The following is a 56,070-nucleotide window of genomic DNA, read 5'->3' as shown; positions in this document are numbered from 1 at the left end:
AGTACAATGACGGCATAAGAAATGTAATTGTACAGGCAATATAAAGCCTGTGACTATAGATGAAATTGTCTATGATTTCTTTTCACCGGGTAGCTAATATGCTTGTTTGAGTTCCCTAAAAAAAATATTTACTTGGTGGTAGGGCTTTGTGCAAGTTCATCTGGATAGATACCACCCACACATGTAAGTGATGGTGAATATTTTTTACATCGCCAATATCAATGAGTGATGGTAACAACTTACCATCAGGTGGCCCATTTGCTAGTCCACCTACCTATTATATAATAAAAAAAGACGAAAATTATAGTATTCTTATATGAAATAATATGTACGTATCATAAAAATGACTTATACTAATCTATTAGAAATATAAATTAAAAATAAATTGTTGAAGCGATTCGTAATTTGTATTATTGAAAAGAATAACATTTCACATATATTCCGTATCTCTTTACAGGAAAATGCGCCAAACAGATTATCAATAAACATTAATGCGAACATCTCATTTCAAATAAAATCTCCTGGGAATATCACTTGATTTTCATTCGGCTCACATTTTGCGAGGCATTCATTCAATATTTCGGTATAAAATGTATTCAATATTCGATATTAATGTATTCAGCAGCGCCGGGCCGCAATTTTCATTTTGTAATTTTTACCGAGTGCGCATTCGGTAGCTGTCAACATCTCAAAGAACCTTAGGTTCTTTATAATCAACTTATTGTTTGGCGCAATTTATAAATAAATAAAATATAAAAAATTAAACCTATTTGTCAGAATCTACTTAAATAAATATAACAACGCTGTAAGAGACCTTTTTTGGTTTAGGTATTTATTAAAAAATTGTTTCGGAAATATTATTATGTGCAGATGTCAAATCAAAATCAAAGATTTTTGTCTAAATATGTTTTGTCTTGTCTGTATTTTAGCAAAATATCAATAAAGGTTTATCATTAATAATAAATCAATTCATCGTTATGCTTCGTTCCTACTCTGTCCAGTTTCGTTTGGATGGACCGCCTATTATTCGCCTATTATATTATTATATAGATCGATATTACCGCCTAACATCAATACTTTGTATTATTATGTTCTAGTTTGAATTGAAACTAGTCGGAGTTATTACAAGACATCACAGATCACGTGTTTAAAGTCGCATTGACATTGAAGAAAAGTTTTATAATTCCTTAAGTGCCTATGTAAATTGACTGTCTTCCTAATTTTGCTTACAGTAACAGCCTGTTAATGTCCCACTGCTGGGCTAAGGCCTCCTCTCCCTTTTGAGGAGAAGGTTTGGAGCTTATTCCACCACGCTGCTCCAATGCGGGTTGGTAGAATACACATGTGGCAGAATTTCAATGAAAATAGACACATGCAGGTTTCCTCACGATGTTTTCCTTCACCGTTAAGCACGAGATGAATTATAAACACAAATTAAGCACATGAAAATTCAGTGGCGCTTGCCCGGGCCCGAACCCGCGATCATCGGTTAAGATTCACGCGTTCTTACCACTAGGCCATCTCGGCTTTGCTTACACCTGGAGTCAAATAAAAAATACTTTTTAATTAAAAAAAACTATAAAGTTAAACATGTAATGTTTACCGCACATAGATAAATCAACTGAAAAGTATCTCGATGTTAAATAAACTAAACAATCGAAAATTGTTATATAATTATATATAATATTAGATATTTAATTATATTATTATTAGTTAATATTTTTTTCAGCACCAATGTCTATGGGCGATGGTGACCACAAACCACCAGGTGGCCCGTGGCCTCACCACTAATTTTATATAAGTATATAAAAATATATTTGGATATAGATTTTTTTATAAGAGACTTTCAGAGAGGTGTTATGAATGAAGAGGTTTCTGCTGAAATAACTTTGTCTAGCTCACACTGACAAAGTAAAAAAAAAAAAATCATCTGTATCTATAGTATAGTATAATGTTTTGTTGTTTTTTTCTCAGTAAGGTGTTTTTTCGTAACCTATTGTCTTGCCACTACAGTGTGACACCGTTAATTAGTTGCTCCGTGCGTGTCGCGGGCTCCAGCGAAGTAATCAATCTTGCACCTGGTTTTTCAAGGAATTAGTGACAGTTGAAACGTTAATACAAGGTACAATGTATATCAAATGATAAATTGCACTGTTTTGTTTATACAATCTGAACTATTTTTTTTTTTTGAACTCAACGATTACCTACGTTACGTTTTTTTGTTTCTGGTTTTCAATTATAAAACTACGTCGTAGTCAGTTTAGATCATAATAAATAAAGATGCTGCGGTGTATTATAATATAAAAAAATATTTGTGCAATTTTGATTAGTTCATAGCAGGATTTTTCTCAATACAAGAACAATTTAGTATACTTATTTAATTGAACACTGAAAGACGAACTTTATATAAAGAAAATGAAGAGAGCTAGCGCCTTTTATACATGCTACACAAAATTGACAAGAATTAATTGAAGTTAAAAAAAGGAACATATCCAGTTGTTTCTATAACGAGTAACCATGCCTTACCTTGCGGCCTCACCTACGACAATCATCTCTGTAGTGCATTAGTTGATGACGTCACGGGCTGGCGCTCTCGTAGCGATTATATGAGCCACATTGTCACACGGTAATTCGCCTTAAAAGATTGGAGTACCATTTTATAGCTAAGGTGAGATGCGAGACACTTGTTTTTTTTTTATTATACTGTTACAGTGCCTGAAGAAAACAGCAATTTGCAACATTACTGTAATGTGATAAAACTTTAATTTCAATTTCTATTAAAAAAACCTATTCATACATACATTTAATTCAATTTCAATTATTTAGATACTCAGTTAATACTTCCTGTGACAGTAAACGCCTATAGACGTCATTACAATTATTTAGTTATTGTATCTAGTGTAGTTTCCCTGAAAGGAAAGTGTTAATATTTTGATCTTAAAGGTAAAAAAATATTTTTTTATTTCATATGGAAACATAAAGAAAGTATGATAAAAGGCTTAATAAAACCTTTGAGGTAAAGATACAAACAAACTCGTTGCAATTTTCTATGTTATTAAGCTTCGCTATTTGTGTTATACAGTAGAAATAATAGAATAGGCACAGATAGAGTAAAATGTTATCTTTTACTTAAACACTTTTCGTTTTCGTTACACAGTACATACTCATTTTATCATTTAAACTATTATTACATTCGTAACTAAGAAGTTAAAATCCATTCTCATTTGAAAAGGATGTATCGAAGATGAAGACATTTATTATTAATATATTATATGAATATTACTTTCATTTTTTTATATAATATGTTATATATATAGTGTACAATAGACGGACTTAATAATATAAACCAACTTTGCAATAAGCTGTAAATAACGTTTTTACTAGTAGGTGTTCGGAATAAAATTAATTTACAGTTATATACACTTGCTTAAATATATATAAGTACATATAGCATTTATACATATAACATTTATAAATATACTATGCCATAATAGATATATATAGATATGTTAGGGGAAATTAAAAACGGTCAAGTGAGTTCGTCGTTTAAAAGCGTCACGCAAAAGAGCTTTCCTTTTGACTGATGATAATTTATTCTAAAGTCTCGGCAAAAAAAAGTTTGTGAACTATTAATCATTTAATTTTAGAACCAACTAATATGAATCTAAATAAATATAATATTATACAATTAAATCATTCGTCAAAAAGTAATTCATTTTCATTTTCTAATTTTCATCTACGTTTTTAAAATTAAATACAAGTCCGTCTCGAGAATTCTGCAAACAACAAAAGATCAGGTAAGTACATTATGTTACAATACATTCAAAAGGACTAAGCAATCGCTAAGCGAAAACAAGAATAAAACATACAGAATAGCATTGTGGAAGAATGGAAATTTTATAATACCTAAAACGAATGACTGTGCAAGGCCATTGTTGTACCCACAGAATATCCCAATTACGTTGCGGTGGAGAGAATATAATCAAAAGTGATCCTCCGGTAAGGACAGAGGGAATGAAAATTTTTAATTTCGAATGCAGTTTGTTAAAGCGCAGAATACGCTCCGGGAATTTTTAACTGAAAGTGGATAATGTATAAAGAGACTTTTGTTCGTATCTGATCATTATTGTTGGTTTGTTTTCACTTCGAATGTACCAAAATCGTTTTGTTCGACTTTACATATCGAACTTGTATTGTGATTCTATTTAATATTTTATCTTTTTATTGTGAAAATAAAAATTCTGAGCCATAACATGATGCCATGAAACATATATATAAGAACACAGTTTTAAATCATAACTTAAATTCGTTATATATAACATAATATTTTTATAACAATGTAGGTACTTCTATATTCAGATTAGGTTTTCATAGTAGTGCATATTAATTTATTAATATAAAATCAAATTTTGGTCAAATTTTGCTGTTCTCCAAAATATATTCGAGCTTAAATCTATCTTTGAATGGGATTTCGGGTAAATTTTCCAGAAGCACCCCTGACCAAAGATATTTCAGTTTCAGTGAGGGCGGGCGGCGAAGGTAAAAAGTAAAAATTTCATTTCGTTTCACCACCTGAAGTACTAACCCGATCCGTTTGATCTCAGTTAATAAAATATATGTACGCTTCGCATACAAGATTCGTTTTACTGTTCTGCTCGCTTATGTTTACTGATCTAAGATTTTTATCATTTTTTTTATTGCAAGACAACAATTTTAATAAAAGAATTAGTGGTTACTTGTTTAATTTTTTTTTTCATTACTTAATAACAAAAATGTGTGATAAATATTGAATTGGATTTTCCTAATGATATTGGGAGGTTTAATTATAGGTATTGTATATTTTTTCAGTAGAAAAGCACAGACAGTATTACTTTGTATACAAGTTACCTGAATAGTTTCCGCATTCGATACGAATGAACGGTAACCGTATTCGACGGGCCGTGGCGGACGGAAAAACAGGTAATCCTTTAATTAAAGCAGTGCGGTCACGGCAAAGACAGAGTCCCGTAGGGTGGCTTGACATAACGAGAAATAGAGACCTGTAAAGATATTTATATGATTTCTCTTTGATAGTTTTTGTTCATTATATTCTCTTCCTTATAAGACATTCATATTCGAAATTTAAAATTATGAAAAATAATTATAATAAATTGCTTGACTTCATTGTATCATTCTTTATCTTTAACATTAATTACATTAAGCTTATACATAATAGGAATATGTAAAATATATAGTAAATGAAAGTAATGCAAAAAAAAATATATATATATATAAAAGATAAATATCATTCAGTCGTTCATTCATCATGTTTTGTAAACGAATTAATGTTTTTTTTTAATGTAAATTTTTACATCGCAAATGCTCAGTAGGTGTAATGGCTATAATGTAAATAATTTTTATAAAGGTGGAAATGGAATTCCAAATTTAAGTCTTTACTAATGTTTAATTTATATAATAGAATATTTTAATAAGAACATATTATTATAAAGTATCTGTTACACATAATTGGATAGGCTTGGATCCTCATTATGTCATTAATTAAAACATTTTTAAGAAAAAGAAGTCTTCTTAAATACAAATTATGGCAACCCTATTTAAACTAATTTCTATCAGCACGGTTCATTTCGAGTAATTACTTTTACGCTTTACTTTTGCGGAGTAATTTACAAACGTTTCTCTAGATTCAAAGTTATCTGTGATTCATTTATCTTAATTAAAATCACTTCATTGGCTATTTTAGGAGACTTTTACACTAAAACGTTTAGAAATTGCTCAATGAAGATTACATGAATTCTCTGATACCTTTTAATAAATGATGAATTTATGTGAATGTTAAATTCGTTCATAAAGTGTTAATAAATAGGCTTTGACTTGGTAACCAGTCTGGGTAAGTGCCGACCGCTCAATAATTATTCTAATTACAAACAGTTTTCCAGTGTTCCAGTTTTGTAATGAGTGAGCTGGTGTAATTACAGCTACAAGGATGTAATATATGTGTTCCCGTGGCTTTGCTTGTGAGCGAAGATGACTTATATTCATCATAATAATTTCAAATTGTTAATTATTTTTTTAAATGAATTATGTTGCATTTTCTTTTTAAACTTTATACAGGGCAGCTGTATGATTCTTATAATTTACATTTGTTTGCATATAAATAAAACATATTTAACAATTACGCAAAACCTTAATAATAATTTTGCCTTTACGTAAACTAGCACAGCTTATTACTGTTTTAATTAAATGACATAATTATATTAGTGGAATTGCTGTAGCGATGCTACGATTTCAAAATCGCATCAATTTCCATTAGATTCGATAACTTACGACAAGCTCCCTATAGTGTTTAACTACAAATGTTAAATGGTTACCTTTTATTATTGATTGTGATTTCTTATAATCAAAGTGCGCCCAATTAATGTCGTTCAGTTATTGATTTAATGATTTTTTAAATTGGTGTGATGCAAAACCGTAAAATGATCAATGAAATTAAAAAAACACTGATTTATTGCATGATCCGAAACAGTTGATAATAAGGATTAAAATCTTAAAAGTAATGATAGCGATTTTTTAAGCAACCTGATAAATGATTGCTCTACTCTTAATAAAGCTATCGCAGTATCATCTTTTAAGCCTTTTGGACTTTCATTTGAATACCAAGGCAAAGATTGAAAGTCCATCAATTGAATATTATTATTTTTAAATTAATATTGGATAAATAATGATAAGTAAAATGTTTAATCATTCGTTAAATTATTTACTTAATCATTTAAAACTCGGTAGCCTTAACACCTATTACTAGCTACCTTAACACAGTTACTATCGTATTTCTTCTAGCAAATAATATAAGTAATAGTAGTAATTTTTAAATTATTAATTTATAATTATTTATTTTCTAATGACCAATGATTTTGTCTTTTGGAAAATTTATTTAAAAAAAAAAAAATTATATTATCTGTCTTTTTTGTTAATCAATAAATTGGTCGTTTATTAATTATTCTAAGAGCGTAATTGAAAATAGAATACCGTATAAAATGAATAATTAATCCTGATTAATTATTAGATTAAAGACACTACCTGTAGTGTAGTAATTAATTCCGTAAGCCCTAATCAAACTGTAATTAATTAGTCCGACCGCACGCCGCAAATCCACTAATCCACCACCTCTATGGTATAAAATTAATTACTGCATAAACTGTCTGAAATGAAACTTAATAAGAAATTATTTTTAAACATAAATTTATTTATCATATACATATACTTATCAAATAAGGCCTACGTATATTGATTTTTAATTTCTCATTTAGTAAGTATTCAAGTGGTTTGATGTGTAGGAAAGTAAATGTAAATTAAATTAATAATTTATTATTAATAACATTATAAATATAATATTTATAGAATCGTCTAACGATTTCACTTTTTATGGTGATTTAGATATTTGTATTTTCTGAAAAACACGAATTTATTACAAAAAAAACAGACCATTTAGATTATTGGAGCCGTGCAGGCATCATTTTTATAAGCATCTTTGCAATAATTTATTAATAATAAAACTCAAATTTTAGTTGGATGTTTAAATCCAATTCAAGTTTTTGGGTATAGCGTTAAAGTTTAAACAGAAACGCCTACCCACTGGAACACCACGTACCTATATTAATGTTATTTTAAATATTCCGAGAATCATTTACCAAAAACAAAACATAAACATTTTGAGATAAAACAGTGCTTTTTACCAAAAACAAAACATAAACATTTTGAGATAAAACAGTGCTTTGTTTATGCTTATGGATGAGGTACTATAAAATCTCAAGAGTTGATTATAGTAAAACCACGCAAATTGACCACCCCGCACACTCGTATTGAGGCGCGATCATCTGTGAGGGGGCGGGTGGCAATTATTGAGCAAATGTAATAGCGGCATTGTGATAGAGCGCTCAGCGCTGAGCTCAGACGTAGCGCTGATTAGTGAGCATTGACATGAATGGAGTCGAACTTTATTGGTACCGTTTTTACAAGTAAGGTTGAGTGCGCATTGATATTCATGTTATAAGTCATATCTACTGCAGTTCAATACCTATTCCTATTTGTAGAGGCGACCATTCATTTTTTTTTTTGTTTTATAATTATTTACTAATTAAAAACAAACTTGTTTACTTTCTTGATTTATTTTATTTTATATGAAAAGGTGTGATTTGAAATGCAATTAAGAAAAGATCAAATTGAAGGATATCATTCAACGAATATGAAAAACCCAATAACTTTTTATTGGCCCGACCTGGGAATTAAACTCAGGACCTCCGGGTCTGCGGCCTTATATCAAGCCAAGACCAACGAGGCAGTCAAGTTTTTTTTTTAAGTCAAATTAACTATTTTATGAACGAAATGAAATGTTAATCATAAGATACAATATTATATATGTATTTCAGCTCCTGTGACAATAATTAGGTACGCTGGTTTTTCTCCGTACTCAAAGCGGAACCCCTGTATAATAAACACATACAAAGTAAAGTATTTATTTAGTATCGATCCCCGACTATAGACATCTACCATCGCTATGACAAGCTCCTCTTTTTTTATGAGATATTATTGCTATTTTTGTATAAAACTTTATCCCGACGGTTTGTATGTTTCAGCTTATATGTCAACCTCATTTCGTATTCATCGGGTATATTACATAATCATGACATAAATACTTACCAGTTATTAAGTTTAATTATAAAAAAAATGTCATCAAAATCGGTCGGTTTTTGAGATTCTCGAACTCACAGTTATGATAATTCACAGTTTAAATATTTTATTTATCTGTGTTCTATCAATTCTACGTATTTTAGATATATTTATAATAATTACAAAACAATGACAATACAGCACATCTCCAACGTAATTTCAGTTCTTGATTATATTTGCGACGAGCCACGGACACGCCCATTCCATCCCCTATTATATTAATCGAAGATAACAAAAACGACCAATGTACGTTAAATTAAATAATAACTTTAAACTCTATTCTAAAACGAATAAGAGTTGATTCTCTGTAAACAATTATACATTATGTAATCACATAGTCCTGTTCTGTTTTGATTTGTCCATAAAATAATACACTTTGAGCTTTGTCTGAGATTCATTGGAAAGTAAGTGATGTTTTAGCATTCAATGAATTTAATTAATTAAGGCATTAATTATTATTTTATTTTCTATATTTAAGTAATTATAATATAGTTTAATTTATACATATATACGATTTGCATTTACAATTATGATTTTTTAACATTATAATAAGTATAACCTTAGGTAGTTTCAAAGAGAAGAATACATAAATAGAATTCAGTAGAGGCATGTTATTGTGTAAGAACAAACTCGAGACTCACCGCAAAAGTCGGTCCTTTATTTGACGGTCGTCGAAGACCGTAATAATCACAGCATTTCAGTTGTCAAAATTTCACGCGTGAGTAATGGTGGCAGAGCTTTGTGCAAGATCGTCTGGGTAGGTACCACGCACTCATCAGATACTCAACCGCAAAACAGCAGTACTTGGTATTGTTGTGTTCCGGTTTGAAGGGTGAGTGAGCCAGTGTAATTACAAGCACAAAGGACATAACATCTTAGTTTCCAAGGTTGGTGGCGCATTGGTGATGTATGTGTTGGTTAATATTTCTTACACTGCCAATGTCTATGGGCGTTGGTGACCACTTACCATCAGGTGGCCCATATGCTCGTCCACCTTCCTATTCTATAAAAAAAATGAAGTGAGTTCTTATAGAATAGCACTGCTGATAACGAAATGTAATACATACTTCTATTATTACAATTGTTTGTATTTCTTACAAACCCTATTATTATTTCTCATTTCCATACTTATTTTTTCCATACCTATAAGTGGTCAAATAGGTCAAATAAAAATGTTTTAAAAAAATCTAAGTGAGTAAGTTTTTAATAAGTAGACTATATTTTTTTCATTTATCTAATGTTACTACAAAACATTTGCTTTTAAATACAATTAAGTAGAGTTTGCCTTTAAAATTAATATTAAGGTAAGTAGTACTTATACACTTATAAAATTAAAGACATTTTTCATATTAAATCGAATATATTAAAATGTACTTTTTATTCCAATATAGTTCTGACAAGTAAGTTTAATCAAACGCTCACTTTTGCTAAAACTAAACATTTTAATACGAACAATACGTTCATCATTACCTGTATTTCTCGGTTTCGCTTTTGAAAAGAGTTCCAAACAATTTCTCGCAAAATTTTTATTCTTTGAATGTGCAATGCGAAACGTTTGTATATAAATGTACAATGGCGAAGCGCGTTACTTGCATTGCTAAGAGGTTCTATTGTTTAATGCCACAATTAGTTGCGAATTCTGCTCCGAATGAAAGAAACTGCCCAAGTCGCCGACTGGACATCATAGCGCGGCACAAACGTTTTTGATATTAGCATACTGTATCTATTTGTATTATTGACGAACCTGTGTCTTGCATCGAGTCAACTTTCGATGTGATCTGTCATGGTTTTGACAATTCAAACAGATTCAATTACATGAAGTAAATAATTCAATTATGCCACTTTTGTTTAAAATTATAAATTCCTTCACAAAAGGTACAACGCTAGCGAGAGATTAGAATAGGTTAAGTCTAATAGGTTACTTTGGCGTTTTTATACATTTTATTTGTCATATTTTCAGTCAAATATAAAACAGGTATTTGAGATATAACAGCATAAAATACCAAAGAGTAAAATACTCTTTGGTTTAAAATATAATTAAAGCTTAGTTGAAATAACACCGGACGCTACAATCTTACTCATTTTGTCTCAAAAATAACAGTAAAGTATCAAAATGTATTCGTCAACGTGTACCATATTTGGGCGGACGGACAGCGCTCAAGGTGGCCGTTTTCCGAATACCTGTCTAACAATGGGATATTATGGAGTGGACTGACGTGACGTATCATGGATATGTCTTACATATAAGCTTTTTTTATATTACAAAATACAACTATGGCATACATAAGAATAAACATATTTGATAAATAATACTAAGATAAAATATATACACTTACACCAAACCTAAATTTAGTTTTTATAAGAGGATTCTATTATTTTTAATGATGATAATTATTATGTTTCGTTTTTTACAAAGCCAAATACTACCATTATCAAAATGCTATTTTGAAAGTAGAATGATGACGTAGAGGTTTGGAAAAAATGACCATATTAATTATTTAACAGATAAATACAAAATCGCAGGCAATTGTTAGTATTATAAAGTCGAGTCCATTCTATGACATGCGTGCCGTTCGCTCATATCTGTAATGCAACTGCCAAAACAATGATCAATTTAGCAATCACGCTCTGGCGTTCGCTTCTTTACTCACGGCTACCACTGAACCTAGGGCTGGTCAACCCTGTATTTCGGGAAAAAAATATGGTCCGTACCCGTACTTATTTTTTTAAATTCATATATTTGATTACATATTCCTTTTAACAAAGTACTTCTCTTTGCAGAAAAAAAGTATCTAAATAATATAAAATAGGTTATACCAATTGCTTGTATCGTTCCATCTCTAATTATTATTAGTATAGCTTGTAACTCATCAATCATAAACGTTGCCCTTCTAATTCGTGTTAATATATATGCAAAAATTGTATAAATTATTAAAAAGAAAAATAATTAATTTATACAAGCCAATAGCCATACTATTACGTAAATAAAATTAAAAAAAACCTTAATTCTTAATAAGTAATTGAGGTACCACTTCTTCTTTTATTTTATGAACTGTGTGCTATCGTATACCTGTGTGTACTTTGTTGGTGATTTAATAAATAAAATAAATAAGTCAATCTCTTTATAAATTTCTGGATAATTTACATTAAAATTAAGAAGAAAGGTAATTCTTTTATAATTTTAAAAATAAATTTATTTTATATTAAGTCATTTGTGTGTTTAGTAATTGAATTACGTTTGTTAATCATACAACCGGAAGTTGCCTACACCGAATTGATGGAGCTGGATTTTCAACTTGAGATTACGACGTTTAATTATGAGAGACATCCCTACATCCAAAATATGTCTATTTCACATTCACCTAGCCTCTATTGTTATTAAGCCAAAAAAGTTTCCATATTTCCATTGTTATGCTCTTTTGTTTTATGGAATGCATAGGCTTTATATACTCGGTTTTTATATAAATTGGGAGAGAGTTATACGGCACATGAATTTTGGACATCAGGTATATTTGTACTTGTTAATACAAACTTACACACACTCTGTGTGTGTAACATATCCAAATGTGTATATATAATATATATCTGGTTTATTGGCAATATTGAAATTGCCAATAAAATTACTAATATGTTTTTCTTTTGTTCTGAATGATCTGAGTTTTATCTTAAAAAAATAAACGATTGAGGTCTGTCTATTTATAATTACTAGCCGCCCGTTCCGACTTCGTAAACGTAATATTCATACAAAATTAACCCTTTAATTTTTAATTTACACTTATGTTCAAAATTTCAGTTGATTAAAATTTTATTTTGGATATAATTTGGAAAAAATCCGTTCGTAGTGAGCGTCTACGTCACGAAAGGAATAACTATACTAAATGTCAAGTCAATAAGACCTTTAGTTTCGGAGATTTCGTGATAAGACAGTCAGTCAGTAGTATTTCGTTTAATATTTCAATTATTTGTTTAAATGAATTTCAATTGATAAACAGCCTATGTATGTATATAATTATGTACAAATAAGTATATAATTTCATTAATTATACAAATCACCGAAGTGAAATCTGTCGTATTCTTACTCATAGTTTCTAAAAAAAACGGGGCGCAGGATTACTATGTTTGTATATTATTGTTATGTAGATAACTAAAATAAGTATACTGGGACATATATACTTACTCATAGTATATATATCATAGGTTTATTTAGTCTAGTCTAATAAAAAGTAAAAAAGTTAGTGGCAAGTAATCTAAATATTGTAGGTATGCATTCCAACTATTTAAGTCACGAGCAAGGCCACTTTTTAAAAATGCAGCGTAACTATACAGTAACAGTTAAGTAGCAAACCTTTAAAAACCCACTATGGGGCAAAGGTCTCCTCTCCTTTTATGAGAGTGTGGAAGTTATTCCACGGTAGTCCAATGCGAGGAGGATTAAAATGTAATAGAATTCTATTCGAAACATGCAGGTTTCCTCGCGATGTTTCCTTATACCCCGGAGTACAAAATGAATTAAAACTAACAAATTAACATGAAACTCAGTGGTGCTTGGCTTGATTGGAACCTGATATCTTCTGTTTAGATCCACCTATTTGCTTCACCTATTCACGTTATCCACTATCCAGTCCACGGCTCTAAAATAATATTGTGTGCAAAAACATAATATACGTTCTACGTGCATATGGATATTAATATGCTGTTTGATTGAAAATCAAGCCGACATCGATTAAATTATCATAAAGCAAAGTTGTTTATAATCTACAATTATTTTCTTGCCAACATCAAGGTAAATTTATTATAGTAACTATGTATGAATAGTTTTAGTTTAAGCAGTATATGTATTCGAGTTTAAGCACTCGAACAAATTATAATTACACGACAAAGGTTTCTATAGAATTAAGTATAGCCCTTTTGTATATATATATACAAATAAATATATATATTTTATATATATATATATATATATATATATATATATATATAATAAAATTTATTAACGATAATTTTTATTGATCTTCATGTAACAGAATTACTATAAATAAAATAGTATATGATAATATGAAATATATAAGAACCAAGGGTTGTGTTAGAACTCGTTGTTTAATCCATTTAATTTGTGATTCGTATTCGAATAGTGGCAGCATAATAAATCATTAATAATAATATGAATTCTTACTTAGTGCTGTTAAATATTAAAAATAATTTCGAAAGGTGACAATAACAAAAACGTTCTTTGTAAGAATACTTCACGGTACACGATCACGTATAGCGACACACAGTTATCGGAGCAAACCACACATATACGACCTTAAATAATGAGGAAGCGCATCTCATCTTCGCGACGGTAATTATTTCTCATTCTCAGCATCCATCTACCTGCCGTGATGAGGTTGCACTATGCATTAGGTGATGACGTCACTAGTTGATGAGAAACTGGTGCTATTACTATAGCCTATTCCAATAGCAGTATTAGTATAGACAAATAAACAGGTTTGACTTTGAATTGACATGATATAAAATAATCTATAAAAATAAGTAATTAAATATGTACATAAATTTAGTAACTGATGTACTATTATACTTTTTAATTTAACTATATAGTTTTTGTTTAGTTACATTTTTTTAACCCAATTCTGTTAACAATTTACTTTACAGTTTAACAGAATTAACAGATTAATTAAATTATTGTTTTGTGTAACAAGATATATAGTAAAAAAATAAAAACAAAATATTAAACAATGATATGGTTATGAAAAAAGTTATTTATTTTCATAATAACACTACTCTTTTTCTATTGTTTTGATTATTGGTGGAATTCAGATGTTGAATGTGAAGCTCAACAAGCTGCCTCACCAAGTTTGTGGTGTCGACATTGGTATGAACAATTAGTTCAAATACCTTTAACTGTTCCAATGCTTTCCAATCATCCTTATGTTTAACGGCAACATTAAAAAGTTCGCTTAAAACCTCTTTAGTTTTCTTTATCATGCTTAAAATGAAACCAGCTCTGTAAGGCTCTTCGTCTCTATGTTCTTCTTTTAATTTTTTAATGGATGTTATTTTTCTTTCAGTGTCGTGTACTGTCTGGTCGACTAGTGTAGCAATTTTACTTTTAAGCGTTTCATCCTTTTCATTTTCATTTGCATCTTTATCTTTAGATCTGAATTTAAAATCAGATTTTACAAGCCAAGATCTTCTGCCGGCTTTGGGTTTAGTAGACTTGTTTTTGAATGAGTTATCCAAAGGCTTTTCTATTTCAATAGATTGTACGTCAATATATTTTAGTCCGCCTGAACTTTGTATTATATGTAAAATACCTACAAATCAAAACATGTTTCATATAATAAATGTAGGCTATATTCGAAACTTTTACTTTTTAAGACACCCTCAAGGCGCAGAACGTTTGCTGTGATAGGTCAGCCCTCGTACATCACGAAGCATTTGTAAGCGGACATCATTATGATAGAGAGCTGATTTATCATGGGTCGCCTGGTACTCAGCCAGGAGCTCGAAATACAAGGATAACAAAGTGTATCCTAAATTACATAATCGGCAAAACAATTTTATTTCATGATTACATTTTAAAGTTACTGGTTAAAGTTTAGCTTACCGAAATAGACACTGAATTTTAACAACATGCTAAATTAAACTATCATTTTAAAACTAATCAGTTTCATTTACTATAAGCAACAATTTCATAAAGAATGATACTATTACTTGAGCAACGATAAAAGTACATATTTGCGCATTTCCTCGTAGTGCGAAAGTTTTACAATTAGATTTTAGATGCTCGTAATATTTGTTATCGCTAATACTTATTACTAGTTACTTTATTATGGTATTTATTAAGGATTTAATAGAAGATTTCAATTAGTAAATTATGCGAATATTTTCTACCAACATTTTTGTTTATTTATGGGTAAAGAAACCTAATTGACCCAGGGTTCTAAACGTGAACAATTTATAGAGTAAGATTCTAGAGAACACATTGTATCATTTGAATAATGCTATGAATTTTTCAATAAATTTGTTATATATATTGCTGACTAGTCTAAATGAAGGCCTCTTTTAAAAGTAACAGATTATACAGCCCTATTAGAGCAACCAAATCGCGTTCTCTATATCGCGTTATAGGTACATCTTCTCTAGCTTATGTTTATAAAATAGTTTTAGATGTGTCCAATAAAGTAGTCGATTCTATTTATTTAAAAAGATGGAATCTATGGTTCTGTATATGTTTTAAATTTTAATAAATATAATTTTTCGAAAACATGAGTGTGGTGACTTTTGCTTTCGAAAAAACGATTTAGAGCTCGTGTTATTTTTCTCTCGTTTAGGTCATTATTTCTTTAATTTTCATAACCAAAAAGAATATAATCACTACATATTGGTAACTGTCACAGCCAAAGAGTATACAATCATTATATTTTACATTTAGTCACAAACTTACGTCGTTGGAATAAAAAATATATAAATTACTTTTGAAAAACATATAAGATAAATCCTACAATGTTATCATTGATTATAAGAAATCTCACAGCATTAGAATTACAGTTTAATTTAATACGAAAATGTCACAGTATATTTGGAATTAAAGATTTAGTTCGCCAAGAAAAGGTAAGTAATTAATATAGTGTACCTGTTGGACCGGGAGGGGCCGCGGATGCGATATCCACGATCCCGGAACCTCTCCGAGCCGTACCGAAGACGGCAGTTGCAATGGTTTTAGTAGGTAAGAATCCCACATAACATGGTTTCCGCCCCTTCCCTCTAAGGGCCCGAGTACCTGAAGGTTGCGAAAAAAGTGCATCTACTGGTCATAGCTAGTACTATATTCTTAGTAGTCATTTTTATTAATGTACATATATATTTTTGGCTATTGCTAGAGATATGTTCGCTTATCTATCAAATGACTATTATTTAATCGGCCCAGACTTAAGAAAATCATTATTAGACCGCAAATAAATGGGAAAAAACAAGCCAATGTTGACATTAAATTTAAAACATTTTCTCTGTCTTTCTTTTAACTACAACTTTTGCAGAATAAATAGCATAAACAATAGTAACAGTAAGAGCCTGTAAATGTCCCACTGCTGGGCTACGGCCTCCTCTCCCTTTTTGAGGAGAAGGTTTGGAGCTTATTCCACCACGCTGCTCCAATGCGGGTTGGTGGAATACACATGTGGCAGAATTTCGATGAAATTAGACACATGCAGGTTTCCTCACGATGTTTTCCTTCACCGAAAAGCACGAGATGAATTATAACAGAAATTAAGTACATGAAAATTCAGAGGTGCTTGCCCGGGTTTGAACCCACGTTCATCGGTTAAGATTCACGCGTTCTTACCACTGGGCCATCTCGTAAATAAACAATAAACAACTGTCAAACTTGCAGAGTAATGTGAATAGAAATTCATCCAATAAAATAAAATAAATTATAATCTAAGCACAGACTTACACTTTAGTCAAGAGTATAATAATTCATAGGATGTCTTTTAAAATCTCATATAAAACAATTTTTTCTTCTTATTTATTGCTACGAATAATTTTTAGCTTTGTATTTTTTTATTATTTATAAGAAGACGAAAAAGATGCTATCTGGTAGTGATCACCTCTTGCCATAAACAATAGTCAATAGTCATGGGTATTTATACTATAAGAAATATTAATCATTCTTTCCGCTGATCCAGTCTTCAAAGTCGATAATAATTATACTAAGTGTAGCTATTTGTGTTAATAATTATACTAAGTATAGCTAATTGTTTTGAGTGATTTATTTACTCCACAGCCGGAAACTTTCACCATTTCACCCGTTCAAAGCAGTAATCATGGATTTGCAGTCGATATGATAAAGCAGTATTACCTTAGCGAACATGTTCTTGTGCGCGCGCGCAACATGGATCTTAACGATGATCGAGCTATTGATGAGTACCTCATCGGCATACTCAAACAAGGTATATCTTATGTTGTTGTAACACAGCACAAAAACTCAAAAATAATATAAATAATAATTTTAAAACAAAAAACAAGCACGGTTGCTAATGTCTTTCAAGATGGAAATTATAATTCAATTTTATTGATATGTATTATTAATAAATAAATAAATAAAAATTTCTAAATATGCGTATTCACATTTCTAGACTCTAAAACTACTTGCTTTTGTTACTAAAAATTATTATATCTGCTCGGCCATTGCTGATCATTTTCTGACCGATCTACTTAAATCGCGCGTGATAATGTAATGTAATGTGCGTAATGTTAAAAGTCTAAGAAAGATAATCGATGGTGAAATATACCTATCCTAATATTTTTGCAGGTAATTCTCTATTCGCTAAAGCCGAAGATGGTACCACAGCAGGAATCTGTGTGAACTACGTTGCAAGTCCATTGGATACAAAAAATCTGCGCAGCTACGCATTTTATAGACAAGTATTTATGATGCGATATGATAAATAGTAAAATGCTCGTATACAATTATTAAGAACATTTGCCCTGGTAGAAATCAGTACTCATATTTTTGTCATATGTAAAGTTTAAGGCAGTAATACGCCTCAACAACCTGTATATGATTCGATTATAAGTTTTTTTTTAATATCATCGTAAATTAATTCGTGTTTTATCAACTGACTCATTATTTTGTTGGCAGGATCCTAACACCAAAGATTTCCTTTACTTTACTGCGAAATTACAAGAAACTCCTAATCTTTGGGATATATTTAAAAAGCGTGAAGTTTTTGAGGTTTGTCAAAAACGATTTGCTATACATACGGTATTTTATGTAATATATTGTGTTCTTATCTTACTATGCTCAATATATTTTAATGAAATCCTCTGCCGGTAGCGATAAGTAGATTTTTTTTTCGTTAATACAGTATTTTTTGTACGGTCTTTAGATGAAAATGTTCGCTGTATTACCCGAGTTTCGTAGACAGGGGGTGGCGACCATGCTAGCTGAGAAATCTAAAATTCAAGCTCAAGAACAGGGATACCAAGTTATTCGTATGGACTGCATTAATCCATATGAGTAAGTGTGATTTATTTAAGTATTTAACTATCAGCTTGAGGATATTGAGGAGGTATGAGGAATTGTTATTCATAGGTGGTCAAAATTTGTCTAAACCCCCCTAGGTAGGTATTCTACAGCCTAATAGCAATACAAAGTGTATTGCTTTGCACTTCGAATGGTCATTGATGTATGTATTATAGACACATCAGTATAACATTTAGGGCCCATAATAGTAACTGGAGGGGGGGATAAGGGTTAATATGTTAAAACTAATGTTTACAGGCAGAGTTGATCACTTAACATGAAATATCCAATTTGGTAGTCTGCCTTGCAATAAAAAAATATGAAACGAAATTAATTCTTGAAATTCTTTATATTTTGTTAAAAATTACTGTGTTTTTTTTTTTAAATATTGCAGCTATAAAATAGCCGAACGTTGCATGTTATCATGCTTATTGAGGTTCCCTCTGCACAAGTTGCGTGGCGCTCATGCTCCGTTTATCAAGCGCAGTTCTGAACACAACAAGTACGTGCGGGTGTATGTCGCGCATGCGCAGCAAGATTCGCCTGAGATAATCGTAAAGCGCCATGAAATTGATGAGAACATGATTGAATGAAACTATTTTATAGAATATATTCCGTCCCTTTAAAAAATTATTGATTATATAGTCAGTGCATTGAGTACAATTCTGAAATAACTTTGGGTGTATGTAATTTACATTAATTTTCATTTGAACCGTAGAGAATGTACTGTAAGTTTGAATTAAATTATTTGTCAACGTTTTGCTTTGGATATGTCTTGTCGTATTTGAAATGTAATTTAAATTATAAATAAAGGTGAAGTTTTTAGTAAAACAGTTTATTAATACCGCACAATATAATACCCTATTTCAATCGATGAAGTATTTAAGGTAAACAATCCTTATTTAATTGTATAATAATTTGTTACAAAGTTAATTAATTATATTTATATATTTTATGTGATTTGGTAATAGTTCCCATAATATGCGAACAGTTCTTAATTAGAATCATTACTTATATCATTCTATCTACTATTTATATTCACTTTAATTTTACTTCCAAAGTTTCGATCATTTTCGCTATTCATCTCGAATCAGTACTCGACTATGTCTGACTGCCTCGTTGGTCTATTGGCTAGATATAAGGCCGTTCATCCCGAGGTCCTGGATTCAAATCCCAGGACGGGCCGATAAAAAGTTGTTTGGTTTTTCTTAAAATTCTCAGTAGCAGCCCAGAGTTAGGAAATGAGAAGTGTGTTCACTCCCGTGCCTCGGAAAACGAGTAGCCGTTGATCCTGCGCCTGAACTTTTTCTGGTCGTGTCGGTTTACCGTCCTATGGGTTTATGAGAGATAGAGAACAGAGAGTGCACCTGTGCTTGCGCACACAGTTAAGCACAATAATATGTCCTGCGCAGTTAGCTAGTGTCTTAAGATTAATGTAGTGTCTTAAGATTGACCGCCGTGGCCGAAATCGCTTAGAAGACCATAATTTTTACATTACATTGAAACAAAGCCACAATTATCATATAAGTATTTATTTATTTCATAACTATTATATAATTAAAACAAACATTTTAAGCAAACATAATCTATTACTTAAAACAAATTACCTCAACGTCCTTAACAACAAAACAAAGTTGATAGCATATTTTTCATTATTATCTAAAACCAATAACTGTTTTATAATTGCACTTCATACATATGCACTTTAATAAGATCATTAATGAGATTTTCTAATGTGCTGATCAGTCTTATCGGGATTATCAGAGTAAGTATGGTGTAACGATGCTATCTATGAACCAGTCTTCAGAGAAACGCAGGTGGTCCCCAGGTTGGGAGAGGAAAACTAGCTTTCCCGCTTTATCCATTTTCTTTAAGCCCAATCGATCCTGGAATTATACAAGGATTGAAAATAATTTATAAAACAATAAATTACAATAATAATAAATGTTTCTATTATTTTTTATTTATGCTGAGTTCCTATGTTCGTTCTAACGAATCGTTATTGTACATTGAAAACCGATGTGGACTGCTGAATTTTGAACTCCTTATTTGTGTTCATAATGCAGCTCGTGCTCGGCGGTGAAGGAATACATCGTGGGGAAATCTGATTGTGTCGTATGAAAATATGGGACATGTATTCTACGTATTGGATCACCTTCCACCACCTTGGAAACCTTCTCCTTAAAAGGAGAGCAGGCCCTAGCCTAACAGGACATCTACAGGCTGCTCTTTACGTAACTTTTTACTTTATTGTACATTAGTTACCGATTAATTTCGAGTTACGAGTCGTTAGCCTTCGCTTGAATTACGCCTCCGAGACAATTCTACCATCCGTAAACAAAACTAATCTAAGTTTTGACAAGTTTTTATTATTTACATTATGGGGGACGCAGACGTATTGAAGATATTATTTAGGGTAATTGCCATATTTATAGGTAACCACGACATGCTAAAATGACACTAAGCATCTTAAATAATAATGAAAGAAAAGATAAATAAAGTAAAAATAAATTTCACACAAATAAATAAATAAATGTAGACTCTGTTTACAAACCGCACAGTTTGAGTATAGTTTATTAGTATAAGTTATACAGCGTACCCCTCCTACAATACAAGCAAAAACACCGAAATTACGACATAAACGGACGTACGTGTGTCCTGTAGTAATATTTCGCACGGGCGAGGTTTGAACTCAATATCTTTACCGTATTAACTACAAGTATGAATGAATGAATGCAATAATAATAAAAAAAAAGTAAATGAAAATAAAATCTGTTTATCCACCAATCTAGTGCTGTAGCATGTTATAATACACTCATAAAACATCTCCTTAAAGTGGAACATCTATAAACGGCCTTTGCTTCGTAGTAAAACATTTACGAGCCTCATATAATAAATTTTCGTTTGAGATTAATAAACAGACACTGTTTGACTTCATGAAAATTGACATATAAATATATTTTTTCGCTGCAGCAGATCAGCATCTATATTGTTCAACTGATTGAAAATTACATACATATCATGTGTGTATACATATCATGTGTGTAGACGGGACAATAATTGCCAGGATTTGCTAGTATTATATAAATGCATAAAATATACAAACCTTTTTGTAAATAGCCGATTGTTGTAATGTTATAAGTTTTTTCGCTTGTCCGGGAGCGTAAAATCCAAACCACTCAGTTTCTCTGGGCTGCACGATGCTGTCGTTATCGAATTTTACCATCACGAAGTGTTCCAGTTTTACCAAATTATCAACGTAAGTTTGATTGATCTTCAACTCATTGTTGATGTCTGCCAGGAATTCGCTGCTCTTCGCGTATGTTTTCTCGTCTAGAGGATCGTGCCAGTATGTAGCTTGAACGAGAGATTTTTGGACCCAGCTGTAAAAACAAATTTGTCAAATCGTCAATAATATTTTCGAGTTTATTTTATATCAAGCTCGAAACTCACAACAGCAGAAAACGGTCGTAAAGTGTCAGAAAGTGATATGAGACATTGACCATATAAATTAAGATTATTAATAATATTTCAAGAATACACGCATCAAAATAGCGTATCACTTAAGTCAGTTTTCAATATTCCACTAGTGAGATACGAAGTTACTTCTTACAGAATGATACTGCAAGAGTAAATATATTTTCTTATATATTATATTTATCATTTAATTTGAGAAAAAAAGAGGTTTTGAAAAAACGCAGTAAAATCATGTTTATAGTAGCTTGCATACTCTTGCATTCAATTGAGTTGATTTCAAATGACATATTTTTTATATAGAGGATTTTCCTTTTTTTATTATAAAAAATCATCCAGTAAAGAGGCAGTTCAGTAAAATAAACGCTGCATTTTGTGTTAATTTATTTTTGAAAATGTTTAAATTAATTGTGACGTCACGATATATGCAGTTCGAATATCTACAGAATTTAAAAGAGAACAGCTTAGACTCTTATAATTTATCGTTGCTATTAATCGGATACATAAAACACTAATTGTCAAAACGCCTTGAACTCGATATAAATATAAACATGAACGAAAAATTACTTTATATACACGTGAGGTGACTATTTAAGCAGGTACTGCTACTGCTACTGGTCCCAAATTTGTAACATTGTATGTAAAGTATTTTTGAGGTTTTATATATTTAAACCTACTTGTACAAGATATTGTGTAAATATAACAATAATATACTCCTGACTTCACACAGTTACCTACGACGTACATTGGTAATTACCTCATTAAATCGCTGCAAATTACTTGTGTATGTATGTACTCGTATATTAAATGTATGTTAAGTTATTCATCTATTATTTATTACATATTAATCGTTTGACGTGGTTGCGGATTTTTAATTGGAACGAATTCTCTACATATCTGCTTAGCTGATATACTTGTACGTAACAAGTTTATCAGCTTAGCAGACTTAAATACGGAATAGTTATATCATAACTTCTATGACCGTATCAGTGTTTAGCGAAACACACATTCTCTCGACTTTTATATTCACCATTTACTATTGAACATTACAAGAAACAAAAAAGCCGAGATGGCCTAGTGGTTAGAACGCGTGAATCTTAACCGATGATCGTGGGTTCAGACCCGAGCAAGCACCACTGAATTATCATGTGCTTAATTTGTGTTTATAATTCATCTCGTACATGACGGTGAAGGAAAACAGCATGAGGAAACCTGCATGTGTCTAATTTCATTGAAATTAAGCCACATGTGTTTTCTACCAACCCGCATTGGAGCGGCGTGGTAGAATAAGCTCCAAACCTTCTCCTTAAAAGAGAGAGGAGCTCTTATTAGGCCCAGCAATGGGACAATAACGGGTTGTTACTGATTGAACATTAAAGCACCTTAACATAGACTTGCCATCAAAAGCATTCCCAAGAAGACTTGGTGACATGCAGGCGGATAGCCGTAAGACTGTTAAACGTCTGTCTTGCAATGTTTTATAATACACGCAAACGTAAAAGTATCAAATCGTGCTTTTTCTTTGCTGGGTACATACTTTTTAGGTAAAAACATTGGGTATATTCCAATAAAGAGAGACGGTAGTGATGAGGAAAAATCTTTCTTAATTTTATTAAAACGCTTACTTTAATCAGGCAATAACCAATGAAGATGTCACAAATAAAAAAACAATCTAAAAAGTAAAAATATTTATAGCCAGTGCCATTTGAGATTATGTAAAGATTCTAACGATACCCCATACATCCGAATCTTAAGGTAAAGTGATGGTGAAATAAATAAACTCACACACATATATATAAGACATACATAGATACATACGTACATGAACTGCCCTTTTAAAAATTGGGTAGTCGTATAACAAGAAAGTCCACCCTTGTTTAACGTTACATAAAAATACAATTATTAGAAAACACGTCATAGTATCCAATTTTTATGAGATGTTGAATTTTAATAAATATAATAGAGAACAAATCACAAGGTTATATTAACTTATTTGTATTGTGTTAGAGGAAGCCGATAGCTGATATGTATTTACAGCATCATTGTATCATTTTAATCTTAAAACGCTGTCAATGAGTAATCGTATTCAAAATTATTAAAATTGTTATGCGTTAGCTGATTAAAACAAAACTAACATTTAACGTTAATGATCTCACAAGCTAAATAATAAGTGCACGATATCTGCCAGTGCTAATATTAGTCAAGTCTGAGTTAAGTTAGGTATATAGAATATTGTCAATTAGGTTAATGTTCCTCCAATAGAAGACAAAAATATTGACTCACAATATGACAGTAGGCTTATCTTTGTTATTAAATATATGATTATTGTATCTTTAAATAAATTAAGGTAATCTTATAACCATGGCTATTAATAATTAATTTAGTAAATAATTTATAATAATCTTTTACAGTTAATTCACATATTTAATAAAACTATATACATATAATTATATAATTATATATAATTTCTGTTATAATTCATCTCGTGCTTTTCGGTGAAGGAAAACATCGTGAGGAAACCTGCATGTGTCTAATTTCATCGAAATTCTGCCACATGTGTATTCCACCAACCCGCATTGGAGCAGCGTGGTGGAATAAGCTCCAAACCTTCTCCTCAAAAAGGGAGAGGAGGCCTTAGCCCAGCAGTGGGACATTTACATGCTGTTACCGTTACTGTATATACATAGAGTACAGTGGGTAGAACATTTGAATCTTAACCGAAGGTTGTGGTTTCAAACCGGGCACCACTGTATTTTATTTGCTTAATTTGTGTTTCTGATTCATCTCTCTCTCTCTGTGAGTGCGTGTGCGTGTGCGTGCGTGTGTGTGCGCGCGTGCGCGTGTTTGTGTGTGTGACTGTGTGTGTGTGTGTGTGTGTGTGTGATTGGTGAAAACATGGTGAGTGTATTCAACATGAAACCAGGCCGAATTGGAGTAGCGAGGTGAAATAAGCTCCTCACCTCTACAAACGGAGACCTTAGCCCATCAGTGGGACATCTATAGGCTGTTATTTTAATTACATCATACATTCTATTTATATCCATATCTAAGCTTCTACATTAGAAACTACTTTCTGAGACCTAAATTAAAAAAAAAAAAAGAAATCAATGTTGGTAGAAATTAAAAAGTTATTTACAAAAATATTATTCAACAACCAGAGCGCTTTGTAATGTAAACACTGATATAAGATAACCTCTGTCTGGATAAATAGCTCTTGTGACCTACGCCTGAGATATTGTTCAAACACATATAAACACACCTAACACTCGCAATGTTGAAATTAAGCAAGGATGCGGTCAATAAGACATTTTCCTTAAGTGACTGACGAAATATTTTACAGATTACTTATTTTGTTGCAAATGGTACCCACAATAAAACTATAAATGGTAACACACCGTAAGCATTCACTATAGCTTTTAACACGCGAAAAACTAGGTTTTACTTGGTGCAAGTGCCCACTTCTCTTACTTACAATTAATTAACAATACTTACTTTTGTTCCGGTTTAAAGGGTGAATTACCAAGTGTAACTACGAGCACAAGGGACATAAGGGCGCATTGACGATGTAATGGATGGTTTATATTTCCTACGATGCTTATGGGCGGTGGTGACCACTCACCATCAAGTGACACATATGCTCTTCCGTCTTCCTTCAAATAGACACTGTGCACGTTAAAATGGCATATTTTAAAGGATTTTCATTCGGCCAAACCGAACTCTACTTTGGCAAAGCTTGGCTTTGCTAGTATGTAAATATAATTATGTACTAAACATATTTAGATGTCAATTAATAGACAATATCGTTTCTTTATAACAAAGACAAATATTTTTTTTTTCTTAAACCGAATATATTAGTAACTTGGGCAAGTTTTTAAATACATTTTCCTGAACAAAAACGGTCATAAAATTTGCAAAGCATAGTCATAAAGCCGCATTTACAACGTCAACACAACATTGCGGATACGACACTTCGTTTCCACAATTTATACTTCTGTTGCATCATCATACAAACGATACACATCTACTTAACTACATAACACTTTGTATATGTACTTAAGAGTTTCCTATTATTATACAACATGGTCATAATTTATCTCTTCGGTAATCGTAATTGCCAGTTGTAGGTACAATATGTTGCATGAATAATACTGAAATATAGTAAAGACTTGGTACGAAACCAGGTAGTGTAAGATTTTTATTGATCACAGTTAATTATTCAATAGACTGCTAACTGTTTCGTTTGTGTCTTTTTTGTGTTATTTTTATATTTTCTTGTACCTTTGAAATGTTTGATTGCATTGCCCATTCAGTATCCGGAATTTTTTTACGCGATTTTGGTTTATAAATAATTTGGCCGCCGCACCGTGTGCCGTGGTCCGAAATACCTATTATTTAATTATTTATTAGTAATGATCTTACACTATTGATGTGCACTAAATATTGAAGTAAATAACGTAATAAATACGAAAGTCGACTATACTCTTAGTTATATTAATTATAAATACTAATACTGATAGGTTTGGATTAAAAAAAATTTAGTCCACTCGTTATATATTCTCGTGAAGACCTTAAAATCCACATAAAGACAGCCGGTGTCATCAACTGGAACTGGGTTAGAGTTTTAATAGAATCAATTAATTGAAAAATTATATAAAATGATAAAGAACCCAACTACCTATCTGGATACCAAATTTGAACTTTCTATGTGATCTGGAACTGGGTTAGAGTTTTAATCTATAGGTCAGTCAGTGATAAAAATGACGATTTTTGGACGTTAATATCTAAATAACCGTTTGCGGTGTGTTTATGAAATTTAGAGCACATATGTATCTCGCAAGTTAGTTATTAGTTACACACGTTGCTGCTAGGCAGTTTTGTTAGTTTGAACATGGCTTGACACGCTACCGCGTGTCTAGATTTTCAAAATCCTGAAATTGGAATAGTTACAATTTAACACTTACAATTACAATCTAAACTATTAAATGAAGAGACGTTTATTTTCGTCGTGCTTAACTGAAAATACTACTAAGCGAATACATATATAACTTATACCAGCAGATGCAGCGCGTTTCAGAAAAGGTTTTGAGTATATAATATTATTTATATACATATTATATACATTATATTAATTTTATAAAGTAGTTGAGCTTCGTAGTTTCACCCGCGTTACATTTACCACTATTGACGTGAAAACCGTGAGTAAAAAAATCAAGTACAGTGAAGTGTTATAATTAAAAATAAAAAGTGTTATAAGTCAAATGACCGCATTGGGCAATTAAATATGTACATGTGTCGCCTAAAATGCTTTTGTTTGAAATACTAAAGAAACAAATACCTGTAATATGCTGCATAATTGAGTAATTTCCGAACGTAGTCACAGGTTTCGTGCTGCAAAGCAAAGCAGTGAGGAAGACCGTACACGCCCTGATGTTGGCCACCAAGTGTGATTAAATTCTTTATTGGTCCCAATTTGTGGCCACAACGCTGCACCACCGCTCGCCTGACAACAAACAATAATTTGCTTTATACCTATTTTAGTTTTCATTACTGACATTTTTATAATTTTATTGAATAAATTTTAATGGCGTTAATATATGAGACAGGAACTGAGATGGTCTAGCGATAAAAATATATGAATTTATCGCTTTCATGCGCTTAATTTTTGTTTATAATTCGTTGAGTGGGTTCAAATCCGCACTTTATTTTGAAATTTTAATCTTGAAATCTGCCGTCAAATGAAATTATACACTTCATTAAGTACATCTCTAGAGAAACGAAGGTTTTGCCCAGCAGTGGGAGACAGTAACCATATTTTTTTGTGTCCTTTTTTTAATTTTTTTTAGTTGCTATTGATTGCTGTGATATACACGAAACTGCAAACCTTGACATCTCAAAATGTCAACATTAGTAACATCAGTTAACATTACACAATCAAATTCAACAAGATATTACAGTAATACAGACTTCAATACAAACATAATGTCCAAATATTTATATATAATACACATTTCACATACATAGTACTTGACACAAGCTTTGCATTGATGTTTAAATTTTGAATGCACTTAAATCAAAAATGTAAAATATTGTTATTATTAACTTTATGTTTGTACCAAAGACAATTTTTTTTATCAAAACACCGCTATCAAAACACCGAATAATATTTTTCTTCTATGATAAAAATTGAAACTTACTAAGTAAATACAGTCCTTGGTATTAAAATTTAAAAAACTTTTCATGGCCAAGGTAGGGCATTGACTTACCTTTGTATGCAGTGAAGTCATTCATTATAGAACCAATACAGATGTGATTTAAATTAAATAAATAAAAGATTCAAGGCATACTATGCTTTTATGATAGGACCAGTGTAATAATGCCATATTTTTTTTATAATGAATAATACGAAAAGTCCATAAATATTAAAGACAAATGGATACTTTATAGATATTATATTATTTTACCAATAGCTCTAATAACACATTATATTGGAATGTGCTAGAAAACACAGTGCATAGATAATACAGCAATACAATATAAATAACACTTTATAAATCAGGATTTACATTAGCATTCACAAGGTACATTGTAACAATGTATTTTTTTAATTTACATACAATAAAATATTTGTTTTATATGTACAATTGATTTTGGTTTAGTGAACTTTAATACAACACAAAAAACAAATAAAAATTGTATCATTAAAAAATTAAGGATGATTTTGATAATACTAGGTATTTGCATTAATAATTCAATTATTTGTATATGTAGGTAATGAAATAGTGGTAATATGGTAAATTAAATTAAAAGTGTTCATTGATATTGTATAATTTTAGAAAATGATTTTTTATCTACATTATATATATATATTATTACTAATTATGTTGAGTCAAAGATATCTATTTAAAATAATTTGAATAACATATACATGAGGATTATGTATTTTTTTTAATATAATTATTTTATAACTAATTATATACTTACAGGAATTGACTGCCTTGTGAGAATCCGATGCCATTAAAACCATTTTGAAGTTTTGGGTCTCGTGCCAGCTTTGCACAAGCATATTCCACTTGTTCATTTGGATACATAAAATATCCATTTTCTAAATCTTCCACAGTAGAATTCCCAATTTTTAGAGAAACTACATAGACTCCAGGGATTTGTTTTTCTAGAAATGACTTGAATAGACCTAAGCTGTATGATAAACAGCATGTGTCACCTATAAAAAAATCCTTTGTTATCCATTAAAATATTATAATATTTTAATAAATTAATAAAATATTAAAATATTATTTAAAATTTAAGAGCATTAGGTATAACTGCTTCAAAGTTCGACTTACCCATTCCATGCCATAAAACTATAGGAGTAGGCTCCGCAGAAATATATTTCAGCAATAATAAAAGCCCGACCCACCACTTCATTATGATAATTAATTTAGCTTTTAATTCATGAAACCTTAAAACAAAAATATTATTTTAAGCCACAAATTTATTCTTTAAGTTAATAACCGCTGTACGTAAAGAAATATAAGTTAAATTGATTTTTAAAGTATATTTTTTAATTAGATTAAAGATGCGGTACTATCAGAAGCGACGCATATAATTTGTAATTAGATATTATTAAAATTGAACTTAAAATATTTCCTTTAAGTAATTTCAATTTTTCTTTTATTCCACTAATCGAAAATACGACAACTTACACAAGTTTCAAGTAAACATTCAATGAATACAAGTAGACACTAGTCTTTGCATTTAAATAAGTATTAAGTACATATATGTCAAAAGTTTTCTTTGTCAGATGTCAATGTCATTTTTTAATTTGAGCAGAGCCACCTACCAGATACACGTAGCACTAGTCAAAGTAACAGTTTGTTAAGATAGTTTGCTTTTAGTTTATGATGTAAGATATAGGTGGCGCTGCAAAACACTTTTTCGAAAACGATTCAATTCGAAAACAAAAGGAAAAAATATGTATGCAATTGTCTCATATGATGCAATAGTCTCATACTTTACGTACGCAACGAATAATATAGCCTACGTATATAGTTCCAAATTCATAAAAATGATCCGGTGTTTTAAAGAGAAGCAAAAATGTTTACTTTTTAGTTGTTAGGGCTATATAATATTACAAATTGATTTATTGTAAGAATTTATTTTATTATTTAAAAACATTATTTCGTTGACACTATTGTCTTGGTTTTTTTTGTTACTTGACCAAGGTTTTTTTAAAGCAAGAAGAGATTAACAGAACTCTTATTACAAGTTACACTTTATCAGTTAGAAATAAAACTTACTTAATCTTTGGGTTTTGAACATCATTTATTATTTGTAAAATATTAATTTGACAATCATAATATATACAGTAACGTTAAAGTTTGATTGATGGCTTTAGTTTTTATTATATTTTGTATTATAAAAATAATACAGTCTCAAAAGAAAATTACGACCAGTTTTAATTTTTAATTTTAAAATGCGGAACATATATATTCTAAATCAAATATATTTATTATTAATTCAAATTCACATGTTGTCTTTATATTTTTGGTTATAAAATTTAAAGAACATTGATTATTATTAATATTTTATACAACGTCATCATTAAAATCATAAAAAGGTGGCACAAAAATGCTTAATAGTAAATAATAATAAAATTAACACTTACGATTTTATAAAAATATTATATCATAGGTCTATAAATATAATGGTCAATTAACCTACATTTACTAGATGCACAGCTTAGAATATTATCTTAAAATCTAGATCACTTTTTTAATTTAGGCTTTAGTTTATAAATAGCAATTAACATTCTATCTGAATCACAGTCTCATATAAATCACTAAATCTACCGATCGGGATGGGATCGTGTTTACTAGAATTGCACAGTCCATTAGTACGTATTACATGTTGTAATACGGTCAAAGACAAAAACTAGCATTGAACTAGATTATTCAGCCTCCTTCATTCATTCAGATCTTAGTAAAATCAGAGAATCCTCATTGAGTCCGAGTGTTTCATGATGTTGTGTTCTATGCTTAATTGCTTCGGGGCTTCAAAATAATCACTCGAGTCCGAGGAATCTTGAAGCCGGCGTCGATTGTAGGATGCTATTTTTCTCGCACGCGTGTCTGAGTCATAGGTAAGGGTGGGATGAACGCCCTTTTTTGATCTGAATGTGAGGCGGTACGGTGTACTGCTTTGCACATCTGACATCGATCTGATGTGTCTTCTGTATTTTGATTCCTTTGATAGCGGTGGGAACATAAATGAAGCTTTTGTATCTTTGTCTTCGACAGACCTGGAAACAATACAATTATTTCATTAGAAACATAGAATATATATTTGATGTAATTGCATATAAGGTCATGTTATGCATGTATGCATAAACAGGTTCTCCTATTAACACTAGGTTAGTAAGTCACAGGGTTAGTAAATCTTTTGTGGGACAGTTTATTTGCTTTTACAACAACAACCCAGGAAACGTTCAAAAACTAAGTATAGTAACAGCCTGTTAATGTCCCAACTGCTGGGCTAAGGCCTCCAAGGCCCTTTTGAGGAGAAGGTTACTAAAGGATGTTACAATACCAATTACTTTTTAGAATATTGCATCTTGGGAATGAGACGACCTATGAAGAGCGGCGCGGTGGAATAGTCTCCAAACGTTTTCCTCAAGAGAATAGACGTTTAATGTTTCATGTATGAATTTATGTAAAAACTCTATATTATTAGCTTATAGATTAAAGTGGGTACTTTTTATTGCAAACGTAGCCTAGGTTGGTAGCAGTAAAGTATCTTTTTCGAGAAAAAACATCAAACATCCTGTAATATAATTACCTGTAATTTTTTGATTAACATTAAATACGTTAACATAAAGAACCTAATAAAAGAAAAAATGTTTTGACGAAGTTACTTTACATTCTAGCGTATCGGTAATATAAGCTTATGATCTATGATAGGTACATTAAAATAATCTCAATTATACTTTATCTATGGCTGTAAATAAATATAATTCGATGTTTAAATTATTTAAAATAAAAATGTAAAGTCGGTTAATAAAAATGAACAACATCGTTTAGAAACAGGTAAGTAACATTTAAACTTTTATAACGTTTCTCGCAGCAATCTTGAAACGAATGGATTCTTATCACAATATATGTAATGATAATTAAGTTAATAAATATTTATATAATTAATTATATAATTAGCTAGTCAAACACAGACATTTCAACAAATATAAATCACAAGTCGTTATATGTAAATGTTTTACAAAACAAACTAATATGATTGTTTGCAGATTAGGTTAGGCGTTGCTTGTATTTTTCCTTTGTATTAGGTACTAAATTGCGTAATATTTTTTCATACGTAAATATGACTTCAGTTTTAGGTTCAATTTGATGTAACAAAATTAAAATATAATAAATGTCGTTATTATTACTTTATTTATAGCAATTAATAATATCTGGTCAAGGTACCGAGGTAGTCGAGGTTGTTTTTAGACGTACCAATATAGTTAAATATTTTATAAAATGCTATTAAGCTAGGTACATACTGTTATTCTCTTGCAAAAATGGTACGAAGCTTAGTTTAGAGTTGACATGACAAATAGACATTTTTATTTTATCATTGATATATCCGTTATTAGAATTGTTTTTGATTTTAAATCAATTTACGGACGAATATATTCCACTTAGATTTTAAAATTCTAATAAAGTTTCCAATAATTAAAGTAATTAAAGGTCCTTGCGTGTAATTTTCAATATAATTAAGACACGACAGCTGCATTCATTATGATAAAAAGTGATATTAACGGCGTTTCGTTAATGATGTTAATAATAATTAATAAGTTAATAAGTCTTATGATAACAGCTCTTAACTGTCTGTTTTAAAACTATTTGTACTTAGTTCGTTATTATAAGTCAAATGTGAATTAAAAAAAAATTGAAAATTTGCATGTTGAAAGATATCTTTATATAATGAAACACTTTGGGAATAAAACGACTGCCGACTGGCGTTTCAGTACACATATATAAATATGTTAAAAAAAAAAAAGAAAAAACTATCTAAACAGATATCGAATATCAACAAACAGATATCTTTCCGAATCGGCAGTAGATTTTTGACCGTCAATAAGTGCCATTCTTCGAAGCCTTTATCAATATAAATATTGAATATGTTTTACTTCATATGCGGTTGATTAATCTACCTAGATTTATAAAGTCTAATGGAAAATCCTTTTTTTATTATTATTTTTCATTAGGTAGTAGTCAATATTAACTATTAGTAAATTCATATAATCCTTTAAAACTGTCAAGTTCAATTACCAGTCCTGTAATTACCGCTTAATAATAAAACGTATTTTATACAATTCAAGCAGCCAAAAACCTACTCTACACTAACTTCAAGCCTTATCTACTTATATTTATTAAAATTCCTAAAACAGTAATATATAAAGTATTCAAAAAAATGTGAGTATGTAGACAATTATGTTTTGATTTCAAAAGAAGATATCAGTTGTTTTCTCTATGCCGTTGATAATTAGTCCCATTATCTTTCAGCCATTAGCGACACACGATTTTACTTTTATTTCTATTTGTATGTACTGTTTTACGAAACATCAAATACGTATAATAAATATCATGTCTAAAAAAATCCGTGTTATAACACAGATCGAGGATAATTATAGAACCAATTAAAAATCAATTGGTTTATGATTTTGGGTCCAAACCAGGTTTAAATATCTGTAAACCAATAATTTGTCGACTAAAGAATGTTTACCGGGTCCTCTGAGTAAAATAAAAAGAACTTATTATTAGATACCTAAAATTCCGTCAGACGTCGTTGTCCATTTACATGATACCGAAAGAGCGACCATCCGCCCGGGACTTCCCGGATTTGTCTCAGTTCGAAATGACGTCCGGAGTGCGTCCGGACTGTTTCTGTAGAGTATTTTAGGAGTACCTTACAAAAATATGAATTTATTTCATTAACTTAAACCCTTATATCAGACAACCCTTTATCACCCTTATATATCAATGGCATAATCAATTTATTAACCAGCCTACTAGCTGTTGGTGTTATTTGACGGAATAACTTTAATATTTTTTTTTTTGTAAATAGACTCAAATGCATTTCTTAGGTGCACTACCTAAATAAAGATTTTTTTGTGTAAATTTCGTTCGACAAGTCGAATTGTGAATACAGTGCAACTTGGCTGTAGTGGTCGCTGGTTCGAACGCCTCATTACATGTATTTCTACAATGCATAGGATTTTTTTAAATGTGTGCGATTTTTCAGGATAATTTTTCGACAATGGCTAGTAGTAAATACCAATTTATTTTATAATAGTTTTTTTTTATAGAATAGGTAGACGGACGAGCATATAGACAACCTGATGGTCAATGGTCACCAACGCCCATAGACATTGACGCTGTAAGAAATGTTAGTCATCGCTTACATCGCCAATGCGCCACTAACTTTGGGAACTAAGATTTTATGTCCCTTGTGCCTGGAATTCATCACTCTTCAAACCGGAACACAACAATACCAAGTACTGATGTTTTGCGGTAGACTATCTGATGAGTGGGTGGCACCTACCCAGACGAGCTTGCAAAAAGCCCTAACACCAGTTCTGTATAGACTTATCACGTGACTCGACAATTAATACATTTAGTTATTAAATGAAATCTATTTAACAGGTATGTTAAGTAAAATAATAGTTATTAGATTGAAGATGACGGACACTAATAAAAACGAGTTTCAACGAGTTCCTGAATGATTACAGCTATCGTTATCAAGGGAATTGCCTTCAAGCGTTCCGTTTATATTATTTATAATAAAAATTACTTATTAGATAAGTAGACGTGTTTTGTGTATTATTAAAATATGATTACACTTAGGTACCTATTATAATAGTGTATAATATATTTCGTAATTGTATGTCGATGTTTGTTTATTCAGTTTATTTTTACATTGAGTACATTAATATTTACCAGTCAATAGGCTTTAATTATTCTCTCTCTTTTATCTGGATAGATAACATGGATTGATTGTCTATAAATAATCGTGTACTCGATTATTATTAATAAGTACTTTGTATCATACTTCGTATTAGACACCGTAGTAAAACCTTAATAATAACAATTCGATTTGTATATTTCACTTTACTATAATATAATATACATAAAATGTTTAAATGCTAGTATTTAATTAAAATCCTCTGAACTTTGGAATTAGGTACGTCTACCATTATACAATAATATTGGTCTTATTTAAATTTAGAATGTTATATATAACACGACAACTGGTAGCCTAAATAAAAACTAATTTTAGTATTAAATAAAGAGTATTTATCTATGTCTGACCTCATTTTGTTTATAATTATTGGCCGATAGCTAAATATAGCCTGTTTACATAATATTTTTGATAAAGAAAAAAGTAGTTCAATTACTTACAAGTTATGTAAAGAAAACATTTGCAATAGATCTGTATTGCGAAATTATTTCAAAATGTTTGCGAAATTAAATAAAACGTCGCATTATGATCCAAAATAATACATCACCGCTTGTGCCTCAATAACTCGTACCTATAATAAAGTCGAGCGCCCATGATCACTACGTCATACCTCGAAGGCCATCGATTCAAGGAAATTGAGTGTTCCGTGACCTAACAGCATTACAAACAAATAATACATTAGAAATGTTTTCACGTAACATATAGCACTAAAAATAAGGCATAAAACAGAATATCTGTCAAAAATATTTATTCATACAATAGAACACCCATTTTGAATGAATGAATACATAAATAATACTTAAAGTAAATAACTAAATAAACAGAAAGGTTTAAAATAACCAATTTTCTTTTTCAAAATTCGGCCATTCAAGCAAGACAAGTTTTTTTTTTTTTGAACCCGTCCACTGAAGAACAAAGCCCGTCACTGTTCCGGTCTAGGTCTCCGCTAGCCGAAGGGCACAACCCAGAGAAAAATAATGTAATTTTTCTTAAAGCGCTTCAGAATAGGGTGCCTCAAATGTCTAAGTGTCTTGGATCTCTAAGTCCGGACCAGCTAATAGGCAATAAAAAACGTTTTAAATAATTCAAATATCATACAAAACACTTCAATCAGTGGTGGTCAGTCACATCAAAGGTACGGTAGGACGACGTAATTTTCCAGATATTGTTATCGTGCTTCCTTTTTTTGATTATGTTATTTCAAGTAACATTTAAATCAGGTAACATGATCTTTTAAAATTCATTTTCATTCTTTGCTCTATGATAAAAAGAGACGGAAATCATATATAGTATGTATAACTGCGTTAATGGTGTAAATAATCTATTATACTTAGTGTAACATACTCTCATTATTGGCTATGAAAATTTTTCATATTTTTCATATATTTTTATTCTGTGACAATAGTATTTTAATATAGATCACTCTATACCTTATTTTGCCATCACAATCTTTGAGATAGGTTACATCATTCGCTGTTTATATTTAATCATACCTTATTAAGTATGGGCTATAGTATCTTAAAGTATTATAATAAACAATTGGATTAAAGTCTAAATGAACATAAACATTATATTATTTTTGGCTAGGTTGACCTCCTAATGGTAGCATGCGCAAGCGATCCCGTGGCGCTCCTCGTTAAGACGAAAAGGGTACCGCTGGTTTTTTGGTGGGTATTTCGGTGTTTAGGGCGCACTCGGCGCCTTGGACACCGGCGAGCCCCACATATCCCTCTACTGTTCCCGTGGGGGAAACGCGTAATGCGTTTTTCAAGCGTTAAAAAAAAGGTTGACCTCCTGGGCCGGCGTTAAATAGGGCTACGCATAAATCCGAGGCTGTCCATATCTCAAAAACTATTTTACATTTTTTATTAAAAGAGATATTTTTGTAGTTACAGTTGTGAAAAAATGTTATTGATAATTTCTTTAATTTTTGAATAAAGAATATTTGAAAGACAGCATAAGATTTTTTACAAAAGTATTTTCCTTTTGTTTTTACTTTAATTCTATGAAATATGCAACTCAAGTAATGAGTAAGAAAAATATATGTATTTCCCTATAACAATTATTTCGATGACGGCATCGTATGTTCGCTCCATTTGTTTCGTGTTATTACTACCTTCAAATCGCTTCTAAAGTTTTTGTTTTGATTGCCTTATTCCCATTCTAATTTCAAACTTTCTCTATGTCTTACGTTATCGTTTGTGTTAACATAACAAATATATTCCAAATATTTACCTAACATTTTTAAGATAGGAACGTACTAGTTTATTTTTCATATTCAACAGTCATCTCAGTCATCAACTTTAAAAATTTCACTTTGATGCGTGAATGTCAAATCTTGCTACATAATATTTAGTTCCAATCAACTGATTGAATTGAAAATTCACATTGTTGCTGGTAAAACTTTTAGTTTTACATTTTATTCGTTTTCGATTATATAAAAACTTTTTTATTTATTATTTTAACTTAATATTTTATTTCGATATTGTTATCAACATTTATGTATAGTGATAAAAAATATTTTATCGCATGAACAATAGGTAAAAATATTGAAGAACGTCGAAATTCCTTCTTAGCAAATCTATCATTATTTATCTGTGAAATCAAAAACAATTGTCGGGGACATATCTCACGTGTTTAGGTGTGCTATCGGATTAATAAACAAATATTTAAATAATTCTCATAACAAAGGCTTCAACAGGTTAATACTTTTTAAATTATTAATAAAAATACATTATTTAATATACTACTGGTGGTAGAGCTTTGTGCAAGCTCGTCTGGGTAGGTACCACCCACTCATCAGATATTCTACCGCAAAACAGCAATACTTGATATTGTTGTGTTCCGGTTTGAAGGGTGAGTGAGCCAGTGTAATTACAGGCACAAGGGACATAAAATTTGGTGCGTTTGGTGACCACTTACCATCAGGTGGCCCATATGCTCGTCCACCTTCCTATTCTATAAAAAAAAAAAATATATATATATTTACGGGTTGTAACTATACAGTACTGGTAGGTTCTGTAATTCGACTATCCGTCAGTTCTACGAGCATAGGCAATGTATGAGCAAGTGGTAAGTGTACACACACAGTCTGCATTACAACTGCACTCCAGCTGTAAAATTGCAGTTTTAAAGCAGTTGGAATGACTGCATCGAAACTAAACTGCGCATAACAAACTTTAACTATCAAATATGCTATGTCTGAAGGAGCTGTTTGGAGTTATTATTATCATTATAATGTACCGACCGATACTTTATAAACTTAAAACATAAATATTTGTTTATTGTTTGTAGCTTAAATAATTATATTTTATTACAAACAAATGAGTAGAAATTAGTGAATTCTTCTATTATGTATTACTATCAATGTCTATCGCAGATTGGCTCCTTACTCGGAAATTAAAGTTAAAAAAAATTCTTCGTGCGCCTCCGTGCAACACAAATAACTCTCCCAAATATCAATTTAGTCAAAAACAGTATCACACCATACCAGCAGGTACTGATATTTTCAATGCAATAAGTATAGTTTTTTTGTTGTTATTAATACATGTAATGTAATATATTATACATCACATCACACTGCTCGATCCAATATTCAAAAGTAATCATAAGATAAGTTTGATAGCGTGTGTTGTGTTTAGAAATTGGAAAAAAAAGCATTGATAACTTGTATCATGATTTATTTTATCAGAGATACATTATTTTAAACATAATATAACCTAAAATTGCCGTGCGTTGTTAAATGCTCAATTTATACATTGCAATTTGGAATAGTACCTACTTTTGGAGAAAATAAAAAAATTTAATATGTATCTACCCACTGAAATAAACCTATATAAAATAAGTGCGCAATATTATTAATCACTAGATTCCGCCAGTGACTTTCGCAATTATAATATTAATTAGAATTTTAGTATATTTTATAGATTATAGATTTTATAGATTCAATGTGTACCTATTAGACCTACTAAAATATATAAAAAACTTTCTTTGTTTCTGAGCATCATAACATGTTATGCAACAAATATGTTATATATTCCGTCTCGCCGACGTGCTTCAAAGAACACGTTACCCCGATGATTTCATTGTTATCACTATTATCACGACTTATTATAATGTATAACGTCAGAATCCAACCTGTAAGAACTCTTTTCATCTTTCCAATTCCTCTTTCCATCCCGTGACAACAACAACACGTTGACAAGCGACTTATTGTGATATTCTATTTTGATGCGTGTATTGTTGAAATGTTATAATTATTATGGTCAATGTCGCATATCACTTTCCGACATTTCACAACAGTTTTCTGCGTTGTTTCGAATTGTACTTACAGAATAGCCCTACTGGTCCGAAGTTACTAATCGGAAAAGCAAAACCAAATCGAAATGTTTAAAAATTGACTCATATAATCCAGTTTGGAATCATATTACAAGATTTATGCTGTCTTCTTCAGTTTAAATTGAATCTTATGCTCACCGATTCAGAATGTAGAAACTACCGAGTTGAGCCGGCAAGATAGTAGTTACACTATTTACAATTAAAATATGTCTTTTGTGGAAATCAACGGACACGAACTCCACGCTTTTTTATCACCTAAAATATATAGTATCAGCTATATATTATAGGGACTAATATATAAATTAGTTTAGTTAGTAGATTTGCGTTTTTCCAAAAAGACCTATTAGATTAACTTAAAAAGCAAAATTTCATCTAAATACAAAATTCACCCCGCTCATAATAAGACGTATATAGTATAATTAGATTAATATATATATTTATGTTACAATATTATATAATTAATTTACATATAAATTACAATAGACAATGTGTGTTAAAAATGTAAAACACTGCGTCCTTGTGATAACGTATCGTTTTTTTTTAATAATCCCGGTAGTCTGTACCAAGTACTGAACAGATAATTATATGAATTGCTAATTTAATCAAATCTTTAAATGAATGTAATAATTAATAATAAGTGGGATACATAAGGGTTGCTACTTTTAACTTTACACTATTAATAAAAATCAAAGTTTATTTTGATTTAACATTAGAAATTACATTCAAGTGTTTCTTCATACAATCCATTACCTGAATTCGCAATCTATTTTAAGCGATGAGATACTAAGTCTTCACTTTATCATATAAATATATTACTTTATTTATCATATAATAATCTGTTATATTATTTTTATCATATACTTTTTTTAATATATATATTGTGGATGCTATTATTATTACAACTTGCAATGTTTGTTAGTTTGCTTCGATTAAATTATGTAAGTTGAAATAGAATCACTTACTCTTATCCTACGAAGTTGAAATTTTACATGTTCGTTCAGTACAGAAGAAGATGCATTTTATTTTTAACATTTACTTATTCTACACTACACACGACATATTGTATATAAACTGCTTTCTTAATTGTTTTTTTTCTTTTTTACTATAAATTAATTTCATTTAAAATACCATATTCATATGTAAAGACTCCTTGGTCGTTACATATCGTTTATTAAAAAAATATCGTTTTTACAAAGGCTAGGTTTCGCTGTAAGCGAGTCATCATCAGCGTGACAGGTACCGACTAGACCGTAACCTTCTATTGGGATATATTATATAAATCTAGCTGGTAAGTTCATAGTAAAAAAACAAAAACTTATTTTGTGACGTCATCTACATTTGACAAAGAATCGTGATTATGACATATACTCGTACCCAATGTGTAGGATAGACATTACAGGAGACAAATATTTTTAACAATAGATTTAAGTGACACGAAAATCTATATCTCTAAGCAAGATATCTTGTAACTTATTAGTATAAATATAGTTAAGCCGTTTATTATGCAACAGTGAACTAATTAAGAAGCTTGTTTCGTAACGATGTCACACAACAATATTACAAAACTAAATCTATAAAAATAGGCAGAATACTGCTTAGAGTTTTTAAATTTAGAACAAGAAAGTGTACATCGTTGTAACTAAGTTTTCATTTGGTTTAGTAACGCTTAAATTCAATAGGTTGACGGCAACACGCCCAGCGATTAGTCGCTGATTGGATCCTAACCTCTTGGACTATTACCGGAACACAAGCTAACACAAGCTTTACGCTTAATTGGAGGAAAAAAGAGAAATATTAGTAAATACTTAAAAGCAGTGCTAAACTGTAAGAATTCATTTCATAACCAATTCGTAAGTTGTGAAATGACATTTATAATTTCCTGACATTTCACGATCATGTTCTGCAATGAATTTCAAATTTGTTCTTATAGAATAACTTTAGAAGAATTGCTAGTATACTGTGCATATTACAAGACTTCCATTACCTTACAGTACATCATTTCTTTTGATATTTTAATAGCTGTTACTGTTTCGGTTACAAAAAGTGTGAAGTTTTTTAGTGAAATAAGAAAGCGAACGGGCGTTTGGGCCATCTGATGGTAAACGCCACCAACCGTAGGAACCCTTCAAACCGGAACACAACAATACTAAGCATTGCTGTTTGGTGGTAGAACATCTGATGAGTAGGTGGTACCTACTCAGACGGGTTTGCTCAAAGCCCTATCACCCAGTAAGCTTGACGTTCCGGGAAGACTATTTTCAAGGATGTGTGTGACAAAGATATGTAGGCGATGTTATTTCGACGAGCCATCTAATCTAACTACGAATACTTAATTGTAGCTAGGTTTTGTATTTTTATTTCCTTTAACCGATGATTTGTATTTGCTGTATAAATATTTCGACTTGATTTCCTCGTTTTATCAAAATATGTATCTTTTATGACTTCCTCTATCGCATATTATAAAAATAACCGGTTACAAAATTAATTCATAATTAAATATTATCCACAAGTGGTGCCCAAAATAAAATATGTAAGTAAATAAAAATAAATGAACATTCGTGGTGTGATTACGTGAACAGCCGTGTGGTGATCAACAAAATTTAATAGAGCTATTCTTTTTCAATCCTGATCTCAATCATAAGAATATTTTACCAACCACTATAAGCTGTACGGTTTCAAGTGCTCACCACCGAATTCACCATTTAAAAAATGAGCTAAAGTCAGGCAGATGGCCACCAGCAAAGTTTATAATAGCAGCACATAAATAGGATAAGTTTCCGAACGATAATACCTACTCTGGTATTTCACTTCGCACTCGTAGAGAACACGTAACATATAATTCAACGAATTTATAGTATAAAAATGGTGATTGGAGTATGTATGATAGAGAATGACTTGTTTGAAATTAATAAGTGATAATACGATTCGAAATAGAATTGAATTGAAGTATAAACAGATAGCGAGTCCAAATAGAGAGAAAGAGGAAAAAGCAAGTAGCTGTAGAACAAATATGTCACTAAATACAAAGTTACTAATATTTTATTATTTTATTGAAATTTGGTATCGTGTTGTAATCATGGCGTTTCTTATACGTTACGATTTATTGAAATACCTTTCCATTGTCTCTATTGAACCGCTTAGTTATTTTCAAGATGGCTTCGAAGACCTACATTTAAGCGTACAAATAAAACAGTTAAATTATGAAAACAAGGCGAGTGCCAAATGGAACGAATAATACATATGATGTTTTAGAGTATAAATCAAATCGAATAAAATTTTATTATTGTGAATTAAAAACTGGAAAATGTAGGTAATTCTGTGTAAAGATGTAGTAACGGCAAATTTTATTACTTTTCAATGATACGCTGAAGGTCACTTGTTTGTGACAATATTTTACAAAGGCGTCTTGATTATCGTATTTATTACAATTAGCCTTTCAAGTTTTTGTAATAGATCCAGGTGTATATGTGTGTTTGTCCGATATTTTTACTATACACACGTGTATACTAGGTACATCGGTAAGTGTTTCTTGATATTCTTGGCAGACCAATCAGACCAATTCTTACGACGTTGACGCCAATTTGACGTATAAGTTTAACGTTTATAAATAATCGAAAACGTGATTCGATACCAACAATCAACCATGGTATAAACGATCCTACATTAACCAGAAAAGGAAACATTTATGAGTTTTGTATGTATTTTATCAAGTCAGTTGTTGATTAACGTAACCAGTACAACGAATAATTGGCATCGAACTATAAACACTACTTCATTCGATGAAACTATCCGTTTGAACTTGACCTCTATGCTATTAACATCTAGGACATTTGGACATTATCCAATGAGATAATTACGAAGAACAATAAACTTTTAAACTCTACTTTCTGATACTTACTATTTAAAAATCGTCTCATAGTGCCATTATCTTTAATCAATAATATTCTAATGGAAAAAAAATTATCTACGTCAAACAGAATATTCAAGAAACATACGATCAATAAATAATGTTCTATTGATTTTATATGTACTACAAAACTTGTGTTGTTGTGAAGACGGTGCCAAAACCCTCGGAAAAAACAAAAGCACCGAACATACTGTCATTCTGCTTTTTTGTAGTCAGTTAATAACAATGTCGGTAAATAATACATACCCATAAATTATTATCTAGAAGATACGTAACGGTATTGTAAAAATATCATTATAAAATGCAAAAAGGATGATTCCACAAGGCGTGAGCTGAATTCTGTGGCGAAATAAACTAATAATAAAAACAATACTCTGTTTTCTTCTTTCGTATGTCAAATCAATGATGACAGAAAGAGAGAAATCAGTTTTTAGTTAAAACTGATTAAAACTCACAAGTAAGGCCGTGAGAATATAATATGATTAAAATTATTCAAGCGTACAAGTTAGGCCATCAGGAAGTTAACGTTAATCGTAGTGCAGTTTATTTCACTTGAATTGACTTAATGCTAAGTGATGATAAAACACGGAAACGAATAAAATAACTACATGATACAATCATTACCTTCTAGTTTTATAAAATATATGATAGGAACTCAATTAATTATGCGTCAATGAAATTGAATACCAAAATGCTTATTAGTATAATAATATTTGGCAAAGAGAAAAACTTTATTTAGAAACTTTATTTTTCCTTAAAATTAGTTATCAATTATGTATCTTGATTTGTATTCAATAATTTTTTAGTGCAGTTGTATGCGGACTAATAACAAAAATGTTTTCGTACCTGGAAAGCTAATATTTTAGTTCGAGTCAGCTGTTTAAATTCATGAATTTATTTAAAGAAAGTTCTGGTATGTATAGCTTGAGGCCATTTTGAGCACATTAATCATGAACTCGGAAGTTACAGCTAAAAGACCTTCATTCGCAAACATACAATTACTGACTCACGTGTTATTTTTAGACGAATGCGCCTATAATAGCTTTGATTGCGATCCAATCAAACGCGAAAAGGTGAAACCACACTAGGTAATATTACACGTTGAAATTGTCGACGTAAATCACCTGTAGCACGTGTGTAATGGTATCATTCCGTATAACATATAAACAAAGACGATTCTTTGTATCGACACTTATTTAAAAAATTAAAAATCAAGACTTATCAGTTTTTTTTTGGCAGGATATTAAGATAACTTTCTACACAGCCTAAGTAATGTTTTTTTTTTAAATACGATTCAGTAATTATCGTATTCTGAGGAACTTTAAATTGTAATTGACTTTTAAAGTGTTAATGCTGTTACTCACTTTACAAGGTCTCTTACCTGAGGAACGAGTAAGTCTTTGAAGCCATTAAAATTTAAGATTATCATAATGGATCTGTGGGTGTCAATGAACTCCTGTGATTTCTTTGTTTTATTAGAATTTGGATTATAAGGTATATTTAATTTAATGCACGTTATTTTTTAATTTTCATGTATGTATATATTTTAAATATACTTAGTAGGTTTAATCTGATGTATATCATGAAAATCATGTGATGATTAAATTTAATCATTTAATAATATAAGCACTTTATTATTAATTTATAATAAAAATGACAACATCTATGAAACATGTATAAGCTCATCTTAAAAACATTAATAAAGTAATATTAATTTAAAACAAAAAGTTTTTTTATAACTGGAAAGGTACCCAATTTTTAATCAAATCAAATAGCATTATTATGTATAAAGTATTTCAAATTTGTAGCTACACCGCTAGGAACAACTGTCATGAAAACAAACGCGATGCAATCGTTATATTTATTTTTAAAGCAACTTGGACGTTTCCGTACACAGAGGTTAGTTTTAGTTTTTGGCGCGCATGCTTTTGTCATCATCCGTAATGTGCATAATTTACACATCATTTTATATAATTCAATTTTATTTTTGATAAGCCAAATAAAAACAAATATGAACGTTTTAATACATTTTTTCAGTAAAACATTCGGATGAGTACTGATTATTAAGTTACTTACTACAGTTTACATAGTATGTAATCAGTGCGGTATATATACTAGTCTCTTTAGAAATATTTATTATTTAGTAATATTATTGTAAATGTTCAATGATCCACTGTATTATATTAATGTAATAATTAGCTTTAATAAAACAAAGAAAACATTTAAATGGTATCAAACAATTTGATATGTAACAAAACAAAAATCTATTATTTACCTATTATAGTCGTGAGTTAATTGATTTTTTCAACAGTATTAAAAATATTATATTTGAGAATATTTAATTATGAAATATATGTCTATATAGTTATAATGTACGTAGATAAAATGTATAAATCTATATTTAATATATGAAAATCAAAAAGGTACCTATCGCGTCTCTCTTTATTATAGAGCGGCTTTCACTCAATGAAAGCGAGCCGGTATTTATTATATGGTAACACTAGACATAGTTAGCTAGTAGATATGACTTTAAATGTAACATAAAAATACTTATTTACTAGAACAACGCTCTATAATTTAAAAATATTGATTTACAATTTACAGCTAGTAAATTTAACAGACGAGCTAATTCATCACGTATATGATAATCAGGGATTTACATTATTTTTGCTTTTAAAACTAGCCCTGCAAGAAGTACCATCCAATGTTTAAACCGATAATGCATCTCAATTATAAAATAAGGAGTCCCTTGTGCCTGTATTATGCACTAGCTCACTCAAACATTAATTAAATCGGTACACAACGATTCAAATAATAAGTGTACAATAACTTGACAGCAGTATCCACCGAGACAGATCAATGTATAGCTCACAACGGTATTTGTTTGTTTGTATGTACATTATTGAGCGTGTTCATTGTGTACATTCAAATTTGATGCATTATTAAGCAAAATTCACAATTGAAATTCCAATGAAACTCGGCTTAATTGTACCCATTACTTTTGTTTAACATGCAATATACTCATCATCTCGAACATTAAAGAATTCTATATAGATATTAGAAAAAAACGGTATTTCCGTGTTTACTGACGATTTGAACCAATTCTCTAAATGCCACCAGAACAAAACTATATCAAGAGAATGGCGATAGAATTGTATTCCCATTGAAAATGTCACGGTTGACTGGACTATCGCTTACTAAAAGGTTAGGAATAGAAATATTAACACAGTATTTAAACAGAATATAATACGCCAGAAACAATATATTTTCATTATTAAATACGGAAAACATCTAACATAAAAAGTTACAAAACATGTTATTTTAAATTGCAGGTTTTGATAATTATTTAAAACCAGATCTGTCAAATTACCAGTTTGTACGATAGATTATTATAATAATATTAATATTTCCCCGTCAAGGCTTCACGTTCGATCAACGATGCCATGCATGTTCCTGTTGCAATTACCATAAATATTACTTATGTTATATATGAATATTCTTGTATTTAAATGATCTATAAAATTATTATATCAAATACTTTTTGCCTCGTTAAAACTTAAAACATTTGTACTTTGGAGTACAGTGACTTTTTTTTATAATCCGTCATGTACCTTCATTGTCACAGCACAGTTGGTCTATTTTTCGCCCAAAGAATTGGAATTGCGATTCAACGGGGAAAAATAGATAAAATGCTGTTAGCTTTCTTGTCACTATTCCACGCGGCCAACATTTGTCGCGATTTTGATTTTTAATTCTCAACCGGTTTGTGTGTATATTAAATTATTACATTTCCTTATTTATATATATATTGTCAACCATTTGACTCATTTGATATGAGTTGACAAAACACACACCACGCTGCCCCGATGCGGTTTGGTGGTTACACATGTGGCAGAATTTCAATGAAATACCTACCAATACTAAAATGTTACAAATTTCATAAAATTGTACAATATTATGCAAAATTTAAGAAAAACGAACTAAAACAGATTTTAGCATCTTGTAAAAGACAGAAATAAATATCGATTGTCCTGCTCTCATTGAAGTCAAAACCTCGAGTATTCGCCGTGATTATAGCAGAGAGTTAATGGATAGATTCTAATTCTCTTGATATGGGGACGGGTCCTATTGTGGGACGATATTATGCGCTAACGGCCCCAAGGAAAGGAAATGGTGTTGAGGAGAATGTTGAAACATGTAAACAACGAAAGTCTCTAACTCCAAATTGCATAGCCCTTTGTAGCCAAAGCACTTGCAAATTAAAATAGGAAAGCGAAAAAAGGTTTAACAAATTCCCGAAACAACGCAATAGCGTTCTTACCCGCCATTCCACGTCGTCGTTTCACAATATTTATTTATTGTTTTGTATAAATCAACATACATTCTCATATGTAAACATTTATTAGTAATCCTTTAAATCTGCAATGTTTGTTATGTTACTAAATAATAATATGTATCAAACAAAATTATATTGATATATGAGTAAAAAATAACAACAATAAATATTGTTTGGTCTATCACTGGACGAAATAAACATCGAATGATTAATATATGTGGGAATCGGTTGTTTATCAATATTGACTTCGGGTTAACAATATATTTAGAAATGATGTCATCGTTTTACAGACAATCTATAAATTCACAGTATATTTATTAGCCTTATCAATACTAAAAATTGAAGCTAATCATTTTATCACTAAAATATATTTTTAATTCTAAGCGAAAATATAAAATAAATATGAATAGCAGAGGTATATTGTGTATAGGTGACGTCATTTTATAAATACCTTTCGTATTGGACGTTTTCAACTACTAGATAGTAGGTACAAGATACAATCGAAACGGCGCTGTTATTGACAACTGTAAAATGACGAATGAAATAATATAAAAACTAGTTATAATAACAAGAAAGCTGAGATGGCCCAGTGGATAAAATAAGTAAATTGCGAGTTCAAATCCGGCACTATTGACTTTTCATGTACTTTAATATTAGTTTTTAAATTATTTCGACGTAGGAAAACTGCTTGATGAGGCCTGCACGTGTTGGGTGAAACAACACATGTGTATCCGCCAACTCGCACAAGAGTGACGTCGTAGAATTATCTCTAAACTCTTTAAGTGAGAACGTTTATGCCATGCCCATGCGTTTCCTATAGAAATAAGAAATTTATGTTATGCTCCTACAACAAATTTCTCATATGAATATAAAAAAGTTACTAAAATGATTTAAATACTGGTAAATAAGGGTTTTTTTTATAGTATAGGTTGGCTGACGAGCATATGGGCCACGTGATGGTAAGTGGTCACCAACGTCCATAGACATTGGTATTGTAAGAAATGTTTACCATCACTAACATGCTCCACTAACCAAGGGAACTAATATGTTATGTCCCTTGTGTCTGTAAATTTAATTATATTTACATACATATAAGTAGGTTCCCAGTGAGTTCGTTAATTTAACGAAATTACTAATAAACCTAAGCCCTATCCTATCCTAACTAAACAGAGATTACACGAACATATAACATAGTTAAAGTTAGATTTTTTTAGTTCTCTTGCAAATCGATATGGGACTTCCATAAAGGGGAATTCCGAGAATTAGAACCGCATTAAAAATTTACCACGAGTTAACAAAGTATAACATAATAGATACCATTGTTTTAATACCTTTGGACATATTTTCATTAACATTATGTACTGAACTTAATATATAGTTATTGTTAATTTTAAAATATTTCTTGTCATAAATATTAATTATTTTTTTCAATATAGGCCTACGACAGAGATCGAAGTATTTGATTCTCGTTTGTTAAAAATATCACCATAGTTTAAACAATTATCGTTATAGAATAATACCCAAAATTTTTGTATATATAAAAGAGCAAACTTGTTATAAGAATTTAAATGAAGGATGAAAATATATTATATTAAAAGCTAATTCTTGGCATATTTGTTAACATCGAAACGTTATTATCATTCTAAAGATTTTTTTTTTCGCAAACGAGTTTTAATACTTGGAACAGACAACTTGTTTTTAACATTCTTTGTATATAACTTAACGTGAGGATAAAAATATGTTTCCACAAAACATTATCCTATAAAGATTATTATTGCATTAAAGTATTCTACCGATAAATTTATGATAATTCGAATTTTCGTTACATAATAAACAAAGAAATTATCATCTAAAGAAATGATCGCTGTTGACCGGCTTTATCATTTAAATTAGTTATTTGTTAGTAGGTATTTAAGTACTGACATCTGCAACATATGTCGCAACAAAACAAAACACTTTTATATTACCTTGAAATTCACTACTAAATGTATTAATTATTTTAATACAATTAATAAATTATTAAATTACACATATTCATATCGAATGTTTATCATAATAACTACATATAAAAAGATAATCTCGAATAATCTAAATGTTGAAGGCAACGGCACTTATTGAATACACAAAATTAAATAAGCAGTCGGAAATTATAAACACGTGATCAATAAAGTATGTACTTACTTTTGTTTAAAATAGTCCGATATTTGACTGACTTTCCAGAACATCTGCACCAACAACATGAGTAATGTGTGGTTGATCCATGTGTATAATTTGTAACAGCTCTCCATTACGCCTCTTTCTCGATCCCAGAGAAATGGTAACGGCACCTCAGTCATTCGTCAATCCTTAATTTACAAGTGTAATCTAAAATATCCGATTCCGATAGAACAATCCGTTTGCGAGTACGACGAATTTAAAATCGATTACGAAACGTGCTGCGCATTCAGCGTTCAAGGGTTGATTGCTGGCTTATCACTAAAGTGAAGTGCCTTGAATGAAAATAACTACAGATACGCGCCAACAAGTTTGACCGCGCTCGTTCACCGGTGCACGCGAACTGAACTTATGACTGACGCTATGTGAATTTACTATCGCGATGACGACACATGACTCAGTATCGACTGTTTGATATCTGTTAAAAACTTTAAAAAGAAGTTGATGAAAATTTAAATTCGAATTCTACGGTTAAGTAAGTTTTTTTTAATTAGAATTCTTTAATAATATACTTAGGTACTTCTTTTAAACAATACAAAGCATTCTATTGATTTTGAGATAAGTACCTTTTATCGCTTTGTTAAAAAAATATACCGATAATAATATTAATATTTATGAAGTAATAAATAATGGTTGTGTCATAGCTATAACTTTAAAGTGGTTGTTCCAGTTTAAAAACCCAAGTACTTGTGGCGATAAAAACTGTGATAACAGGAGTTATATTAATTTGTAGGGTATGTTTGTAGCCAATGAATATTCATACATGTAAAAAAAGTTTGTGGCGATTTGTATGTTTAAAATAAGGGAACAAAAAGATTATAAGATTAGTAATAGAGTAATCATAAATAGCAATATATAAGTAATAGATTATAGAGGAAAGCATTTTATATTTTACTAGGTATTAGTCAAAAAAATAGTAAAATGAGATGTATAAAAATATAACTTAATCTAGGACTACTTAATTTTAGAGAGTAATTACGTAAAATTATATAAGAACATACTTTTGTAAAAAAAAAAAGTCTACTCTTTTTTTAATTCATGCAACACAATAAAAGATTTAGAGACTGAGGCAGGAAGTTAAGAAGTCAAAATTATATTTTATTTTAATGTAATGTATAACAGCTGCTATAACAGCTGTAATGAATTTTTTCCACAAAAAAAATAACGAATTTAGGCTTTAAATACTCTAAATTATAGCTGTACGATTTTTCATTGCGATTTATTTTATTGTTCATATTTTTGTAGAAAGTTAATATTTTAATATAATTATTTTGTATGTAGTCATTTATTTTTACATGTTGGCTCAAAATCAACTCGCATTAAAATATTATATGAGTCGCAATAAATTTGGATTCAATTTTAAAATACCTACCTACAGGTGGTAATTTTGTAAAGGTATGTCTATAGAGCCACCCACGCTCAGTGTATCCAGAGTACTTAGGATGTTTACTGTTTTGTACCACTTAACGAAAATGTTTTGTTAAGTATGTTTTGTTAAGTAGTATTAGGTGAGCCAAATACAACAAGGGAAGTCGTTACTTAACGTTATAGAAATATTAAGATTACTCCCAATTAAAATATTACCGATTTTTCTTATCATGATGAGCTATTTTATTTCTATTCCCAGTGTGCTCTTGACATTCATGGCACCGTAAGTACCTATTAGCTTTCCATAAATTCCCAAAATGCTGCCAAAAACTAAACTATGATCAGTTTTTTCTAGACCACAAGTAGAACAATTTACAATCTGATCATGGAATCTTTGTCGAATAGATGATACCTACGTAAAAATATCCGTACCTACTGAAAACTAGCACGAATAATACAAATTCTGCTGCATAATAAATAATATCGCGTGAAGTCGAAATTCGATTAGTTTATGCACGTCTATGGCGCAGTGTCTTTCGTATCTTCTAAGTTTCATCCTTTTATAATAATCTAGTACTCGCCCGCGGCTTGACCCGCGTGTTAGTGGGAGACGGGAGGGTATAAGGATATAAAAAAGGATATCCGTCCTTAGGGTTCAAGCTTCCTTTATACCAAATTTTATCAAAATCGGTTGAGTGGCTTAGCCTTGAAAGCGTAACAAACAGACAGAGTTACTTTCGCATTTATAATATGAGTAAAGATACTGCAAAAATGTGGGAAAATTCTCAAACAATATTTAGACAATGAGTGGTAAAATAAGCTCCAATCTTTCTCATAAGACAAGCTATTTGAACTGCTGTGGGGGTATTTACGGGCTGTTAAGTGTTATAGACATATTTACAAATAATTTATAATACTTAAGTTTTGCTTATGTCTTTCTATCAGATTTCGGTCATGGCGACCATTCTCAGTAGATTTATTCTCTTACAGATAATCTTTTAGTTCGATGGAACAGCAATCTGACATGATTGTCCAGAAATCGAGGTACAGCAATAAAACATTGTAGATATTGACAATTTGACATAGAAGACGAATAACTTTAATTTAACTGACCTCCAGATCACTCGCGACTTCGTGATCTTCAGCTGTACAAGCTTGTTCATAGACAATAAAGCAGCTTTAAAGTTGTAATAAGAAAATTAAGGCTATTGTTATATTTTATACATCTCATGGTTAACAGCGGACATCGATAAGTTGTGCATAATCACATAGAGGTGTAACCAATAAAAATAACGATAAGTTAACAACGTCTTAATCGGGTCAGTAACCTTTATAAACGAAACGGAACTAGAAAATTAACCCCCTGGGTGGGATTAAGGTCATTGGTGACATTTTGTAGTGTACCTAAAAATTTACAATCAACTATGTCATTCTGGGAAATTAAACTTCACGTTTTACTTCATACATATATACCTATGTTCTTTGTCATATTTGATTTTTTTTGCATATTAAACAGAAAACCTGAATCTTAACCGAAGATTGTGGATTCAAACTCGGACAAGTACCACTGAATTTACATGTGCTTAATTTTGTGTGAATAATTCATAACATGATCAGTGTTAAAGAAAAACATCGTAAGGAATTCTGTTTTCATCCGACACATGTCGGATGAATTGAGCCCTTAGCTCAGCCGTAGAACGTTTACAGGTATTGTATTGACGTTTGGCGGTAGAGTAGAGTAGGTGGTACCCACCTAGATGACCCTGAAAAAAGCCCTACCACCGGTTTAATTAGTAGTGCTATTTGTGTGAGTTAAACGCAAATTGTCACGTTTGTTTTAAATAATTAAAAAAAGAACAGTGCGCCCCTGGTGTATTATTTCTGCCACGGCATTTTTGCCATAATGTTTGGCTAACGTGATAGTCTGTATATATTCACAAAAGAGGTATTAATTATCCTACATAATGAATACAAAAAATCACCTAGTCCTTAGGCCTTAATGTATTTTTACAAAAACTTAATATTAATTGAATGAAAACAAACGATGTAATGTATTTGTTCTTAATGTATGTGTGGTAGAAGAAACACTCACAAACATACATACACTCATAGACATTATTCCTAAATCGAACTTATTGCGATGACTTCAAAATGTGAACTTAAAAATTTGTTAAATCTTTTTTTGATTATAACCAAAGGTCTACCAGATATCTTTCGAGTTATTTGTCCAATGCCGGTTATTTTTTTGCGAATTTATCTGCGTCATTCCCATGGGATACGTTAAGTATGGAATTCAAATATTCTATGAACGTTACTGAGTCGTATGAATGATGAATGACGGACTTATGAATTGTTACCAGATATTGTTATAAAGGTTTACTTACAAGGGTGGTTAGCTGTAAAGTATGCAAGTTGGGCATATTGAAAGTCAAATAGATTAGTCATTCAGTTAGATGTTTCACTCAAAAAATTCTCAGCAGCAGCCAGTTGTTTAAGAGATGGCAGTGTTTACACTCTCGTGCCTCGGAATGCACGTTAAATCATTTGACTCAGGCATCAGAACTTTCTCCTGTCGAATGGGAATGCCATTCCATCGCACTTATCGCACACACTTGTGCTTATGCAAACTACTGGGTTACTAGTTCGTCCATCTAGATCAGAATCCAATCGATCCGTGTAAATCAGATATCAAATCTAATTTGAGTAATACAAGAATGAAGTGATATGTATACTGGTGTATATCAAACATTCACACCCAATTATTAGTAATTATTAGTAACTGTTATACCCAAACGGGTGAACCGTTTGGGTATAACAATTACATTATATCATATCATTTACAACGTTTTTCGAATAAGGTTATATAGTAATTGGCTTTGGCTTTTGACCTTTGATGAAATGACTTCCCTTTATACTTTGTAATATGAAGATAACAAGTTTAACACCAGATTTTATTAACTATATTTAGCTGTTTGTTAAAAGCCATTGTGACTGATGATATTCACAATTGTGTTTAAGTACGCAATATTTGAATATTGTTTTGTTTTCTTTGTACTTAAATACTTAACCTTAATAAAATTATTGTTGGCACAAAATGCTTCCCTTACTCGGCGAGCAAGGTCCACTATCAGAAAGGTGTACATATAATATAACATTACATCACTTCTTGCCAAGTCTTTATCACTGATGTACAAAATTGACATTAAATATATAATAAATTATTTATAGAATGGCAAAGCAGAGTGTAATCAGAAATATTAATACAAATTTAATATCTTTTTGTAAAAAAATTTAGTACCGTTTAGCAGTGTAAATACTTTGATAATAATAATTGGACACAGAGGAACTTTTTTATATGACAAAACTATTTGTGTTCCTTGGGAGTCACTGAGCGACCGGTAAGCCGTGACGGCTAACGGCATGACGCTCTCTTATGTCGTCGTGCCCACCACTGCTCTCCACTCCCTTCTGTTTGCGTCGCAATTACTATATACTTTTTTGCTATCTATTATATTATATAAAAATAAGAAAATATATTAATTTTATTAACAAAACTCTGTTTTTTATTTAAAATACTCCATATTTATTTATTGGATTTCTTTAAATTTAAATTATTTTAATAACCATCAATCGATCTTTCACATCTGCCCGGCGTCCCATGAGGGCCGAACCAAACGTCAACGTGATGATAAGTATCACTATAGCCCAAATACATTGGCGCTTTAAGAAATTTGAACTATATTATCCACCAATTATGGAAACGACTTCCTGCAATAGCAGGCATGGTTGGAGAAGAATTCTAAGATTGTTGTGTCTTGTGCGTTTTTACACTGACTCAGTTACTCGTATCCTAAAAATAATACAAAATATAGATAGATGTTTAGCGGTAGAATAATTGACAAGTGGGCGGTACCCATCTTAACAGATTTGCACAAAACCTTAAGCTACCGGGAAACAACAATTTGGAATAGATAGGCCCGTCATCACAGCAAATAAACAGCAATTAATATTTGCTGAATTCGGATTTGAAGGGTGAACAAGCCAGTGTAACTACATAACTTCAGGCATAATGGCAATAACATCTTAGTTTCCATGGTTAGTGGTGCATTTGTTGATGTAAGGGATGGTAAATAAAGTGCCAGTTTGTTTATCCATTTGCTATGAAGCTTCTCACTTAAAATCCTTTCTTAGTTTCAACTTCAAAATTTTAAGTCAATTTATGTATCTAGTCATGTCACCATGTTACAAACATGGTGGAAGTAACATAAGCATGACGTTGTTATCGTATGCTATATATAGACATTATCACTGGAAAAAACACTAAATACTTAATTATACATTTTTATTATAACCATGATAATAATATAATTTCACTAGAATTACCGTACAATTAATATACCTACTTATCTTTGACACAATTAAATTCAAACATCATTGTGCTACGAATGTTTAAATAATGATTGCAAAAAACGTCAGAAATTTTATCTGAATAAACATTTGTTCTCATAAGGAGAGTTTCTTAACGTCACGACGCGTCAACATTAAAATGCGAAATTCATGTAAAAATGAAAACATTAAACGTCTCGTATCTATAAATAGGATTATCTACATAAACTTTGAATGTCAAATGCGTTGCTACTTCTAGTAATAGTTGTTTTGTATTTAAAATAAATG

General features: G+C 30.7%; 4 protein-coding genes across 5 annotated transcripts; 1 reads left to right on the top strand and 3 right to left on the bottom strand.

Moving 5' to 3' along the window:
- Window positions 1-14,465: 14,465 nt before the first annotated feature.
- On the bottom strand, window positions 14,466-15,485 carry LOC126774251 (uncharacterized). 2 transcript variants are annotated; one of them, XM_050495677.1, is made up of 2 exons: window positions 15,439-15,485; window positions 14,466-15,038 (listed from the first exon to the last, which is right to left on the bottom strand). In XM_050495677.1, the coding sequence occupies exons 1-2, from the start codon at window positions 15,458-15,460 to the stop codon at window positions 14,491-14,493; spliced, it is 570 nt and encodes a 189-aa protein (XP_050351634.1). In that variant the 5' UTR covers window positions 15,461-15,485; the 3' UTR covers window positions 14,466-14,490. The 2 variants fall into 2 exon arrangements, with proteins under 2 accessions (XP_050351634.1, XP_050351633.1); XM_050495676.1 differs by having other exon boundaries at window positions 15,332-15,481.
- Window positions 15,486-16,230: 745 nt separating this feature from the next.
- LOC126774531 (uncharacterized) lies at window positions 16,231-19,416 on the top strand. Its single transcript, XM_050496096.1, has 6 exons — window positions 16,231-16,338; window positions 17,510-17,675; window positions 18,038-18,150; window positions 18,368-18,460; window positions 18,615-18,745; window positions 19,146-19,416. Exons 1-6 carry the CDS (start codon window positions 16,231-16,233, stop codon window positions 19,342-19,344), a joined length of 810 nt encoding a protein of 269 aa, XP_050352053.1. The 3' UTR covers window positions 19,345-19,416.
- An 848-nt stretch (window positions 19,417-20,264) lies between these two features.
- Window positions 20,265-29,980, bottom strand: LOC126774229 (palmitoyl-protein thioesterase 1). Its single transcript, XM_050495650.1, has 6 exons — window positions 29,926-29,980; window positions 29,566-29,681; window positions 29,207-29,444; window positions 27,561-27,725; window positions 21,858-22,134; window positions 20,265-20,637 (listed from the first exon to the last, which is right to left on the bottom strand). The coding sequence occupies exons 2-6, from the start codon at window positions 29,645-29,647 to the stop codon at window positions 20,512-20,514; spliced, it is 888 nt and encodes a 295-aa protein (XP_050351607.1). The 5' UTR covers window positions 29,648-29,681; window positions 29,926-29,980; the 3' UTR covers window positions 20,265-20,511.
- Window positions 29,981-30,638: 658 nt separating this feature from the next.
- On the bottom strand, window positions 30,639-50,383 carry LOC126774257 (uncharacterized). The gene is made up of 2 exons (XM_050495693.1): window positions 49,996-50,383; window positions 30,639-31,520 (listed from the first exon to the last, which is right to left on the bottom strand). Exons 1-2 carry the CDS (start codon window positions 50,148-50,150, stop codon window positions 31,208-31,210), a joined length of 468 nt encoding a protein of 155 aa, XP_050351650.1. The 5' UTR covers window positions 50,151-50,383; the 3' UTR covers window positions 30,639-31,207.
- Between the last annotated feature and the right edge of the window lie 5,687 nt (window positions 50,384-56,070).

Source organism: Nymphalis io, chromosome 16 (genome assembly GCF_905147045.1).
Source record: "Nymphalis io chromosome 16, ilAglIoxx1.1, whole genome shotgun sequence".
Lineage (NCBI taxonomy): Eukaryota > Metazoa > Arthropoda > Insecta > Lepidoptera > Nymphalidae > Nymphalis > Nymphalis io.
The sequence above is the reverse complement of the archived record's forward strand: the minus strand, read 5'-3'. Positions and strand labels throughout refer to the sequence as shown.

Coding starts and splice junctions, on each gene's coding strand:
- LOC126774251 (XM_050495676.1), bottom strand. CDS start 15,359: ATGTTGTTAAAATTCAGTGTCTATTTCG. Junction 15,039..15,331: donor AAAATTCAGTGTCTATTTCG/GTAAGCTAAACT, acceptor TTTGATTTGTAG/GTATTTTACATATAATACAA.
- LOC126774531 (XM_050496096.1), top strand. CDS start 16,231: ATGTTATCATTGATTATAAGAAATCTCACAGCATTAGAATTACAGTTT. Junction 16,339..17,509: donor ATTTAGTTCGCCAAGAAAAG/GTAAGTAATTAA, acceptor TTTACTCCACAG/CCGGAAACTTTCACCATTTC. Junction 17,676..18,037: donor CATCGGCATACTCAAACAAG/GTATATCTTATG, acceptor ATATTTTTGCAG/GTAATTCTCTATTCGCTAAA.
- LOC126774229 (XM_050495650.1), bottom strand. CDS start 29,647: ATGAAGTGGTGGGTCGGGCTTTTATTATTGCTGAAATATATTTCTGCG. Junction 29,445..29,565: donor AGTTTTATGGCATGGAATGG/GTAAGTCGAACT, acceptor ATTTTTTTATAG/GTGACACATGCTGTTTATCA. Junction 20,638..21,857: donor AATCGGCTATTTACAAAAAG/GTTTGTATATTT, acceptor GTATAATTCCAG/GATCGATTGGGCTTAAAGAA.
- LOC126774257 (XM_050495693.1), bottom strand. CDS start 50,150: ATGACTGAGGTGCCGTTACCATTTCTCTGGGATCGAGAAAGAGGCGTA. Junction 31,521..49,995: donor TCGGACTATTTTAAACAAAA/GTAAGTACATAC, acceptor TATTGTTTCCAG/GTCTGTCGAAGACAAAGATA.